The sequence below is a fragment of the Theobroma umbraticum genome, unplaced genomic scaffold (assembly GCF_002168275.2).
Source record: "Theobroma umbraticum cultivar Fairchild unplaced genomic scaffold, ASM216827v3 scaffold_86.0, whole genome shotgun sequence".
NCBI classification, from domain to species: Eukaryota; Viridiplantae; Streptophyta; class Magnoliopsida; order Malvales; family Malvaceae; genus Theobroma; species Theobroma umbraticum.
The window spans coordinates 3,979,600-4,051,688 of record NW_018397263.1 but is presented as its reverse complement, the minus strand read 5'-3'; the positions used below and the strand labels follow the sequence as shown (position 1 = coordinate 4,051,688).

General features: G+C 31.3%; 5 protein-coding genes across 5 annotated transcripts; all 5 read left to right on the top strand.

The window, feature by feature from the left end:
- The first annotated feature begins 283 nt into the window (after positions 1 to 283).
- Positions 284 to 4,843, top strand: LOC110420468 (uncharacterized). The gene is made up of 11 exons (XM_089784262.1): positions 284 to 607; positions 757 to 851; positions 1,231 to 1,288; positions 1,905 to 2,096; positions 2,316 to 2,392; positions 2,607 to 2,689; positions 2,833 to 2,884; positions 3,486 to 3,554; positions 3,872 to 3,958; positions 4,104 to 4,168; positions 4,245 to 4,843. Exons 1-11 carry the CDS (start codon positions 472 to 474, stop codon positions 4,345 to 4,347), a joined length of 1,017 nt encoding a protein of 338 aa, XP_089640388.1. The 5' UTR covers positions 284 to 471; the 3' UTR covers positions 4,348 to 4,843.
- A 5,932-nt stretch (positions 4,844 to 10,775) lies between these two features.
- TAF12 (TBP-associated factor 12) lies at positions 10,776 to 15,773 on the top strand. The gene is given in 14 exon segments (XM_089784334.1): positions 10,776 to 11,099; positions 11,132 to 11,286; positions 11,289 to 11,375; positions 11,378 to 11,399; positions 11,402 to 11,497; positions 11,500 to 11,618; positions 11,715 to 11,873; positions 12,304 to 12,819; positions 13,428 to 13,502; positions 14,102 to 14,180; positions 14,273 to 14,337; positions 14,466 to 14,501; positions 14,729 to 14,920; positions 15,422 to 15,773. Coding segments are annotated over 13 exon segments (1,611 nt in total). The 5' UTR covers positions 10,776 to 11,041; the 3' UTR covers positions 14,873 to 14,920; positions 15,422 to 15,773.
- Positions 15,774 to 33,611: 17,838 nt separating this feature from the next.
- On the top strand, positions 33,612 to 37,298 carry URH1 (uridine-ribohydrolase 1). The gene is made up of 9 exons (XM_021433657.2): positions 33,612 to 34,123; positions 34,874 to 34,989; positions 35,108 to 35,167; positions 35,422 to 35,604; positions 35,699 to 35,803; positions 36,281 to 36,377; positions 36,475 to 36,582; positions 36,698 to 36,833; positions 36,919 to 37,298. Exons 1-9 carry the CDS (start codon positions 34,003 to 34,005, stop codon positions 37,025 to 37,027), a joined length of 1,035 nt encoding a protein of 344 aa, XP_021289332.1. The 5' UTR covers positions 33,612 to 34,002; the 3' UTR covers positions 37,028 to 37,298.
- Positions 37,299 to 38,470: 1,172 nt separating this feature from the next.
- On the top strand, positions 38,471 to 39,166 carry LOC110420373 (peptidoglycan-binding LysM domain-containing protein). The gene has a single exon (XM_021433658.2). It carries the CDS (start codon positions 38,665 to 38,667, stop codon positions 38,986 to 38,988), a length of 324 nt encoding a protein of 107 aa, XP_021289333.1. The 5' UTR covers positions 38,471 to 38,664; the 3' UTR covers positions 38,989 to 39,166.
- A 7,210-nt stretch (positions 39,167 to 46,376) lies between these two features.
- On the top strand, positions 46,377 to 49,848 carry LOC110420830 (GDSL-like Lipase/Acylhydrolase superfamily protein). Its single transcript, XM_021434209.2, has 5 exons — positions 46,377 to 46,611; positions 46,698 to 46,901; positions 47,746 to 48,017; positions 49,029 to 49,335; positions 49,439 to 49,848. The coding sequence occupies exons 1-5, from the start codon at positions 46,551 to 46,553 to the stop codon at positions 49,651 to 49,653; spliced, it is 1,059 nt and encodes a 352-aa protein (XP_021289884.1). The 5' UTR covers positions 46,377 to 46,550; the 3' UTR covers positions 49,654 to 49,848.
- The last annotated feature ends 22,241 nt before the right edge of the window (positions 49,849 to 72,089 follow it).

Sequence of the window (72,089 nt, the reverse complement as noted above, 5' to 3'; positions counted from 1 at the left end):
ATGGTATGTATGACAACAATCTTTTATTTTTGTGAAAATATTACTCTTATGTTATCATTTAATATACATCACTATCGATAACTTCGTATCAATTGAACATGCAAATATAATCTGAAAAGATCTTGTTTCCCGCTCAGAAATCCAAGTTCTTGTCAGTGACAGTGTCACGTGGTGCAAACACGGTGACTTTCAACTACCAACGGTAACAGTTGGGTGAGGCAGTTCTCTCTCGAACCTATTAGGAACGTGCTCTCAGGCTCCCAAACTCCAAGGAACCCAAGAACGGTAGTTAAGATGCAGATCTCTGCATGCGGAACTGAAAAAAAATCAGCTTTTAAATCCGTTGATGTAACATCATTTTTCTTATGCTTTCACGGCCAGGACAGTAACCCAACTGACCTACTTTGACTATTTATTTCTTTTTCAGCTTCAAGCATTTTTGAGAACTTGGTTCAAACAAATTTTGAGAAAATGAGCTGGAGTGCTGCAGGCAGCTGGTTCAAAAGCCATGTAACATTGAACAATTTGTACAGACTTTTTCTGGGTCAAGTTGTTTCCTTTGTTCTTGCACTTATGAGCTTTACTTCTTCCTTAATAGCCAGTCTTGGTAAAGTCAACTAAACCCCAGTACTTTAGATTCCATGGTCTTTGTTCTGCTTTTGTTTACTTTTAGGTTCCCATTTTGGTTTTGGGAGGTTCACATAAATTTGGTATTTACATTCTTGTATGCTTATGTTTATGGTGGTATTTGTTTAGGTGTTGATGCGCCTATCACTCAGTCTTCCTTCACTTACCTCACTTTGGCTGTGGTTTATGGTGGCATCTTGCTGTACAGGGGTCAAAAGCTGAGGGTAATCATCTATTAATCACTTATCAACTCCACTAATCAAATGGATGCTATTACATTTTCATTTTTCTGGTAACTGAATATTGTCATTGTATGACAAAATAGACTAAAGTAATTTTATTTGTTTATTTGTTTATTTATTTATTTGGGGAAGAAAGAAACAGAAAACCATCCCAACTGATTTGTCTTTCCTTTTTTTTTTTTTGGCTTGTTTGACATTTCATTGTGCAAAAGATAAAGGTAGTGGTAATATGCATTAATATATTACATAGAGCAACCAGTTTTTTTTTTTTTTTTAAAAAAAATTCTGTTGTTCTTTGCTTAAACCTTTAAATAGTAATCAAGCTTAGAATTGGTGAAGAAACTTGAATCTCTGTTTGCAGATTCCTTGGTATTGGTATCTGGCCCTCGGTTTTGTTGATGTTCAAGGAAATTACCTCGGTGAGCACTAGACTACTAGTTGTTCACATCTCATATTCTCTCAAAACACATACATGCCATGGCCTATGGCCTTAGTCGTGCATGAAGGATTAATTTAAGAGGTGAAAAACATAAAGTAAATATGTGTCTGCAGTCTGCATATAGAATCTGTAAGCTGGGAATTGTAAACCATATGAAGGTTGAGGTCATTGGGATAGATAGCTTATAACTGGTTACAAATTAGAAATTAATGTGGTATATAATACTATTCGAATTATAAGTACTGATTTGAGTCATGCCATGGAGAGGAAGCTGCATATAAGGAATGGCATGTTAAGACTCACAGTCTTAGTTGTAAGTGAGATATCTGTAGGATAATTGGATTGGGAAACTTTTGATTCACACATTGCATCTTCCATCACATATATTTATCTGTGTATGAACTTACAAGCAAATTATTTTCCTTAAAGTAATTCACAAAGTTCATCAATAATTAAGAAGTTCAGCTGATTTTGTCATAGCGCATGTTTTGAATAGAAAAATAATGGTAGATTGGTTTGATTTGGATAGATATTACCTGAATTATACTGAATTGTCAATCACCGTAATGAAGAGCCTTCCTTTTGCTTTTATGCAGTTAATAAAGCATTCCAATTCTCCTCAATCACTAGTGTAACACTGTTGGACTGCTGGACCGTAGTATGGGCAATTATTCTTACGTATATCTTCATAGGCACCAGATATTCTCTATGGCAGTTATTTGGAGCAGCTCTCTGTGTGCTTGGTCTTGGTCTAGTGCTCCTCTCTGATGCTGGGGTGGGTGGTGGAGGTAAAATTCTTTCTACTCTCACTCTGGTCTCTGTCCATTTTCTGGATAATGTTCTAAAGTATTAGTTTTGATTGGTGTTTCTTTATGGATGCTTTGATCCGTAATTGTGCCATTAATGGAAGCAGTTCTTTTTTTCTGCACTTAGCTACTTGTTTGTTTGCATCAATAACTTTAGTAATAATATGATATCTCATTCTCAGTCACATTCCCATTTTTCAGGTGGTTCAAAACCTCTTTTGGGAGATGCACTTGTCATTTCTGGCACACTCTTCTTTGCCATGAGCAATGTTGGGGAGGTTGGTTAATCTCTGAACTCTTACTCTATCAGTTATTTCTCCAAGGGGAACTTTTATGTTAGTGGGATAAACCAGGGGAGCTAAGATTTTTAATCTCAGTGATCTGCTTCTATTTTTCTTGTCCAAGATCACCGGTGCCAGATTTGATTTGATCCTTCAAAAGTTACGTTCTTTGATCATTTGACTTCACTTCTTTTTCATTTCTAAATTGCAGGAATTTTGTGTTAAGAAAAAAGACCGTGTTGAGGTGATTTCCATGCTTGGTCTTTTTGGCATGCTAGTGAGTGGTGTTGAGTTGTATCCTTTCTTCTAGGCAGTATATGATACTTATATTAATTTTCAATGCATCTGAAACTCTGTATTCCTCTCAACTATCTTACATGCTATCGTTCTATAGACATTAAATATAATATTTGTTTAATTCCATAATCTTCTCTTAGATCCATATTTGAGCTAAAGAGCCTGGAATCAGTAACGTGGTCTACAGACATTGTAAGTAATCTATTCTTGTAGGGTAATCCATTTTCTTGTTTTCTTTCACAAAACCATGTCTTTAGCCATAGCTTTTTCCGCTTATCAGAAGTGCCAGTTCCTTCTGTTAGGACAAATTTAAGAATTTAGCACACAAACAATTTATTCTTTCTTTTCTTGATGAGTGCTGGTGGAGATTCCTGAAAATGAAGGATATAAAAGTTAAATGTATAAAGAAGCACCTGATTTACAAGTTAAATCCAATCATGCAGACACTTGAAAGAGCAATCAGTTTGCTTCATAATGTTTGATGTTATGATATTACCCTCTATGCTTTCTAAAAGACTTAAGCCAGCAACAATTACTTGGAGTAGTGAAGTACGTTGACTTTAGGGGATGACAAATATTAATGAGGAAAAAAGAAAAACGCTTGATCCAGTGCAATAATTTAACTGTAGATAATGTTGCATTTTGCACTCAAGCTTCAAATGGGATTGAAAAGGAAAGGCATTGTGATTTAGCCATTGCATTGTAGGAGTTCCAGATGATTGTTCCCATTATTTCGTTTCCATTGCATTGTGATTCTGCCTAAATGTCCTTTTATGTTATTTTTTATTTGCAGATGCTTGCCGCAATCGGATACACCTTGTCAGGCTTCATGTTCTACTCAATCACGCCCTTCGTTCTAAAGGTGAATTTCTTTGTTATTTGGACTGATTTGCTTTGCAGCCATGTCCTTTCTAATGAATTCTAAACAACGTGAATGTAATGGTTCAGTGGATAATACTCAACATCATGTGAAGTTTATTTAGGAATGTGTATTTCTTTCCACTGTAATCATCATTTTTTTCATCATCCCATTCTCATGGCTATATGAAGGGAAAAGAGGACAGCTGATCTAATAATGCAACTACAAATAAATAATGAAGCTGCCTCTACTTGTAGAGATGACCTTCTATAAGAAACATCCATGGTTTCAGTCACTAATGGGAGGTATTTTACTCGCAGTTGAGTGGGGCCACAATGTTTAATCTCTCTCTGCTCACGTCTGATATGTGGGCAGTTGTCGTTCGCATCCTTTTCTATCACCAGCAGGTACTGTTTTCAAATTGATTCCCCACTGATTCTGGATGATCAATTATGGGAATTAATGCACTTCTATAACTATAGTGTGAGCATAATGCCTTTGGTTTCTTTGAAAGTACTGTCACCTGAAGAAATTTCATTATTCACGTTGCAGGTTAATTGGCTATATTTTCTTGCTTTTGCAGTTGTAGTCATTGGACTCGTCATCTATTCAACGACGTAAGTTTAATCCTTGTAAATCATTAACTTGTTTCATCATATGCAAAATAACCCTAGTCACTGTTTTTTCTGATAGTGAGAAGGATCCTGTCCCTGCACCACTTCTTGAGGATGCGAACCACAGTGTACAATACCAAGTGCTTAACGATGAAAATATGGCATCTAGGGATGAGTCTTAGCCTCATCAGGGATCGAGGAAGAGGAGCTGCTTATGGCAGTGTTGGGAGCTTTATGTCCCAAGACTGCCATGGTAAACTTTGAACCTTGGAAAGTCAAAACCAATCAAAATCTTATTGCCCCATAGTTATGCCTCATGCAACTCCCATGCCTCCCTTCTTTTTGCTTTTTCGCCAGCGGTCTACTTTTGTGGCTGTTTGAAGTTTGATTTTCCATCTTTTATTCTTCCTACCGTTTTTTTTCCCTTAGAATCTCTCTATCAACAGCAAGAGGAGCTTCACTTTGGAAAGATAAAGAGAAGTATCTATAATCCTGGTCCGCAAGGCTCGCGGTGGCGGACGATTTCCTTCAGTGACAAGACCAAACTTCCTTTCTAGTTACCTGCAAAATATGTTGTCCCTTGATGTAATGAAGTTGGTAAATCAAACCCATATATACAATTTCACATATTCACTGTATTTCCTTGAATAAAGGTTTAATTTAATTATTTTATTTTCAGTCAATCTCCTTTGTTCATATTTTTCCTTCAATTGATTGCAGATTTTTTAATAGGTTCCCTCATTTTCTATTGGTGACAAACAAAAATATGTAATCTCCTTTGTAAATGCCATTGAACCATGATGGATGGTTTAAAGCTAACTAGTGTTAGTGCAAATGGAGTTTAGATGAAATTTAAGGAACTAGTAAAATTGATTTCAAAGTGAGCCTTTCAATATATGTTATTTTTAAGACTTATTGAGCCCCAACCACTCAGTATGCAAAGAGAAATAATACGAATAGCTTTATAGATACATTGAAGCCAATGTCTAACTTTATCTTACACTTTTACAAGAGTAGATCGCTAGATACACTTGAGGGTTTTCAAAGTTGTTCGACCTTAGAGCCTACTTTCTACAGTAAGTAAATTATAAGGAATTTAGATGTTTTTATAGTTGAAGGGAACTTAAGTATTTGTGTTAATAGAACACAACACTTTTCTTGCTCTTGATTTTTCTGCTTTTATTCTGCTTTTGTTTTCTTTTTGATTTGATATCTCAAAAATGATTGGCAACAAGCCCTTTATATAAGCTTGCAAGTGTTTTTTCTTCAAGGACATAACTCTTTCATTAAGGTACCATTTTGTCTAAAAGACATCTTTACATTTTGTAAGACACAAGGATAATTTAATAATCATCTTATGAAAGGACAACTATTCATTTCATAAAATATAATCTTTGAGTTATAATTTGAGATAATAACTTTTTATATTTAAACTTTTGAGCTATGGTGTTTTTTTAATTTGTCTCATAACCTTTGGATGTCATTTTACCAAGAGACATAGCTATTTACATAAAACTTACTTACAATCCAATAGTCATACTGTGTCATTTTATGTGACATAACCTTTGAGTTAAGATAACTTTTCATTATGTAACATAATATTTGATTTTGAAAATACACCAGCAAACCCTCACCATTTTCAAAATTTTCAAATACCAGCAACTTTGGAAACCTTGTGCATTAATGAAGGCATCCTCATAAATTTGAACATTTATTTAGTGAGTGTGGTTGGTTCTAGTCTGAATTAAGTGGTTGACTAAGTATTGAACCATCGATTTTTCATTTGACTGGTCAGGGCCACTAAACACACACAAACTTCCTTGCTCACTTCGTATCATGTTTTGCCAACATGTTTTATGGCCTTGTGTTTTGCATCCATTAATGAGTACTACTAGAGTCAAGCCTTTAGCTCCTAGAAGTGACCACAATTCCACTCACATAGATAGCTCCTATCGGTAGTACTCCATAATTATAGTATTTTAACCTATACATGTTATGGATCTCTTAAGAACTTTTGTTCAACTTTACCTTACACATTATGGGAACTAAGCACTATACACCTTGGGATGAAAAATATAAATTAGTGCTTGCAATCATCCAAGTGGTAGAATGATCAATACCCAAGACTTGCAGGTCGACCACAAGCGTTAAGGTGAGCTCCCACAGTTAGATATTTAGTTGAAACCCATTCCTTTTAAGGTTTTTATTACCAAGTGTTTTTAAGACCTTTAGTAAGCGAATTCGTTGAATTTTCACTAGACCTCACATAACTTATAGTGACTATACCATCATTAATTCTTTATCTTACAATGCTATGTTGAAGTCCAATATATCGACTCTTTCCATTGTATGCTTGATTACATGCCTTTGATACAATTGCTTCATTGTTATAATGTATCAAGATTGGTGCCATTGGTTTAGGCCACAATGAAATTTCATAGAGTAAATCTCTCAACCATTCCACTTCTTGGGTGGCAGATGCTAAAGCTATAAATTCAGTTGCCATAATGGAGTCTGTTTGATAAGATTGTTTCTTAGAACCCCAAGAAATAGTACCCTTATAATTATAAAAATCTAACCAATAGTAGAAGTATGATCTGTTCTATTTGAGTTCTAACTAGCATCTGTATACTTTTCTAAAACTGAAGGAAAACTTGACTAACAAATACCATAATTCTTTGTACTCTTTAAGTCTCTTAGAACTCTATGAACAACATACCAATGTTCTTTACTTGAATTATTTGTAAACTGACTTAGCATGCCAACAGCAAAAGCAATATCTGACCTTGTACAAACCAAGGCATACATTAGGCATCCAATTATTTTCATATTCATTTTGTGCTATTGGCTTGTCTTTGTTAGATATTTGCTTTAAATTAGAATCATAAGGCGCAATCATTGGCATACAATCTAACTTACCATACTTCATTACAATCTTTTCAATGTAATGATATTAAGACAATGTTAGGCTATTATTGTCTCTCATTATTCTTATACTAAGAATAACATCCGCTATACCTATATCTTTCATGTCAAAATTCTTTGACAAGAACCTTTTCGTATCTTTCACTTGTTCTAAATCAGTACCAAATATTAACATATCATCTACATATAAACAAATAATGGCACTTGGAACTTATAATAGACATATTTATCAGATTGATTGATCTTGTAGCCATTAGCTAGGACAATCTTATCAAACTTTACTGCCATTGTTTAAGCATTTTTTTTAATCCATACGAGGACTTTGCAAATTTACACACATTCCCTTTTGCTTTAATTAACCTCATTGTACCATTATATACAATCGAAATGTCAAATTAACATATCAAGGTATATGTTCACACAAGCATCATTGTACTTTTGTTGCATAATAGGAATGCCATACCAATGATATTGAATATTTATATTATGCTATTATGCCTTTGATGATAAAACTGAGAATGCACCATATATCAAGATGTTAAATTTATATATTGGTACCATTATACTTTCATGTATAATAAGAATGCCACATGCCCACTTATCACATGGACCTTGATGTTATTTACACATTGGCATCATTATACCTTAATGTATAATATGAATGCCACATGTCCACTTATCACATAGACTTTGATGGTATTTACATATTGGCATCATTATACCTTAATGTATAATAAGAATGCTACATGTGCACTTATCACATTGACCTTGATGATATTTACATATTAGCATCATTATACCTTAATGTATAATAGGAATGCCACATGCCCATGCCTTGTGTCTTCCATCACATGGACCTTCATCAACTCACGATGGTTTACTTTAAGATATTTATCTTTCTCATTTGGTTTATAACTACTTCTTGGTTGCAACTTTCTTCTTTTATTTGAATATGATTATCAAGGTCCTCGAGAGACATATTTTCTTTCTTATACTTTAGAGTTTTCTAAGTGTCTTTCCATAATATGAGAAGTATGTTAATTATAAAAGACACAATAATAACCTTATTCATTTTAAGATCAGATATGAATATAACAAAATCCTTCTTTCTAACCAATATACGTTTTCCATGCATGTCAAATTCAATATCATGCATATTAAGTACGGAAAAAAACTTATCTTGTAATCCTATAAGGAACCATTTTGTCACATTCTTTGTCACCATCAAATCAGTCCAACTTTTGCCAATGAATAAAGTTTCCTCCTTCAAAGCGATCTAGCTTGATGATGTTGGTGCATCACTTTTAAGAAAGCCATTGAATTCCAACACCACAAAAAATAAGTTTTAAAATTATTGGTGCAAATGGGGTTTATATAGAATTTAAGAAACCGGTAAAATTGACTTCAACGTGAACCTTTTAATAGACATTATTTTTAAAACTTATTTCACCTCCACCACTCAGTATGCAAAGGAAAATAATGGTAATAGTCTTAGGGATACAATGAAATCGATGTCTAACTTCGGCTTGCATTTTATGAGTGTAGACCACTAAATACACTTGAGGGTTTGCAAAGTTGTTCAACCTTAAAACCTACTTTCTGCAGCAAGTAAATTATAAAGAATTTGGATGCCTTTGTAGTTGATGGGAACTTAAGTGTTTGTGTTAATAGAACATAACACTTTTCTTGCTCTTGATTTTTTTGCTCTTATTTTATTTTTGATTTGATGTTTCAAAATGGTTGGCAACAAGCCCTTTGTATAGGCTTGCAAGTGTTTCTTTTCCAATGACATAACTCTTTAATTAAGACACCATTTTGTTTAAAAGATATCTTTACATTTTGCAAGACACAACCTTTAGATAAAAGTATTGTTTCAATAATCATCTTATGAAAAGATAACTATTCATTCCATAAAACATAATCTTTGAGTTATAATTTGAAACAATAACTTTTTATATTTAAACTTTTGAGCTATGATGTTTTTTCAATTTGTTTGATAACTTTTAGATATTATTTTATCAAGAGACATAACCATTCATTTGCAAACCTATCTACAATCCAATAGTCACACTATGTCACTTTATGTGACATAACCTTTGAACTAAGATAACTTTTTATTATGTAACATAGTCTTTGATTTTGAAAATACACCAACAACTAGCATATTTCCTACCTACAATTTGGCTACCAGGGTTAGACTGACGGGGATAAGGATGTCATATGATAAGTTTTTGAAGCAAAATTACCTTTTGTTTCTCAAGACACAAAGTTTATTATCATTACAAATGGTTGACAATAAACAATCTGTAAATTACATTGGTTTACTTGGTTAAACTTTTAATATCTTTGTTGGCTTATACTTGGTTTCATTTGATATATGAAAATTGTAAGATCTATTGGATAGGTTTTTATTTCTTACAAAATATATAAGGTTGTGCAATAGGTATTAAAAATCTCAAAATTGAACAAACCAAATTCATGTTACGAAAAAATTGAAACTGAACCGAAGTACCTTTAGTAAATGAAAAACCAAACATCGAACTACCTCGGTTAATTCGATTCGGTCATCAAAAATCGAACTTGAACACTTTAAGGTCATTTTCTCAAAATTTAATGAACACATTTAAATATGAATTTTAACATACTCAAACAAATTTAACAGCATTCCACAACATTTAACAACATTTTATACAACAACCAACAATAATAGTCTTAAAATTTCAACATTTCAAGAAGTTTAAAGTATCTTTTAGTATATAAGTTATATGAGTTTTAGTTAGTTCGATTACTTTGGTTGGAAAAATTTCAAACAGAAAACCAAACTAATAATACCATTTTAACTAACTTAACTAACTGATATAATTGAATATCGATCTAATAGAACCGAAAAAAAATGAACTCACTTTGATTCGATTTGAATTGATTTTACGTAACCCTACAAACAATAATGGCTTAATGTCTTCAAAGGCCAAAACTAAATATTCAAATGAGGCATTTTTTTATTAAAATTAAGAAAATGAGACTTTTTTTGGTTGAAGTTAAGGAAGAAAGAAGTTTTCATTAAATATATATTATTTTTAGTTGATTGAGAATAGGAAAAATAGTTCAGAATTAATAGTATTATGAGAATTGAAAAGTGATAAAAAATTGAGATTTATTAGAAACATAATTATGGGATTGAGAGAATATGCCATTTTATTGATTATTTTAACTTTTAGATATTTTTAATGAAAAATGAGATAAATAGTTGAAAATTACTAGAGATGTGGAAATGAGAGAAAATAGATTCTTATTAAGAATAGATAGATATCTTATCAATTATCTTATTTTTACATATTTGTAATATAATTAATTATATTATTATTATTATAAAATTGTGAGATTTATGAAAATTTGAGTTCTAAAGTCCTTGCTTTAATTGTTTTAAGCTAAAGTGGCGGGTGCCTACAAATATATAATCAAAGATGAGAATAAAAAGAAATATGATAAAAGCTAAAAGTATAGTTATTTGAAACACATCATATACCATTACATCATACTTTGACAAAATTTATGAAACCTTAATTAAGAACTTTGGAGGCAAGCTTCTTTAGACCCAACTCCAAAGCTTATGCTTTGATTAGTTAAACAAATTCTCATTGAGGTTATGCAAGCTTAAAACTCTTTTTCAACCAAATCTAAAGGGTAAGAGGATTTTTTTGCCTATATATTTTTATAACTTTTTTGGCCAGAACACTTGAAAATGAGCTAGGAAGAAGTAGGGATAGTTGTGGGAATTTGAATATCAGCCCCTGCCTTGAAGAATCGAGATTGTTCTTCTCGTCAGCTGAGGGGAGAAGAAACAAAGAGGAGCTAAGCCCATAACGAGTCCATAAAAATGTCAGAGATAAATACACCTCCACTCCACCACCAACATTAACTTTCTCAATCTTCAGTTCCCTCCACTTCCCCATGGACCAACAACCGCCTCTGCCAACCCCTAACGCTCCTCCTTCCGCCACCCCGACCCCGACCCCAACTCCCATTCCCACGAGTTCCGCACCGAGCCACCCCAACAACCTCCCCCGTCACTACCACAACCACCGCGACCGCCTCAAATTCAACCACCAATCCCAACCCCAACCTCCGCAACACCCTCAAAATCCTCCTCCCCAAGCCCAAACCCTAACCCTAACCCAATCCCAAAACCCTTATCTTCCCGTCACCACCACCCCAACAGCCACCGCAACCGAAACCAACTCTCCCCGCTCCTCAGCTCGACCCACCACCGCTACCTCAACCACCATCACCACCACCGCATTCTCGAGGCCCGGCAACAGCACTCTTCCCATTTTACCCATTTCTCTTCCTCTTCTCCCTCCGTCTCGTCGTCCCCTTCGCCAACTCTTTCATCTCAGCCGAGAGGCAGCATGCCATCGGTGTACCCTCGTCGCATTCTAGCCCTTCTCCCCCAACTCCTTTGCCCTCGCAGCCCACTTCCTTTTCGGGTTCCTTTGGCCATTCTTTCGGTGGAGGCTCTAGTTCCAATGTTCCCAGGTAGAGTTTTAAGCCTTTTGGTCCTTTTTATTTACAAGTGTAAGTTTCGATGCTAAAATTCAGTTTTTTTTTTAATCTCTTTTAATAGGCAAGGCAGCCAATGCAAGGAATGGGGATGGTGGGATCATCAATTGGTTCGAGTTCGCAGATGAGGCCAGGTGGAATTTCTGCACACCATCAACAAAGGCCTGTGCAATCATCTCTTAGACCACCTTCTGCACCAAATAGCCAGTCCCCTGCCACCCAAGTTAGTATCGTGTTAAAGGATTAATTTATTTTGTTAAGTGGTTAGCTTTGGAAATTTGTCTACTTTTACATGTGAAATGACATTGATTTATGTGTTCCCTCTATTCGCTGCTATGGTTTTAGTAGATGAGCGGTTCAACATATTGCAATAGAAGTCTCATGTAATACTTTAGAATTTTAAGAAATGATGAAGAAATATTAGCTGAATTTGGAAAATTGTGTCTTTGCTTTCTCTCTTGTTTTCATCATTATTTGAGTATCATATTGGTAGGTTGAAATGAGCTTTTTTCAGGAATTTGTGAAGCTAAGTTGTTACCGTGTACCATATAACTTATTATTGTCATCTTGATAAGATTTACTGGGTAAATTTGGGTTTCATGCCTGTTTTATATGTAGTTTTTGACCTATTTTTTCCTTTTTCTGTTTTGTAGAATTTCCAAGGGCATGGCCTTATGAGAGTGTCAGCGGTTGGTACTTCGGGTTCTTCAACGCCAAGTACACCACAAACTACACAATCCCTTAATCAGCCATGGCTATCCTCTGGGGCACAAGGGAAGCCTCCTCTGCCACCCCCTTCATATAGACCACCGATTAACTCGCCATCCTTGCAGCAAAGGTCACATATTTCCCAACAACATCATTCCTTGCCAACAGTTTCTCAACAACAGCATGTATCATCTCCACAGGTGCCACAACCTCTACCATCACATCAGCAGCAGGAGCATTTCGGACAACAATTTTCGCAATCAAGGGTCCCACAATCTTTACCTCATCAACAGCAAGTTTCAAGGGCCCAGGGATCTGCAAATCAAAAGCCTTCTTCTCTTGCAATGGTACAACCAAGCACAGTCCAGCCACTAAACCAAAATAAAGCAGCTATCACAGAAAGTGATGAGTCTGGTGGTCGTATTCTTAGCAAAAGGAGCATACATGATCTAGTCAGCCAGGTGAATAATACTGGGCCTAGCTTTGCATTTTGGGTCCTTAGGATTATTTTACAGGATCATAAGATCTTACCAACTTATTATATATTAACTAAAGATTAAAAACTCTCTGAGTCTATTCCTTGTATAAAAAGGTATCCAGCATCTTATGTTATATAAGGAAATTATTAAATTTCACTAGACGTTGTATTGTATGTAAAAAGGTTAATGGCATTGAACAATGTTTCTCTTCTTGTCCCCAAATATGTTGTGTTATACCCAATATTCTCTCTAAATGCCCTTCATCTACTTGGTTTATATGCAGAGGATGCTGTGTTGTTCCTTTTCTACATTTATGTTAGTAATTTGTCTCTGTTGATGAGCAATATAAAATTCATGATTACCATCGAGGATTCTAGTGACACTGGATGTTCGGCATTCATGTTTGGTGGATTTTATTTAGGGAATTTCAATTTTCTCTAGGCATTTATTGAGTGATAGTTGGAGGCAAGGTATTTAGCAACAGGAATTTCCTTACAGATTACAATGTATTTGTCTTTTTTGGTGCTTGTAAAATTCTTATGGAGTTTCATACTTCTTTATCTTTGAATATGACTTTTCTTTTTGAACAGATTGATCCATCTGAGAAGTTGGATCCTGAAGTTGAAGATATTCTTGTAGACATTGCTGAAGACTTTGTGGATTCTGTGAGTGTTCTTGAACCTATATTCTGAGAATTTACCATACATACACTTGGGCAGATACCAAAATGCATAAGGACTTTGCAACTATGATTTTCTAATGAATACATTTCTTAAAACTTATTTTACTTGGATTTAGCCTATTTTGCTTTAGGTGAAAACATTTTAAGAATGACTTATGGATTTTACTTTTTTTTTTCTTGAAAAAAAAAAAAGGAAAAAGTGAACTGAACCTAAATATTTCCTTTTTGTCTTTTCTGATATATTGTGCTGAATAGGTTGATCAGCTAACTGAAGTTATACATGGACTTTGATGAATATTGAAAAATGTTTTCAAAATTTTTAATGATAATGAATATCATTCCACATCTTGAATAGTAAAGAAGGACCTTAAATTCCTGGTTTTCTCTGTCTGATATTTGCCTTGTTTAACTAGGATGTTTTGTTTTTTTCTCTGCTGTCGACTTGGTTTCTTCTACTGCATTGTAGGGTTGCACTATGGCATTGAATACAGTTCTTTCTACTTCATTCTCTAAACTGTCAATAGCTAATGTGACCATTGTCCAATCCTTTTTTTTTTTTTTGTTAAATTTTCTCTTCAACAGATCACTACGTTTGGATGCTCACTGGCCAAGCATAGAAAATCGGAGACATTGGAAGCAAAAGACATTCTTCTACATCTTGGTTAGATATTCTGTAAATTTATCTTCTTTGGTCTTTCATTCATCCTTTAATGTCTAATACTTGAACTTTTATTATTTTATGGCTTGATACAGAAAGAAACTGGCATATGACTCTTCCTGGATTTTGTGGTGATGAGATTAAGACTTACAGAAAGCCGGTAAAACATTCTCTTTTATCCATTGTCCGTACAGGGGATGTTGGATGTGCAGTTGTTGCAAAAGGAATCTAATCGTAGTCGATTTAGATTTACAACTTTTCTTGATTGTGGTTTTGTTGGTTTTGCAGCTTACAAATGAGATTCACAAAGAGCGGCTTGCAGCTGTAAGTTTTGGCTTCAGTATTCTTCCCATTTCATAGTGTATGCATAAAGATGTATTTATGTTTCGTATTTTTATGTGTATGACTGTGTGAGCAGACAGATGGCATGCCCTTGACATTGTCTAAGCTATATATGGGCTTGTTATTTGAGCCAATAGGAAATAGTTGCTTTCCGGTGAACTTTCTTTTTGTTGTTAATTTACATATCTGGTGTCTGTTCTCTTTGGCAGATAAAGAAATCAATCTTAGTGACCGAGGCAACCAATACTAAGCACTTCAGTGGACAAGCTGCTGTAAATGCAAAGGGTAACCTTGGAAAAGCAGCTGCTAATATCTTGGGCTCCCCAAATGTTAAAATACGAGAAGTAACATGAGGCTCCTTTTTTGACAATATTGAATGTTGGAAACTATTTGCATTGAAGGTATGCCAATTATCATGTAAGTCTATGTAATATGCAAATACTCAGCAATTAATTGAACATAGGAGTGGTGCTTGACTTAGACCTCTAATTATTCTTAGCTATGGTAAAACCATGGATGACAAACTGTTAAAATATTGAGAACTGTTGCAGCGATTCAAAAAGAAAAAAGGTCTTTTGTGTGTTCCTGTTTATTAGATAGCTTGTAGTTTGTTGTATTATATGTAGTTTTAGCCATCACATATGTTTTGTAACAGGAGGTGCTCCTGCACATCCTGCAATTTCCTGTGTGAGTAATGTAATGAGCCTGTCTAATCTTGCTCATGAAGAAAGGCTGGATTTCAAATCAGTCATGTTTTGGGAATATATTCAAAGAGAGATGAACCTGGCATGCAGTGTCATGAGCATGGATGGAGTGCTTGCCGTGGTGTGCATTTTTCACAACATTTTGTAAAGGTTTTCCTTTGATCTTGATGTCCATGTTCTCTCATTCTTTGTTTGCAGGATCAATTTGCTGAGAAGAATTATCAGTGATTGGACGGGCAGACCAAACTTTTATAGTCTACCTAGGATACGATGTGCATAAAATTCATTTGAAGGTTCTATTTGCACATCTCTAATGCCACCTTGGAGCAAGGTTGAGAATTTTGCAAGTTGGTGCCCTTTCTTTTTATTGGTCACCAGCTTCCATCGACGCAGCTCGGTGTCAAGTCTAATTGCACAGGAAAAATTCCTTCTCCTTTTCGAATTGTCATATATGTACTTATTATCCAGGGGCATAAGCTTGCCAGCAAACTAAATACGTGATATTTGTGTCTCCACTGTTTTGCAAATGAAAGAATCATTTTAAAAGCAAGATTCTTTAAAATAGCCGGAAAATTAAAATCAAGGGTTAAGATAAGATGAATTCCAATCTTCTGCACCAATTCTCCCACCCAAATCCAAAGCCAGATTCCATTAAAAACCATAACAAATAGAGTACAAAACGTTTTCTGCTCATTGTGACTGTATTGTGGTTTCTGCTCATTGTGAAAGGTGGCTTGTATAATGCAAAAGTTATTGTGGTTTTCCAACTGAGTTTTAATATTTTTATTGTACTTAATTGAGCTTTCTGTTTTTCATTGGAGTTTTCAACTATTTTTATTTTATTTTACTCAATTGAGGGTTAAATCTCCTAACAAAATTATAGGGAATGTTTCTGGGACTGTTTTCGTTTGATGCATGTGTACGTAGGAAAGTAATTAATGAGGTGGCCGGCTTTTGATGAGGCCTAGCATTAGGCTGATGTGGGCTTTTTTAGTTTCTTGTGATGTTTTTTCCCTCTTTGAGTTTGGAAGTAGACCTAAAATTGGTGAAATCGAACAACTTTAAATCCAGAAAACCCGAAGCATATCTTCGATTATAAATCTGAAAATTGGATTTTGAAAAGAGAAGTAGAAATCAATTTTGAAAAGATGAATGCTGATGAACGCGAGGTGATATATTCAATAAGAATTTTTTATGGTGAGCAATTTGTATATTCTCTGGTAACAGAATACTTATATGAGATGCCAAATAGTTTTCAAGTTGATCAAAATATCTAATCTTTTTTTCGATATAAAAAAGTTGGTCAGAGACCTACAGTATATGAATGTGCTATCTATTTACCTTTAGATCTTTCAGATGGAGGTTTTTTTTATAAGTTTAATGTTGGTACACGAGGACAAGGGTGGTCGAGATTTAATTAACATATTGACAAAAGTGGGGTTCTGTAAATTTATATTGTGACCATGCAATTAGTATGCATAATCTGGTAGATGAAACTCGTTTACTCCTTGAATATGGAACTGTAAAGTGTGGGAAGTTTGTGGTAGGTGAGGACAATATTGACCAAGGTGTCCACAATAAGGACAACAAGAAAGATATGGAAGGTGAGGACAATGATGAGATAGTGAGCAATCTTTATGATGGCATTGGTGAGACAGTGACTAATCTCGATTATGACACGATAATTGGGTGATGGCAAATGACTTGAATCAATAGATGCTTTATTAGTTGAAGCTGAATATTTGAGTGAAAATGAGGATAAGGAAATCTAGGAAATTAGACAAAAGTTAAAAGAGTTCAAACAAAAAAAAAAGTAAACAAAATGATGACTAAGAAGACATAGTTATTCTAATTCATGAAGTTATGGGAGGATGAATGAAAGTGAATATGGATACTCAAAGATGATGATTGTGATGAGGTGAGCATTCAAGGATACAGCAAGCTAAATGAGAGTAATATCATGGACTTTGATGATCCTGGATATTATTCCAGTGATGTCCAATTTGATGATGACCTTCTTGCAAGGATGAAATGTATGGGATATAAGTATGATCCTAATTTTGTCATTCTAATATGCAATTTAGGTATGAGATTTGAGAACAATAAGCAATTTAGAAAAGAAGTTAAGGATTATGTTTCTACAAAGGATGTGCAACTAAGGTTCATGAAAAATGAGCCACAAGTTGTAAGGAGAGTTTTTTGTGGAGGTTGTTTGCAAACTATGACTCTAGATACCATTACTTTTGTATTAAGACATATCACCATGAGCACAAGTGTGCAAGAAGCGACAAGAATAAGTTATCTGCAGAATTCATCTCTAAACATTTTAAGGCTAGAATATTATCTCATCCAAGTTTGAATATTAGAGATTGAAAAGGTTATGAGAAAAAGGGTTCAGAATATATGCCACAATGAGCATGTGTTAAAGGGTTAGAAGGATTGTCACGCATAAAATGGGGGGGTCACATAAATTAGTATGCTGAGTTATGGGGTTGTGATATAAAGTTGGTGCATACTAATCCAAGGACCATAATACAATTTTAAGTGGACAAAGAGAATGTAGAAAGGAAGACAGTTCTCGTGAGATTTCATTTATGTTTTAAAGCTTGTGAGGAATGGTGGATTCAAGGGTGCAGGTTTATTATAGGAGTGGATGGTTGCTCTCTTAAAGGTGTTTGCAAAAGAGAGTTGTTGGTGGCTGTAGGGAGGGGTGAAAATTAAGATGGAGTTAACCGACTTTTGTTGGGTGGGTCAAAGACGAAGAGGAATAAAAGTTAAAATTTTTTGAAACTAATAAGTTGAATTGAACTAATAATCAAAAGATTCATAATAGATAAAATTTTATATAAAATGTAAATCAAAAGGAATAAGAAATAAAAACTTAAAATAGTCTTTTAGAAAAGTTATGCTCGATGATGTTTATTGGATTCAAATTCATCAATTATTGACTTTGTATTGAAAAAGCTAACAAAGTTTTTCTTAATATATACAATTAAATTATATGTAAGAAACTCATTATTTACTTTGTTCCGGAGTTTTGTTTTCACAATTTTTATGGCTGAAAGGGCTCTTTTTATAGTTATTGTAGAAACAAGAAGAGTCAAAACAAAACAAATTAATCTATCAATCAAGTAGTAATTTCTTGACTTTCATGCTTTTGCAAATTTTTGATACAATTTAGAAATTGTCTTAAAATCTTGAAAACCTTGATGATGAGGTATATCAAGCTCGTAATACCTCAATCGTAACCTCAAAAGAAGTTTTTTTAGCACCATGAAATCCTGAGAATAAAAACTCTCTGCTGACTTGCAGATATCATCAATGTTGAATGATTTGTAATTGTTATTAACATTTAAAACAATGCTTAAAGTTAAAAGTTTCACAGTTTGCTCATTGAGTCTCAAATTTAATTCTTGTATCTCGGAATCTATTGCCACTAAGAATACATCAATTAGATAATGATGCACCACAGTTACATCTGGTTGACGAGATTGACCTTTGCTCAAGATATATCGTGGAAACTTAAGAATTAAGATAAAGTTGAGTAAAGTTTGTAGTCATTTTATTATTTTTTATTAGTATTAATTATTAAATAAAAAATTATTTTGAGTGGGCTATTAAAAATATATATAATATATAAAAAATTTCATAAATTTTGGACTAGCCATAGTCCCCATAATGTACTACTCTCGGGGCCATTAAAAAAGCATATATAATAAATAAATAAGTGTTAAAATTTTTGAGGAGCCATACCTTCCGCCCTTAGTGAAAACAAACGAATGTTTTTACTTGCATGGGCAATAGTGGAGGTGGAATGCAAGACCACATGGAAGTGGTTCTTGGAGAATTTGATGGAAGATGTTGGGTTTACATACGGAGAGCATTAATTGTGGTCTTAGACATGCAAATGTATGTAAGTTTACCATATGTTTAGAGTTTTATTTATTATATCTATACTTTTTTTTTTCTAAATATAAGGTCTAAATTATAAATCCGATATAGTTAAGGGGTTTCTATTATTATGATAAAAATATAAGAACTCAATTATAAAAATTGATATAGTTTAGAGATTTTTTGGGTAAGATAATATATATATAAGGGCTCAATTTAAAAAATAAAATATATAGGGGTTTAATTTACCTTCAATCCAACCCTAATATATGTTATGACATGTTTGTTTATTGTATGCATACTTCACCTTAAATTTAATATTTTTAATTTGATTGAATTTATTGGTGTTGGATGTTTGACAAGGTTTACTACCAATTATCAAGCAAATTATGCCACTGTGAAGTATAGGATGTGTGCCAAGCAAATTTATGCCAAATGGTAGAAAAATAAAAGGGAGATGAATTGAATTATCAGCTTTGGAATTGTGTGAGAGTAACATGTCTTGAAGAATTTAATGATCAACTATATAAATTGAAAGTTATGACACCTAGATCAAAGAATGGTACTTTAGAGATACCACCATAATGTTGGTGCAAGGCTTACATGGATCCAGGATTAATGTGTGATATGGAGGACAACAATTCTTAGATCCTAAAGCCTAAAATTAAATCAATCATTAGTATGTCTAATGGAATAAGGGTGAAGGTGATGATGAAGATGCATGAAAAAAGGGAAGATGTAAAGAAATAAAAAACTGACATAGCACAAAATGCATTGATTAAGCTAGTGAAGCATATGGGAACGTCACTCAGCTGTTGTATGATTCGAAATGGAAATGGTGGCTTTGAGATAGTTCATGGAGATGATCAACACATCATAAGTTTGATAGATATGCAATGCACATGTCGGGCTTGGGAATTAAATGGTATTCCATGACCTCAAGTAATTTATGCACTTTACCATGACGATAAAAGACTTGACAATTATGTGTTTGATTGGAACAAGAAAGACAAAATACATTGAGGCTTACAAGCATTCATTGCAATCAATTCAGTGAAAATTTTTTTGAACAACTTATAATGACCCAATAATGCATTCTACTATTAGGAAGCTACTTGGTAAGCTAGAAGAATGAAGGATAAAAATGAAGCCAAAAAGAAGAAAAGGAATGGAAAATTAAGAAGAAAAAAGAGTGAAAATAGCTTGTAAACTTAGTCATTTATATAGATACAACAAGCAAGGATGTCGACAAAGAACAAAGATAAGCAACCTAAACTTTAAGGTATTAGTGAAATTTTTTATTTTCTTTAACTTTTATATAATACTAACTAATAAAAGAGTAAACTATTGGTTGTTTTGAGATGAATACAATGAATAAGAGAACAAATTCTAGGTTGTGATGTTGGAAGCTTCTACTATCCTAGGACATTGATCTTTTCTACCATTGTTACCACACAAGACAATGGCTAAAATGCACCATAATCAACTAACCAATAGCTGAAGTATATGATTCTTTAAGTATTTCTTTAAATAATTATGCTCATTAATTGTACTAATTTTTAATTTTCTCCATATTTTTGGACACTGAATATTGCAAAAAACAACCAATGTGTTTTCCACAAATGACAGTCAGAAGATTCCAAACGGAAAGGGAAGGAAAAGATGGCCATTGAGAACGCCCTAAATCATAACAAAACCCAGACTAGAGAAAAAGGAAAAAGATTTGAAGAGATTTGTATTTATACCAAATCACATGCTCTTGAACAAGTCAGGAATGTAAGTAGTTGGTAAACTTGTTACTTTTTTAAAAAGTGGTGTGTTTTTAATTTTAAAAAGTGGTGTGTTATTAATTTTCATAACCTAGAAGAGCAAGTTGAAAGACTTTTTTTACAAAGAGAAAAATTGGAGTAACTGATCCTACCTAATATGACCATCTTCATAAAGATCACACAAATAGGAGAAAGGGCAATTTAACTTCAAGTTGGAACTCAAGGTAATCAAAATCTTAAAAGTACTTTAAGTTGGAACTTAAGGCAGTGAAAATCAATCCTCAAATGTAGACCAATAATTGCAGCACAATGATGATGTTCCTTTTCTTTTTATCTGTCCATCCTCATTTGGTGATTGTAGAACAATGATTTTGCATTGTTAAATCCACCTTTATGTGTTGATTGATGAATATTTTTATGTGAAGAAATAGTTCAATTTGTATAGCTAAAGACTTTGTGCAGCATAGTATGTTGCAAACTTTTGATGCATCTTATTTTTTGTTAATGAAAACTTACACAAGAATTTTTTTTAAAAGGGAGAACATTCTATATTCTAATCATTTGAGGAAATAAAGTCCCATTACATCATACATCAATAAATTTTTAGTGTCCATTAACGGACTAGTAAACACTAAATCTCTCTTTTCTATAGTAAAACCCTTGTTAGCCATGAAATCAGTTAATCTGTTACCTTCTTTAAATACATGACGTGGAATCACTTCCCATTGGTGTTGAAGCAAGCTCTGGATTGCTTGAATCAAATCTGAATTGGAGTAAGGATGAGACAACAAAACAGTAATTGCCTGTACTACCGTCTTGTTATCAATTTGAAGATCAATCCTTCTGTAGCCCAAATCCAATCCTAAATTTAAGCCCCTATAAACTAGGCAAAGCTCAATCCTATAAGTAGTGCATCTCCCAAGTTGAAGCATGTATCCACCTTTTTTATTCTCCATGAGCATGTTGTAACGCACCACCTGCAGTTGCCATATCTATGGAACGCCGAAAAGCACCATCAGAATTCAGTGCAATCCATCCCAAAAGGGGTGTTGCCCATCCAATCAGCTATTCCTCATGGCTAAGTTAAGTAGAATTCCCATCCACCAGATTGAGAGAACAAGTTGAATGGACTATCGTAAACCAGCTATGAATTAAATTCAATTGTCCCTACATGGAAACTACCTTCTTTTCAAAAATAAAAGAGTTCCTCCATTTACAAAAAAAAAAAAAAAAACCAACATGTAATTCCAAACAGCTTACCCCGTGGAATACTGTTCACCTCCACTCTACTTCTACTCAAATTAAAAGACAACTAATCTAGTAAGAAATTTAACGCTACATTTTTGGTTCTTTTTGTATAGCTAAATACTATGTTGTAAACTTCTTATTGATGCAGTAACATGTTTGGTTATTTTTGTTAATGCAAACTTCTACAACAATTTTATATTGTTTGTAGATCACTTGCATAACACAACTACCTATAGTTAATACAAAGTTTTGCAACTAGTTTGCATTAATTTTCATATAACAACAACAATACAATTCAAGAATAATATAATATAATTTCAACATCCAATATACATTAAGCATTTTATATTCATTTTGATAAAACAAATTTGTACATTTACGTCAATCCACTTCATATAACATAGAAAAATAAGAAACATTGCAAAAAAAAAAAAAAACTAGATATGTACATCCCAATAGCATTAAATGTCTTCTCTTTTTCAGCTAGTTTGCATCCTTATGTGACAAAATCAATGTTTTCCCTCATTAATGACATCAGACATGAAAGCTTCATGAGTATTCATCATCCTAAATACCTCATTCCCTTATCAATTCTCCATTCTCTATTTTTAGCTCATATATTAGAAACTTAAACCTTTTTTGTTATTTTCTCATCAAGTCATAAAAAAAAAACCATAATCTATGGCTTAGAATCAAAATATCATTGTGCATCCCTAAATACCCAAATGCATCAAATACTCAAAGATATCATAAACAACAAAAGAATTATACCTTGTACTTGGGCCAACTGTAAAACCTATGTCTTGGATTCCATTCCTTCTAGGATTTCAATCTAAGAGATTTCGTTTTGCAAAAACATTAAACTGATTCCCCATCATAATTCCGTTCAACCTTGGTTTACAATATATTTCTTACACTTGGATTTGATTTCTTTCTACTTGAAACAGATGAATTGGAGTTTGAAGAAATCTCTTTAATTTCATAATAAAATTGATAATAAAAGAAGAAAATTGTTGTAAGGTTTCTTGATTTTGGGAAAAGTTCATAATCATAAGAGATAACAAATGAAGAATGAGCAAATCAAGGTTCTAGATTTGGAGGCTTCAAATTTGTTATTGATTTTGAGTCTAAAAAATCACAAGCTTTTTAGGTTTAAGGTTCTTTAATTTCACCAATTTTGAGTTTGGGTTTAGGGTTTTTTGAAAATCAAAAGTTTTGTTCTTCCACAAAATCTTCCTCCATTTGTTCAACCCTGATTTCCTTTTTATCATCCAATGATATTTTGACAAGTGGTGGGTGAAAGGGAAAAAAAAAGGAAAAGTAACCATGTAATTAGTTGGAAAATCCATACTAGCAAAAAGAGCTAAATTAGGTGTAATAAAAATATGGGAGCTCAACGCATGTAGTTCAAAGTTTTTTTTTTTTTGGTTATTTAAACCTAAGAGATATAAGAGAAAGAAACTTGAACAATAATAGTTATAAAGGAAAGGAATCTTAAGTAAATGATATCATCACTTCGTTATAAGGGTGAGTAAAAAAGACCCAAACCGAATTAACTGATTGACGTGAATTCAATCTGAGTTGAACCAGTCAGTTTGATCGAGGCAAATGGTTATTCGAGTAAGATGCTTTGGTTCTAGCAATTTAATCGATTGATTGTCGGTAGGAAAATTTTTCCACTAAACTGATTGAAAAACCAAAGTTAATAAATATTAATTAATAATTATTTTATTTATACATATATATTAAATATTTATATAAATTTTTTTTAATATTTACCCATTATCCACCTCAACCAACATGGCCCCCTTTGAGTCTTCGACCTTTTATTCTTTCTTTATATAAAAAAATTATAATAATTAAAAAAAAAGAATAAAATTTTCACTCTTTTCTTTGATGATCTCAACTTTTGCAAGAGGAATAATTCTATATTATCTTTTTTATATTATCTATTTTATTAAAACAGGTGCGGGCTTTATAGTCAGAGAGGAGAATGGAAAACTGATTCTTGCTGGTGCGGGTAAATTGAAATTTGGAACCGATGTTGCAGAAGCTAAATTAGTAGCTGCTGTGTGGTCTCTACAGTTTTGTGAAAGGGAAAGATTAACAATACCTGTACTGGAATTGGACAGCATGATGGTAGTTAATTGGATTAAAGAGAAGAAAGTTAATGGAATGTTGGGTAATGTAGTGGGAGATTGTATAGATCTAATGCAAGAGATTGGATGTGACTTTGTTCTATATTGTCCTAAAGTGTGTAACAATATAACTCATTTGATTGCAAAACGAGTGAAGGAGATGGTTGAAGAAGCTGTGGTGTGGAGGAAAATAAAGGATACGTCCAGCAATATTCAACATGCTATGGTTCGAGATATTAGGAGCTCAAATTGAAAGCATTAATATGTGGAAGGGTTTATGTATTTTCCAAATGATTATATGACTATAAGGTATGCTTTTTCCTTTTCCATGGTTTTATCCTATTGGGTTTTTCATATGAAGGTTTTTAAGGAGGCTCTTAGTTATGTATAAGGAAGGGGTTTCAAATAAACTGAGATGTTTTATTAGAAGTTCTTGTTATACTTTGATGTTTTGATGAATCAATGGTTCACATTATTCTTCCAAAAAAAATATTAAAAGATAAAGGTACAAAATCTTTTTTATTTCTAAAGATTCAAATTCCTTCACTTCAACATAACATCCATAACTAGGGGCTAAGGGTAAGCCTTCCAAAATTTTTAAATTTATTTATTTATTATATATATTTTAATCAAGAGCGAAGGGTAGCAAATTTATGGTGGTCATGGTTCCCAAAATTTTTAAAATTTTTATTTATATTATATATTTTTAATAGCCTTCTAAAAATAATTTTTTATTTAATAATTATTGTAAATAAAAAATAATAAAATAACTCCACAAGTTTTACTCAACTTTACTTTAATTCTTAAGTTTCTCCGCACCTCTTTCTCCATTTTTTTTCTTTTCTCTTATCTTTTGTCTTTTTATTTTTATTTTACTTTTTTTTCTATAACTCACTAGTGAAACATACTTTATTCTTTAAAAAAGATTTATTAGCTTGTGAGTTTGGACAAGGAAAGATAGGAATCACTCACAAGGAAAGTTTTCTTTTATCTTTTTCATTCTATTCATATTATTTAACTATTTATGTATATCTATTTAATCATTATGTGAAATTCTATATATCGTATTTAACTATTTATATTTTATGCATTATATTTAGTTTTATATTTAGTAATTTAAGATTAAATAGAAATAAAATAAGAATATTAGATGTTGACGGCATTAATTTTTTTTTTTTGAGTTTAATTAAAGTATGAGTAAGTTGAAAACAATTAACAAATTCTTTAAAAGAAAATATGCAAATCATCCAAATGCTTCTCCTACACTTAAGCCACTATGCCTCAATGCTTCAACTTATGAATATGAGCAATGTGAATCAAAACGTCTAAGGATCAATCTTAAAGAAATAAATGTTTTTCATGTAGAACCTGATTCTTGATTAGGAATTTCCTATCAATTAAAGGGATAAAATTTGTTGTACTTATCTCAAACGTGGGTCATATTAACCCATTCTTAAAAAGTATCATTTATCAAATGATGATCATTCTTGTCATTTTCAAGCTTCTTGGTGTGAATTATATCTTTCTTGGTTGGAGTATTCTTGTGACAAAGATGTTATATTTTGTTTGCCATGCTACCTTTTTGGTAAGAAGGCCTCAAATCGTCCAAGTTCAAATGTATTTATTGAAAAGAGTTTTAAAAGTTGAAAGAAAGTTAATAGTGGAGAAAATTGTCCACTTTTGAATCATGTTGGGAAAAATTCAAATTCCCAACATAATGTTGTTGTAAAAATCTTGTGAGAATTTATTGAAAAAGTCTCAACATATTGATAGGATTATTAAAAGACAAACAGAGGAAGAGATCTTGAATAATCGACTTAGGCTCAAAACTTCTATAGATTGTGTTAGATGGTTAACTTTTTGAGTTTGTGCACTCAGAGGTCATGATAAAAGTTCATTATAAAAAAATAGAGGGAATTTCATTGAAATGTTGAAATTGTTAAGACCTTACAATGATAAAGTTCATAAGCTTATCTTGGAAAATGCTCCATGGGTATACATCTAATGATGTTCAAAAGGAAATTTTGATTATTTTGGCTAATATGGTGAGAAATTCAATTAAAGGGGAGGTGGGAAATGCTAAATTTTGTATCATTATTGATGAAGCTTGAGATGAGTCTAAAAAAAGCAAATGGATATTATTTTGAGATTTGTTGATGGTGATGGTTTTGTTTAATAACATTTCTTTGATCTTGTCCATGTTAGTGACACTAGTGCAATGAGCTTGAAGCAAGAGTCAGTGCTTGTTCTTCCTCGTTATAACCTTCAAGTTGAAAGTGTTAGTAATATAAACTCAAAGTAATATATACCAAGAAGGGGGATGAAATGGTATTTAAGAAAATCCTTTAAAACAAATGTAAAAATTGAATCTTTTGGCAATCAAAAATTCTTTTTATGTCAAAGCAAAATAAAGATTTTTTCTATGGCAAATGTAAGCAATAAATCACAATGGAGAAATTAAAATCAAGACATAAAGATTTTATAGTGATTCGACTTTCTTTACTACCTACATCCACTCCCTTGGGAACCAAGGAATTTTATATCCACTTAGGGAAGTGTGCTTTTTACAGGATCTAGTATTAAACCCTTACAACGTTTTTTCATTGGAGAAAATAGAACCATTAACAAAGTTTTTTAATGAGAGCAACCTCAACAACGCTTTTTCATGGGAAAAAGCAGAACCCTTACAATGCTTTTCCACAGAAGCAAGTAGAACTCTTCAATAATGGTTTTTAATAAGCACAACCATAAAACCATATATAGCTTTTCATGGTTAAGTTAGAACTTTTACAAGAAGAGTACAAAGTATAGCAAGAATGCTTCTACAAAGGCTGGGTGCTAAAGGTTTAAGCTTTGTGTATAAATAGAAGAAATAATCTCACAAATTTCAACTTAAGGACTTTCAAATGAGTGAGTGAGCTTATATGGCTTTTGAATGTTTGATGGAAGACTAAGATGAAAGCTAGGGAGAAAAGATAAGCTTGAGAGTTTCTTTAGGGTTTTCAAATGAGGTGTTAGGTTTCCCTTACTTCAAAATGACTCAAAAGCCATTTTTTGTAGTTGCAATGAGATTTGGAGCCCTTAGACACAAGTTTGAATTAAAATTAACCATTGTTGAAGCTTGAGGGTCAACTACAATGCTCTTAAGGTGAACTATATTCTTCAAAATTCTCAAATTTGGATTCCATAGTCAAGTACAACCTTCCTCTACTTGATCAAATTCCTGAAAGTGTGTGTTTTTTAAATTTGGGCTGATATAGCCAATTATAGAAAAGACAGGGTCGACTATGTATTTGAAATGTCCCATTTTTGACACATCAAGCTTATCAAGGTCGACTACATTTGAACCAGATTCGACTATGGCTATCTAAAAGTTGAATTGTGATTTGCAATTTACCTCAAGGTCGACTTTGTCTCTTATAGGGTCGACTATGTCTTCCCTATTTCACAATTCTTCATTCATTCTTCAACCATTCTACCATTGGATCGACTTAAACTTCTTTAGGTTCGACTCTTGACTTGTATCTTCAAGATTCCTTATCTTTTGGGCACTTTTCTTTGACTTTTTCTTTCTTGCCTTGTTCTTATAATCAAATATGAATTCAAGACATGTTTACTCTACATTTTCTTAACTGAAGATTCATTTTTTGAAAGCTTTTATGATGTTTTCTAATCATTCATGGCTTTTTAAATAAATGTGTGACTTTAGGGGACGAAAAACATGATTGAGACAATTTTAAATGCTTGACATTTAAACCAAGATATCATGTAACTTTTATCAAATCAAAATATAATATAACTCAAGGCTAACAGAAAGTATTCAAGGTAAAGAATATGGCAGGCTAGTAACAAGCACGGTGAATGGAATGGTTTACAAGCTTTGATACTTACTGATTGTCAATACTCATATTATGTGCATTGTTATGTTCACATATTACAATTAGCATTAGTTGCAGCATCTAGAGAAATAGTTCATATTCATGAATTTTTTACGTAGTTGACTTTATTGTAAATATTGTTAATGTTTCTTCCAAAAGGCATGACCAATTACAAGCTGGTTAAGCATTTGATATTGCAAACATAATTGCTAGTGATGAACTTGAAATAGGTAAAGGATCAAATCAAGTAAGAACTTTACAAAAAGTTGGAGATACTTGATAAAGCTCACACTTTCATTTTATTTGTAGCTCAATGAGAATGTTTGATGCAAGTTACACTATTATTTAAAATATTATTGATACAAGGGCCACTTATTCACAAAAAACTAATGCTTCTACTGCTAGCAAAATATTTACATCATTTAAATTTATTTTCATATCACACTTGATGTTTGAAATCATGAGAATCACTAATGTTCTTTGTCAAGCATTACAATTACATTCTCAACATATTTTAAATGCGGTTCTTCTTGCTTTTTCTACAATATCACTTTTTCAACGATTGAAAGATGATGGGTGGTTTAATTTGCTTAAGAATGTGAAAAATTTTTATCAAAACATATGATAGAAATTCCTAACATGCGTGCACTATATATCTTAGGTAGAGGTCATTCTCGTCAACTAGATGTAATTGTGGAACATCATTATCGAGTTGATATATTCTTAGTAACAATAGATTCTCAGTTACAAGAATTAAATTTGAGATTTAATGAGTAAACTATAAAACTTTTAACTTTAAGCACTATTTTGGGTCTTAATAACAATTACAAATCATCAACATTGATGATATCTACATGTTATTAGAGAGCTTTTATTCTCAGGATTTCACAAAGTAAGAAAGACTTTTTTTGAAGTTACAATTGATGCATTACGAGCTTGATATACTTTATCACCAAGGTTTTGAAGATATTAAGACACTTTTTGAATTGTGCTAGAGATTAGCAGAAATAGAAAAATTAAGCAATTATTACAACTAAAGAAAAAGTCTTTTCAGCAATAAAAATTACGAAAATAAAGCTCTGAAACAAAATAGATGATGAGTTTTTTCAGATAATTTAATTATTTACATTGAGAAATTTTGATTTGCCTTGTTTATATTAAGAAAGACATTACTAGTCTTTTTAATATAGGGTCATCATTGATGAATTTGAATTTAAGAAAAATGGTCGAGTACACCTTTCTTACAAGGCTATTATAAATTATTTTTTTCTTATTCCTTTTGATTTATATGTTAAATAAAATTATTGTTTATTATGAATATTTTGATTGTTGGTTAAATTCAATGTATTAGTTTTAAAACTTTTTAGCTTTTATTCCTTTTCATCTTTGGCCCCCAACAAAAGTTGACTAGCTCTTCCCTTGTCCACGACCACTTTTCATTTTTTATTACTTTTTTATAATATTATTATTTAAATTTAAATTAATTATGAAAAAGAAATAATAATAAAAATTTATAACCAAGTTTCTTTTTTTATTCTTTTCTTATTCTTTTATCCCTTGTATTGTGTAAGAATGTGGAAACGTAAACTTATTAAACTTGAAGAAAAGATTTTGAGGAAGAATAACTATATTATTCTCAAAAGAAAAACAAATACCTAAGATTTTAATCAAATAATCTAAATTACTAGAATTGCTTGAATGCTAGACTATTGGGCAAATTGAGTCTATGCCTTACAACTAATGCCTAAGGGTCATAATTATAATAGAGTTTTCCTAATCTCAAAACAAATCTACTTCTAGTGGTCTAGTACAACTAGAGTTGATGACAAGAGATTGAAGAATATAAATATTCTATGACTAATCTAAATTTCTAGTGCAAAAAAAATAATTAATCACACAAGAAATTCTAACCCTATATGAATTCCCTCATATGGTACTCTATTCAACTTCGGGCTCTTCATGAGAACTTCTTGTATCGTTGGGCCTATAGTCCTACGAGATTGGGTGGCGTGGCATGCCTGCGACTCAATGATTGTCAATGGCCCCAATCAATATTGGCTCAGGGTAGATTTTTGGCCCTGAAAGGTATGTGGCACTTGTTTGCACTCTATCCTGACTAGTCTTGTGGACTATGCATAGACCTGTCAAAATGGGGTCGGTTCATTTTTTATTAAATATGGGATGGGTTGGGTTGAAAATTTTTGGTCCATATATGAACCAGGCCTAAATAGGCCAACCCACCAAATCAGTGGGCTGATGTGGGCTGAGGCAGGGCCAGCCCCATGGGCTAAAAAAATAATTTTAATTAATTTAATAATTTTATATATTTAATTATGAAAAATCAATAATTTAGTTACCAATAGTATTGTTTATTTTATATATTTCAATGTCTTTAATCTTTGCTTGTCAAATTAAAAATTTTAATTTAAATTAAAACTTATTATCTCTTTTTCTTTTATGGTAATGAATATTAGATGATAAATTGATAATAATTCAGATCTTGAGACATCATTGCTGCCTAAACAAGATTTAAATATTTTACTTGAGAATGAAGATTGAGGAGGATATAAATGAGTCTTGAAATTTTTATTATTTGGTTATATACTTATGTTTATGAGATAGTAGTTTGTGTTAAAGATTTAAACTTTATTATGTAATTTATTTATTTTTTTACATTTGGTGTAATTTATTTATTTGTAACATGTTTTTATTATTCAATTTATGAATTAAATCATAGAACAATTTTATTAATAAAAAATTTATCAAATAAAATTATAAAAATTAATTTTTTTAAAAAAAAATAAAAATGGGTTGACCCAACCCAACCCATGGGCTAACAAGGGGTGGGCTGGATTGAAGTTTTAATGGTTCATATAAAAAATGAGTTGGCCCGACTCAACTCATATTTTTTTAACCCACCAGAGCTGAGGCCGGGCTAAGCCGAGCCAACCCATATTGACAGCTCTAACTATGCATGTCATGGTTCTACGGACCGTGACACTACAACAACTGGAGGAGAGTCAAATACGATTGTCGACAACTCCAAGGTGGTGATTTGAGTTAGGTTGGCTATTGTTGCTAACGAGTTTCACAAGTTGGTCGAGAAAGAGCTCCCCTCTTTCTTTAGAATGGATCAGATTTGGCTTTTCTCAACGCTGATCCGATGCTAAAAAGTTCTTCCTACCTTTCATCGACCGGATCTACAATAGGGGACTTGATATATAAATTCTATTCTCCTGCCAATGAGATAACTCTTCACTACAAACTATGAAGAATTTTAAAAAATCCTAAATATTCAGTTTAAATTTATGGAAAGTGAATCAAATGAGTTGCCTAATGAAAGCTTAAGTGGCTTAATTGGCAATAGTCCAGGGCAAACCGAATAACAGGGAGAAGGGTTATGTTGTTATGCCTCTTCCAAAATTTTAAAATATTTTACATATTATATATTTAAAATATTAATTCATATCAAATTGTTTTGAAAGATAACATTAATTCATATCATAATAAATAAGGAAAATATTTAGCCTCAAAAATTTTTAAAATATTTTATGTATTATATATTTAAAACATTAATTGATACCATCATTATAAGAATAGATAAAGAAAATATTTAATTTTAAAAATTTTAAAATATTTTATATATTATATATTTAAAACATTAATTTATATCATTATTATGAGAATACAAATTGTATAAGAGATTAGAAAAAATAAAAAAATCAATAAATTATTATTAATTGATAGATTAATTTATCGTGTTTTGACTTTTCTGATTTTCACAACAACTATAAAGTTAGTTATTTTAACAATAAATACTGTGAAAATAAAATTTCAATATAAACTAGATGATGAATTTCTTACAAATAATTTAATTATTTATATTGAGAAAGACGTTGTTAATTTTTTTAGTATAAAATTAATAATTGATAAATTTAAATCTTAAAAATATTATCAAGCATAAATTTATTAAAAAATTATTATAAGTATTTCTTTTTCTATTCTTTTTTATTTAAATATTATATAAAATTAATTTTTATTATAAATATTTTAATTATTATTTCAGTTTAAAATGTTGATTTTTAAAATTTTTAATTTTAAATTTTTTTTATTTTTACCCCTCATTAAAAATTAACTAACTTCGTCCTCACCCAAGAATCAAATTATCGAGCTTGCTCAAAATCCCACGATATAACAAAATAAGCCGAGCCCTGGTCTTGCTCATATCATAACACTAACACCCAAGTCAGAGATTGCAATTATTAGGAACAAAATTTTATGAAAAGATTGAGAATAGGTTGTCGGACTGGGTGGGAAAAAATTGCTGTAAGATGAAGCCAAGTTCACCTGTCGGCTCAAGCATGTGGTGAGTGTATGTAGCATGTGGCCTATACCATTTCCTCTCTACACTTATCTGTTCTGAATCTCCATTGCCATGTGCTTCAACGTGTGGGCTCAAATATTTGGAGGCAAACCATGTTTTCCTTTTTCAGTAACTAGGACATTAAATCTTGTTAACGGAACAAAAATTCAAAATCCCTTCCAGATCCTTCAACATTGGTTTCATATATAATTTGATTAGATGAGATAATACAGCTGGCTGTTAATAATTTATTTTGAAAACCACATGTTGGATTGAATGTCCAAAATGTAAGGTATGTATGAAATTCTTTATACGCATTCTGATTGGTTATGGACAGTTTTTTACTTTATTTCTGTAAATTCGTAATTTTATAAAGTAGAAAGATGTTTCGCACGCATGTGAATGCCATAATCCACTCCAATACACTATGATCAAATGCCCAATAAATAATGCCAGGACAATATATTTTATTGTGAACCTAAATTTTGGTGACTGATGAGGATTATCCAATAATCAATCTTACACGTTTTTTAAACATGTGTAATTATCTAATTATCTATCATCATTCTTTATTAAAATCATTTCATCGTCACTCGTACTCTAAAATTTTTATTACAAAATATATTAATAAAAAAAAAGAAAACATCTTTTTAATTTTTATTAAAAAAAAATTAAATCATCTTTGATCATTTTTATGTTCACGTACTTTTCATCCGACTATTGTTTTGGTGTGCTTGACCAAATGATTAGAAACCTTAAAAATGCATATGTTGGTATTGACGGAATGGGTAGAAGATTAAGATTTAGACTATGAATTGATTAATTTTTTTTCTGATAAAAGATAATTTCTTCTTGTTATCAATTGTAAAATGCTTGATCGTATAAAATTGGAGTTCTTTCTCGTCTAAGAAACTATTTATTTAGCATTATCTTGTTGCATTTCACTTTTAGTTTGGTGTGCCCAAAGTCAATACCTAACTCTTTGCATTGGCTGTACACGTTTGAATTGAATTATCTTGGTCGTTAGGCGGCCAATGTTGTGGAATTTCAAACCTTGCTTCTATAATTTATATTTGGAAGTAAAGTAAATACAGGCTTTAATATTCAGAAAGAAGATCATAAAGGATCTTTGTGCTGCTTAAAATCCACAAAGTACGATATAAGATTTGGAACCACTCACGTTTGTCCACCTGTCAATCACCATTCGATTTCTCCAACAAGGACGCTGACGTCATTATTCACCACTTAACTTCAAAAGGCTTTCGGGAGCGGTCTTAGAATAAGGTTTCTTCTTCGCGGACTCTCTCTCTGGCAGCGGCCCCTTCATCGGCTCGCCCCTTTCGCTTCACGACAATTCCCAATTTATTTTAATTTCTTTTTCACATCCATATTCATTAGATTAATTACTAATAAATAAATTATTCGATATAATTTCTTCTATATATAAATATTAGTAGTTTTCTGGAGATTGATCTCTTGATTTTGCGTGAATATGGATTGTGAAATGAAGAAAATTTCTTACGATGGGATTGTCGTTAATGGCAAAAACGAGGGCGTTTTCGGCTCACCTGCCAGGAGGATGAAGCTCATTATCGATACTGACCCCGGAATCGGTCAGTTTCTTTCCTTTTTATAATGTGTTTTTTTTAATTGCTGGTTGGAAATGAATTTAGCATGTTAAGTTCTATAAAGAAGAATTATGGAATTGGAATTTCTTGTGTTCGTTTTCTCGTTTTAGAGTTGCGCTTGTATTTTAGAAAAGCTCTAAAAATTGATGAAAAAAGTTTTATTTATTTTTATTTTTTTGATAAGCAAAATTTCCAATATCCAAAGGAGGAGAATGACCTGCAACCAAGAGAAGATGAAAGAAAAAGTTTAAATTTTAGTTAATAATTTTATTTGTTCCTTTGTTTGACTTGTTATAAAAGAGACTATAGTTGTTTGCTTGTGTAGGAGCATAAATTTTTGAGCTAAGTGGTGAAAAAGAAAAAAAATGAAAACGTTAAAGCCGTTTTCAGGTTGAAACTCTAGCCTTTAGGTTCTAGTAGTGAATGAATACTGATTCCATTTAGAGGGGAGTTGGAGATCTGTATAGGGAGCTCTGTTTTCGCTAGATTGGTATGGAGAATCCTCTCGTGAAGCTATATAAAGAAGTGAAAAGAACACTTGGAAAAGAATGTGAAGGGCTGTTGGGGACAGAACGTGAGGTTGATTGGTTGGCATGTTTAGTTATGATGGCGTGGTTGAGTTTAGAAGATTGTTTTTGTAATGAATAGACTGAGGTTTCTATTCCCTATGTTAGATTGAAATGAATCGTGAAGATCCTCTGTAAGATATGAATGTGTTCTCTATTTGATTAATAGATGATAGTATGGCAATCTTAATGGCATTCCAAAGTCCGGAGTTGGAGATCTTAGGTTTGACGACAGTATTTGGTAATGTTGCTACAGAAGATGCCACCCGTAATGCCTTACTTCTGGTACGTGCTTGTTTGTTGATTTGAAATTTTTATATTTTCTAGGCTATATCTTTTAGGTTTTGATATGTTTATGGAATATGTTCATGATCATTTCCTCTTTTTGAGGTGCAAAGGATAGTGTGAGATCGCAGGGTGTCCAGATGTTCCTGTAGCAGAAGGCAGTCCCGAACCTCTTAAGGTAAATGTTTAGGTATTCTCTAGCATATTCTGCATCCATTTCCCAAATTAGATTGTAATTGCACTGAAAATGATTCATTTTTCCCTCTTTTTTTTTTTTTTTTTTTTGTGTTTGTAGCATGGGGCAATCACCTTGCTCTTGCTAGTTGAATTACCTTTGTATATCACTCTTATTTATTTTGCTTTCTTATTCTTTTTCTGGGCATTGTGATATCCTTTATTTAATTTAGCCTAACCATGGTCTCTTTGGAAAAGGGTGGGAGGCCACGTGTCGCTGACTTTGTTCATGGTTCTGATGGACTGGGGAACATATTTCTACCTCCTCCAAAAACAAAGAAATCTGAGAAGAGTGCCTCTGAATTTTTAGTTGAAAAGGTCTCTAAATATCCTGGGGAAGTATCCATACTTGCACTTGGACCGCTGACAAACTTGGCTTTGGTAAGTCTCTGCATTGTTTCTTATCGATTTCCTCTTTTGTTGTTATTGATTCCAGGCCTAAGAACTATGTGCCTAAACATGGTTATATACCCAGGCAATCAAAAGGGACTCAACCTTTGCTAGCAAGGTGAAAAATATAATTGTACTTGGTGGTGCATTCTTTGCATTAGGAAATGTGAATCCTGCTGCTGAGGCAAATGTAAGTACAGACACTCCTAGTTTTATGTTTTTATGATGAGGAACGGAATGTCATTCTTCTTTTTGAAAAGTTCCTTCTTTATGGTAACTTCTTAGTTTGCAGGGAGAAACTACAAGTTTTTAAAGTTGAGGCCCTGTAGGTGAAGGTTTCTTGATTGAATCTCCATCTTGATTTGTTACCTCTTTGATGTTATTTACTTTTTAGTTCTAGCAATGTGCCTTTACACATAGTTTTATTACATTTTGGGGTGAACTTCCTTTCAGTTGAAAAACTCATCTAATTTCTTTTGCTTGCTTAAAATCATTATTATACCGTCTTCTCTTTTTCTTGGCAACCACGTTATCTCATTGTTCATTCCAAGAGTGAACTGTGGTTGCAGCTGGCTGGTCAGTGAAGAAAATTAGTTTTATCTTGAACAAAGTTTAGTTGTTGACTATCCATTAAGAAGTCATTCACAATTTGTTTGTCTGACTACAGATTTATGGGGACCCTGAAGCAGCTGATGTTGTGTTTACTTCGGGGGCAAATATTGTTGTTGTTGGGATTAACATTACTACCCAAGTCAAAATGACAGGTAGGAACTTAATTGTCATTTCTCTTTGCAAACAAGCTTCTTTTGCATGTTTATTTGAGCTAGTCTTCTTGACAAAGATAATTGTCTTGTCTGTTAGATGATGACCTCCTCGAGCTGAAACAATCAAAGGGAAAGCATGCTCAGCTGCTGAGTAACATGTGCAAATTCTACAGAGATTGGCATGTGAAGTCTGACGGTGTATATGGTAATCTTTTGCAATTTTAAATTAGTATAAACTAAATTTCATCTTTTCTTTTCACCTCCAGAATCTTGCTCTGAGTCTTATCATAAGGGAATAACTCTGAAAATTTTGGTTCCAGGGATATTTCTTCATGACCCTGTCAGTTTTGTGGCTCTAGTTCGGCCAGATCTCTTCACATACAAGAAGGGGGTTGTGAGGGTTGAGACGCAGGGCATATGTGTGGGGCATACATTGTTGGATCAAGGATTAAAAAGGTATTCCAAAACAAGCATGCTGATTATCGAATTTAAATAGATTTGCAGTTATTGTTGCTAACATTTATGCCATATTTTGGTGCAGATGGAATGGAAGCAACCCATGGACAGGCTATTCCCCAGTTTCTGTCGCTTGGACAGTCAATGTGGATGAAGTCCTTAAGTATATTAAGAAACTGTTGATGAAACCATAAAAGCTGAAAATAGGACTTGATATTATGAAAGATGTCAAGAACCCAAACTTGGGATTGGATTGCCTTTGGTTTCCGCTAAAAGGCCCATTGTAATGTATACTCTTCATTCTACCCAAATTTGGGTTTAAAGAGCTCATAATTGTTTCCATATTGATGGATCTCTTATTTATTGAAAAAAACAATCACTATGATGATCCTCAACTAATAAGAAATATTGTAAATGATGCTTTATCTTAAACATGTAATGTTAATGTGGGGGTCTTTCTACTAACCCTTAAGTGCGTTGCAGCAACACAATAGCTTAACTTAAAAATATAGGAATTGTCATCACCAGAATGTTAAGGTTGTTTGATCGTCTATCTGTCCATGTTAGAGTGGTTAGACATGACATCATACTGATCTTCATCTCGTTTAATTCTGAAACTCAGCCCATTTTGTTTTCCTGAGAGGTTAAATGGGTTTCTATTGTCTCTCTAAAAATACGAAAGCTCTCTTCCAGGTAAATTCAGACTTGGAGCCCATGCCCACGAACTTTAGTTCCAAATTTTGACAGGACCCAAAATAAATGATTAAAGGAAGAAGAAGAAGAAGTGCATGGGCTTTATTCAGCAGAGAAAGCAATTGATCTGAGTGATGACTAACAAGAAGGATGATTTGCATCTTGTGAAAAAGGTTAGATGGGTAGTTTATGCAGTTACAATTGCCAACGAGTCTACCGCTGATTCTTTCTACAAATGTACGTGGACTATCGGGCTCTTGGCAGCTGCAAGCTTTCCCTAACTGCGGAGTGGAATCCACAGTAAAATTTAGGCGGCCATGCCTGTGAATGCATGTGATCTCACATGTTTTCTCTCTGATATCACCTTTTTATTTTTCTTGCCAGTTACCAAGTTCGTTGAAAACAATATTGTGATAGCCAAACAAAGATAACTTTTTAGAAAAAGAGAATGCGGATGGTGGGTTGATTATCCATAGTTTGGCGGGGGAAGGTTTTGAGTTTTGAGTCTTGAATTCATGTTCAAATATTTTCTTCCTCTACTTAATGCATTCCTCAGAACTGTTTCTAGCCACTTCTAATTTGAAGGCTAAACAGTCAGCAATTGATTTCAGTCCATCTCTTTGCGAATGCAAACGCGTCAATCTTTGAAGTTCACCTGGGATTTCAACATCACGAAACCGACCTCCTCATCTATTTGATGCAACTGCTAGGCCCTAGCTTTGCCAAGGTCAACCTTAGCATTCATGATTCATGAATCAAGTTAGGGACTCATGCTTAAAGTCAACTTTATTTTCTATCCATAAGCTAAGCTCTATATTTATCCCAAACGAACCCAAAGCAACTAAAGAAGCAAGGTCAAAACCAGTGACGAAAGCACTTTTAATAAAAGCAGTTAAACTAACTCTTTTTCTGCGCAAACTTCTTTATATTTCTTTCCCTTAAGGCAGTCAACTACCACAATGAGAGAACCGTCTCAACTCCCGCCAGACACTGCACCCACTCCAACCACCTATAGAAAACGAACCCATCTTCTCAATCTTATTAAGAACTCCAAAATTCTCTCTAACATATCATTTCAAGAACCCTGGAATAAGTGGAAGCCCTAAACCATTAGACAGAAGCAAAAAGAAAATAGAAAATGATGGGGCGAGTTTCTTCGACAACTGCAATGGCGGAGAAGCTTTCCTGGTACTGTGCTTTGTTCATGGCAGTGATGCTGGTATTGAGCTGCTGTGAATCGAGTGAAAGGGAATTCAGAGGCGAGGTGCTGCGTCAGCAGAAGGATTTGATGATGAACAAGCCATGCGATGAAATTTACGTGGTTCGGGAAGGAGAGACTTTGCAGACTATCAGTGAAAAATGTGGGGATCCTTATATTGTTGAAGAGAATCCTCATATACATGACCCAGATGATGTTTTCCCTGGCCTTGTCATCAAGATTACTCCTTTCAAGAACAGGTAAAAAATTACTAGAATGAATCCTTCATTGCTCAAGATAGATATATATATTTGTATTCTGGCCCACAAAATTAAAAGAAAAAAGAAGTAAAGAAAAAGATTGAGGCGTATATCTAGATTGGCCAGGAAATATTTAATATTGACAGGGCAAGTGATTGTTATAATTTGCAGTTTTTAAGAAATTTCTTTGAGAGACTGCTTAATTAAAAGAAAAGAATCAATTGTACTTTGACACAGAAGAGGTGATAGGATTTGAAGTAGTATTCATTTCAAAGAAACAAGTATTTTGGCATAGTTTAGTGCACTAGTTTTGTAAAATTTCTATCGAAATATTATTGTGTTTAGATGGAGTTTAATTAGGGAAGGTCCTTTTACGATGGAACAACTTGTTTAATTATATGGTTAGAAAGTATTCTCTTCTGAAGGCGGGGATATCCACACATTTGATCCTTAATAATATTCTAGGTGTTTGTCATTAATTGGAAAATTACAGCAACCCATCCCAAGTGCCATTATCAAAATCAATCCACAATAAGAAGCAAGTAAATGTCAGGTTTCGTTTTGGAAATGCATATTGTAAAGATAAAATTCCAATTTTAAAAATGAAATAGTAAAAGAACATTTCAATAACCAATCAAATAACTGACTAAAATGATTATAAATCTAATAAAAAGACGTAACCATCCGTAGAATATGCCACCATAATAACTTTTCCCAAATCCAATGGGAAACTGGTTCCGCAAAGTATTAAGCAATTTCAATCCAAGCTCAAGCAACCAAAAGAATTATTGGGCTTTCCTAACGTTGCAAAAAGTGGTCGCACGTAGGCCATGTTTAACATTTTATAGCCATTCAGATTTTAAGTTCATCTTCCACGAGGTTGGACATGGGCCGGGCTGCCGAGGTGGTTCCCAATAGCGAGCCCAACCAACCCAAGCCTCAGAAGCATCGTACCTTTAAAACAAGTTACTTAATATAAATATACATATAAATGTCCATTATATTACATTTTAAAAGTTTAGATTAAGTCAAACAATTTAACAAATAATAGCCCAAACAGGGCATGCAACCCAAATAGGTCAAATAGTCTAACAAGTAAACACATAAGTGTAATCTGATTTGAACTCTTAAATTTGATTATATATATTTAAATTTAAATGTAAATTAGATTAGACTAAGATTATAATTTATTTTGAACATTATCTATCCAAATTAAATCTTTCATATTATATTTATCTTGTAAATTCTATTTATGTAAAGATTATTAACCTATAAATACACTTTCACTTCGTACTTGTCTTTTACGTTATATTTTACAACACATTATCAGTATGATTCTCTAATCTCTCAAGTTTTGGTATCATTTAGTTTTCATCATCATCTTAGAGCATGTTTGACTTAGTTTTTTCTTAACTTAAAAGCTATTATAAAGCTCTTATGAAAACTAATAGCTTTTAGAATTAAATTAAAGCGGTTTGGCAATTTACTTTTTATAAGTTCTTTTTTATATAAAACAACTTATATAAACTCTAATTTTAATTAAACTTACCATAAAGAGTATTTAATAAATTACTAGAACTCTTAACCCTAACAATGGAGGAGAACCCAGAAAAGAAGAAGAGAAGTCTAAGGTGGTAGTAATAATTCAGGAAAATCACGTTTCTATGAACAATATTATCTCAACAACTTTAATCAACAAGTATTATCTTAATTTTCATCTAATTTATTTTAGCAACCATTTACCTATTTGATTAATTATTTCAATCAAATCATCAAATATTATATACACTATAAAGAATTTAAAAATAAATAAACATCACATAATTGTTATATTAAATAATAAACTGAGAAATGTCAACTAATAAAAAGAGTTTTCAAAGTTAAAAAAAATAATAAAAAATAAAATTAAAAAAAAAACCTGAATGCAGTTTTGAATTTTAGATTTTTTTTTTATTTTTGTAAGAACCAAAAAAACCCTAGAATGATGATTTGCATAAAGGGAGAGAGGAGATGGAGATCGATATAGAGAGAAGGAGAGAGTATTTTTTGAGAGGGGATCTTTTTGGGAAACAATAGCTTTCCTAATAAACTAGTATGTTTTTTGAAAAAAAAAAAAAGAGAGAAGAAAGCTTCTAATTGAAACTTTTTTTTAAGCTTTTTTTTTTAGATTTTATTTTTTAAAAAAAGTTATTTTTTAAAAAAAATTTTTACGAAATCCTATTTGGTCCAACTTCTGCTTTAAGTAGTAAATAATCTAAAAATAAATCAAGCCAAATGAGCACTTAAAGTAGAAGTTCCTTTTAGTTTTCATCATCATCATCATCATTGCTTCAAAAGGATTTCCATGATTAGTTTTTTATTTTTGATTTTAACAAATTAGGTAAGTGATTTAATATCTCTGTGTTGTTTTCAGCACTTGAAAATTAGCCTTAATGACAATTTGCTATTATGCATTATGTATCATATTTTGTCCCTTGATTTATTAAATTAGATTAAGCAAGCAAATATATATAATCATATATGATCTCTTTGTTTTGGTTTTGGAATATGATTTGCTCAAAACTTTATTTCTTTGTTTTGAATTTTGAATATGATTATGCTTAGTTTATGTAAATTTGTTTTTGATACTATGAGATTTTACATAAAACATTTTGAATTGAACATTTGAAATTGACTTTGTTTGATATTTGTTTCGTAATAAGTAGATAAATAATGCATTCTATAATCTATTAAATTTGAAAATACATTTCGACCATCATAAAAGAGTAATTCTTTCAAAAACTCGTTATGATTGGATACATTTATGATTACAAGATTTTAAAACTATAAACGAATATAACTCAATATTATTTAGAATCAATTATTAACTAAATTGTGTGGAGTCGATACTTGTTGTCTAGAATATCTTGAGAAACATTCTTTGTGAAAAGTATCACTATCTAAAAGAAAGGATTAGATACTTGTGGTCTAAAATGTCTTGGGAAGCATTTTGTATGAAAGTATTAGTACATATAAGCAAGGTCGACCTTAGATAAAGCCACCCAAGCAAGGGCTTTAGGCTTCAAATTTGAAGAAGTCTCATAATTTTATAATAATTATAATATAATTAATAATATTAAAAATATATAAAAATTAGGATAATCAATTACCTATTTTCTCATGCTCAATAAATATCTATTTTCTCTCATTTCTATGTCCCTATTAATCCTCAACTACTTATCTTATTTCCCATTAAAAATATTTAAAAGTAAAAAATAATTAATAAAATAACATTATAAAAAAATAAGTTTTTTCTGACAATATTTTTTATTGAAAAAAGTTAAAATTCCATTGAAAATGTTTTTTTTTGACGGATTTCTAATGAAACAATCAGTTGAAAATTTTATCGATAAAAGCATCATCGGAAATACTTTCTGTTGGAAATCCATCGAAAATTTCCAACGAAAAATTTCGTCTAAAAATTCTGTTAGAAAACGTATATAATTTGTCGGCTGTTTCGTATCATTTTTGTTGGAAATGCTTTTCCAATAGAATTTTCCGTTGGATAAGCATTTCCAATAGAATTTCATAAGAATTTTTAACAAAATTTTCATTCGAAATTTTCAATAGAATTTTTTATAAAAAAAAAATTTTTTTTGGATAAAATTTTAATACTTTTTCTTTTTTTTATTTCTTAATAAAATTTTAATATTCCAAAAAATTAGTTATCCTTACTCTTAATTTTTGGAGTTATGGTGGTTATATTTTAGTGGGTAAAAGTATCCATCTATTTTTAGTGATTAAATGCATTCTTAGAAAAATGATTAGAATAACCACCATGATTGCAATTATTATGATGACTTTTTTCACATCTATAACCATAATTCTTAAATTATATCGTATTCACTTCGAAGAATGGGCAAAGTTTATGATTTTCATTAGTAGCTTGTTATTTTATTCAATCACAAAAAAATATGAAATCCAAAACAAAATGCATTTCAAATTACTCAAAGCATAATATTTTTCACTTGTTACAAAATAGATATCATACAAAGTCAATTTCAAATGTCTAATTCAAAATGTCTTATACAAAATTTCATAGTATCAAAGATAGATTTACATATGTTAAGCAAAATTATAATTAGAATTCAACAAAAAAAATCATATATTAAGAAAATCATTTTCCAAAATTAAAACAAAGATATCATGTATAATTTTACATATTTTTATGCTCAATTTGATTTAACAAGACAAAATATGATAAACACTGCATGATAGCAAATTCATGTCAAAATTATTTTCAAGGATGAAAACTTTGAAGAAATATTAAGTCACTTACCTATTTGCTAAAATAAAAAATGACAAAAAAAAAATCAACTATAGAAATCCTTTTGAAGCTTGAAAGAATTGAAACTTTAACTTTGAGATGATGATGAAAACCAAATAACACTAAAACTTGAAAGATTAGAGAATTGTGTTGATAATATATTATGAAATAACCTTAAAAGAAAAGAAAAAAATTAAAAAAGTAAGAAAGATCTTATTCAAGTGTATATTTACAAATAAAGTGAATTACTTATTTATAAGCTAATGACCTTTTTTACAATAAAGTGAAGGATTTATTTATAAGCCAATAACTCTTTAAATCCTAATTTTAATCTAATTTAATTTATATCCAAATCTAGATATATATGTTCAAAATCTAAGAGTTCAAATCATATTATATTTATTGTGTCTAACGGTTACATTGTTTGACTTGATTTGAACTTGTTGGATCATAAAATAATGAACATTTTCACAAATATTCATAACAATTAAAAATTATTTCTAACAAAATATTTCATTAGAAATGTACATCTAAAAAATCTCGCTTGGCGTGAAAATTTCACTTGGTGTCAAAGTTTTCTGGATGAAAAATTTTTCTTAAATGAATGTAAAAAATTTATTGACAATAAATTCAAAATTCATAACATTATTCCATTTGGAATAAGATAGTATTACTCGTGGATATTTTTCAATTAAAAAAGTTCCGTTAAATCATTTGACTTTCGTATAATATTTCTGCCTTAATTGTAACGTTAGCTTGAGCGCTAACTTGAAAAAACTAAATGAAAACTAAGATTTAAAAAAAAAAAAAAACCTTGGGTTATAGAGGACACTCTATCTCATGTAGACCTTGACCAATTCTATATTGCAAGTCAAAATTTAAATTATAGAAAGCGCTGCATCCACACGCATTTCCATTGAATTCATTTATCTTTAAAAAGACCTACACTTTAAAAGGCAAGGGCAATTGAACAAAGTCAAGTTAAATTATTGCATATAATTTTCCTCTCCAATGATAATAGTACAAAGCTCAATTTGCATCCTAAAACGATCATTTTCCTTCATTTTTTTTTCTTAAATTTCAACGAAATTTGCTAGTGACAATTGTTTGCTGCAAATATGGAGCAAGTTGATTTATTTTATTTTATATTTTTGAGTACTTTTAAGGTCAATTTAGAGCAAGTTATTTCATTTTATTTTATTTTTCCGTCTCCAATGAGTGCTTTAAACTATGTTATTGGACACGAACACGTGTTTGCAGTATTGCTATAATGTTCAGCCGCCCTCGTTGAAATCAGTTGTGTTGGTGTATAAATTCTGACCTTTTAAACTCTTCCTGGTAATCATTAAAGTATACCATTTTAATTCTTTTTCTCTGGTTTTAATTGGGTGCTTAGAGAGTTAGAATTCCACATATGAAATAGACAGAGCAGGCATTTCTGATTGATTAAACCTTCATTAATTATATTCAACAAAGAAAATCAAAATAGGGGTTGGGTCAACATAAATTAATTTCTAAACTACAAGGAATGTCGTTCCGTTTGACTGAAGACGAGGAAAAATACATGTGGAAGGCATGCTGTTGATGAACCAGAATGAGTCCTCGAAGGGGAAGAAAGAAAAAGTACAATATAAAGAAGGAAAAACATAACTTCTTACCATGCGAGGCCACATCCCTCTTAACCATGCCATTTTTTAAAGATATACAATACATAAGTCCATAATCAGATTCAAGGACAACTCAATAATCTCAAAGATTTAAAATTAAATATTCAAATAAAATTTTTATTTTAAATTAAGAAAATAAGACTATTTTTTTTATTGAAGTTAAGGAAGAAAGAGAAAATGAGGAAACAAAAATTTATAGGTGAATATTATAAATAGAGAAAAAAATCGTATTATATATAAAAAAATAGTTGTTGTACATAACATTGTAAGAATTAAGAAGCATAGAATTTGAGATTTATTAAGCACATAATTAAAAAAATAAAAAATATATCATTTTATTAATTATCTTAATCTTTACATATTTTTAATGAAAATTGATATAAATAGTTAAAAATTAATAGAGATGTAGGAAGTGAGAGATAATAGATATTTTATTAAGCATGAGAAAATATGTAAATATTTAATTAATTATATTAATTTTTATATATTTTTAATATAATTAATTATATTATTACAAATTATGGGACCTAAAGCAATAATATAATTAATTATATTATTACAAATTATGAGACCTAAAGCAAGGGTTTACTGGCTTTATCCTAAAGCCGGCCTTGATCAGATTGTCACAAACGCAAAAGGCAGTAGTTAAGTAGATTATATGAGTGTGTTTGCCATCCAATTGGTACGGGATTCTAGTTTTTTAACATTAATTTTAGCTTATTTACTGAAATTTATTAATAAAATAACTTTTTTATTTTAAGAAAAAAATATAAAATTAATTTAAAATATTATTTGTTTAGGTTTAGATAATTTCAATTTGAACTGAAATCAAAATATATATATTAAAAATTCAAATTACTCCGAACTTAATATTGCGATTCAAATCAAAGTTTTCTTGATTTTTTTCTTAACCCTATTCACAATACACTGCCATCAATGTAAAGCAAATTAGCAATCATGTTGCATTAATCTAAATTAGGTCTATAACCTCCATATAACTTAATTAGGTAGGTGATTGGGACAATTAGGTGGCACAAATATAGAATGTCCAATTAATTTTCCTAAGATTACCCGGTTTTAGGAGAATTGAATTTAAACTTTAATTATTCATTAAAGCAGAATAAATTACTAAATCAGATCAGGATTATTCCGCTATACTCTGTAAAGGAACCACGTGCGTTATGTTAAAATCAAGACTCATCAAAGCATACTAGAAACTTCATTAATGGAGGCCATACAATCCCACTGGAATTAAACTTTTCAGGGTTGTCTTCATGTTGATTTGGTATACAATAGTGTCTTTAAAAGTTTTCTTCAATAATTTTACTTGGTCCTATAATTAGTAATAAAAAACAGGAGATAAAACTTTCCTTTCCGTGTCTGCCTCTTTCCCTATTTTCAGTCACTCACTTTTTAAAATTTGACCAGCTGGTGGGCTCTCTTCACCGCTTAACTTAACTGGAAGCTTACGTCCACCATATAAATTGTTGAGATTCTTCGTTATCCTCCAAATATCCTTCCAAGCTTAAGCACTTGGCACCCTTCCCTCTCTATTTGCAAAGTTTTCTTTGTCTAGCAGTTCGCTCCTGATTAATGGACACTCAGAACTTACTCTTCTCCTTGTTCTGTTTCTTTCTCCTTTCTCTTTTCTCAGGTAAGAGAAAACGAACTCCATTTCTTTCTGCCCCATGCCTGGCCTTTCACTGCAAGAAATTTGTAATCGTCTTCATATAATTGTAGGTCAACAACAAATTGTTGAGGGTTCAAGGGTGTCTCCGTTCGCTTTCAGACCCCAGAAGCTCTTTGTGTTTGGAGATTCCTATGCTGATACAGGGAATAACAGGAAAGCTTTAGCAAGTTCCTGGAAATTTCCTTATGGAATTACGTTTCCTGGGAAACCAGCTGGCCGTTTCTCTGATGGGCGTGTCTTGACTGATTACGTTGGTACACCTCGCTCTCTCTTTCTAATGAGTAATGATAGCGTTTTTCGTTTTCTGCTTTAGCTTCAGCTCTTTCTTTTCGGTACGAGTAATGGGGTTGCTTGCTTTAGTTCCTGCTCATATTAAATAATATATTAAAATGAGTGGTGGGTTCCTCTTCACTCCAAGCTTGTCACTTTTCCTCTTCGTGATAATTACTACCGAGCTGAGTTGCCGCTCTCCCTTTCGGCACCTGTTCATTTTGCATTGTAGGGGTTCATCTTTCTGTTCTCTTGTCAGACCATCATCTATCTTTTCCTTCTTGTCCGACCATTTTCACGTGATTTGAAGTTTTGTACACTTTTGTTCTTTACCATTATTTAACATTAATCATTCTTTTCAGTGCTTCCATGCTTTATCACGAAATACCCTCTTAAAATGCGTCTACGAATCCTTTTCTTCATTTTCTTATTCCCATTTCGATTAAGTACTTAAGGAAGGAGAGGATAATTGTAATGATTTACACCTTTAACCCTTGTTTCATTTTAGTTTAGGAACCACAGTGTCAAAACCTCAAACGCTATGCAAAGTAACAAACAACTCAAAAAGAAAAAACAAATGATCAGCTGTGGCAGCATTTCTTCTCCATAAAGATCTCAAATATAAAGCTACTTTATCTTTTTCTTTATGTTTAGTTCCTAATCTCCTAAAGTTTACTGTTAGTGCTTTCCAATCAAAGCAGCACTATAGTGACACAACAAGATCAACAACCCCCTTTGGAATTCACTTATTCTAACCACTCAATCATTTAACAAAAACAACATTTTTTTATTACCGAAAAAAGTCATGCCTTGTTTCTTGACAAGCAGCCGGCTATTTGGGAATCAAGACACCCATACCATACAGGTGGAGGAAAGAGCTGGCTGGTCGCCTTAAGTATGGAGTGAACTTTGCTTATGGAGGCACGGGTGTTTTTGACACGTTGGTTCAGGAGCCAAACATGACCACCCAGATCGATTTCTTTCAACAGCTCCTCAATGACTCGGTCTACACCAAGCGGGGCTTGAAAACTTCTGTCGCACTTGTCAGCGTTGCAGGCAATGACTATTCAGCTTACATTGCCAGGAACGGTTCTGCTGCGGTAATAAAAATTATCTGTTTTTCTTGAACACTTTATATATATCCCGTAGTGTTCATTTTGTCAGGCACAAGTCAGTGTTCTATAGATGGTGACAGGCATTGAATATGTTCACTAATTGCAATATGAAATTGTTAATGGTCCCTTTAATTTTATGCCTGGTCCTATAAATCTGGTAATCAATGTTTGTTGAACCCACTTGAAATGACACTTGCTCTACCACATAATGACCCGATTAATAGTTAATTGCCAAAAACAAAACACCTAGTATTTTTTTTTTAAATTGATGAAAGGGACCAATAGTTGTCTGCCATGTAGGTATTTTAGAAAGTAACCTATATAGAAAACTGTTGTCGTACTGTCCAAGTGCAATATCTCGTTCCTACTAGCTTTTATGGGCTGTTTATTTTCTGGCGTGGTCTTAGAGAAAATCTGAGCCGTCCAACTGACACGTCATTTTCTCTTTGGCCAACCCGTGCATCTTGTACCTCTAGTTCAGACTAAATATCTTTGTTACAGTGAACTAGGGTGCCCCTGCCCAATGCTGCTCGATCGGTATATGATTATAAAAGGACAAGAGTTATAAAAGGAGATGTCATGCTCTTTGGTAGTACAAAAATTGGACTCTATATTAGCACTTAGCAAACATTTAAGTCCTGCTTATATTTGTTCTTCGTGGTGTCTCAATATTATGTACGGTCAGGTAGATCTTAAAGATATCAAGGTCTCTTTCTCTTGTTCTTATTATTGTATGTATGCATGCAAAGAAAAGGAAGAAGAGTTACCAAGGATTTTGAGATTCGGTGAATGATGAGTTTATTTGCTCTTATAACGGAGCGCAAGCCGTAATGTCATAAGCTTTAATGAAAATATTGTCCCTATTATTTGTTTATTGCAAGGAAGCTAATACTGGGTCATCAAGATAAGTAATTAAAACCGATCAGAATGTATGAAAATCAACAAAATAGGAGGTACGGAATGAGAAATTGGCTAAAATGTACTGTTTGCTGACAGGGTTTTCCAGCTTTCATCGGAAGCGTTGTGAGTCAACTTACGGTGAACTTGAAACGCATCCATGGCTTGGGAGTGAGGAAAATAGCCGTCAGTGCCCTGCAACCATTGGGATGCCTCCCTCAAAGCACCGCCCAATTCTCCTTTGAACAATGCAATGCAACAGAAAACACCCTTGTTAATCTCCACAACCAGCTGCTGGTTCAAGCTGTGAACAATTTGAACAAACAAACCAACAGCACCTCTTTCATTGTTCTTGATCTTTATGATGCCTTTTGGACCGTTTTCAATCAGAAAGAAGCTCATCAAGGTTATGATATATGCAATCTTCACTTTGATCCATTTTTACTCAAAACTACCAAAATGATCTTTTGCTTTTGCTAACTAATTTCTACATATATTTCTTTTTGCAGTAAGTCCGACATTTGAGAACCCATTTCAACCATGCTGTGTTGGGGTGACTGCTGGATTTTCATGTGGAAGTGTAGACGAACATGGGGTAAAGAAGTACACACTTTGCTCAAATCCTAAATCAACATTCTTTTGGGATACAGTTCACCCTACACAGGAAGGATGGCAGGCTGTATATTCAACTCCAGCTTTTCAAAACAGCCTCAAGCAACTGTGATAGGAATTACCATGGAATGGATTAATAATGTTTGGGAGTTGTAACTTTGTAATGCTTTACATTTTGTTTCAGGTGTATGTGGAATTCCCTGTTATCTCTTTATTCATTTGTTTAGTACTTTTCCTATTGATGTAATCTTGGCTTGAGGTTAGAGTAAAATTGTATGAAAGCAATAACGAAAGTTCTTCCCCAGAACCTCTGGTCGAACAAGAGTCTAGACCCTAATATCCTGGCCCAATCTCCAACTTTTCGAGCTTAAACTATGTTCTCCCATAGTACCTTTGGGTGAAGCACAATATGACAGTCCACAACGAATTAGTGCACGTCTTGATACTAATTGTAATGATTTGAGTCTAAATATCATTAGGTCAATAATTTTTTGAGTTTAATTTATGTGATTTTCAAAAATTTATATTCAAGTTGTTAATATTGATTGACTCTAATTTTTATATAAATTTTATTAATCACATTAATCTTGGATGTGGGAGGGCGTTTAACGCCACACTTGAGTAGATCTCATTGGTAGTAAGTTTCCAAGGTAAAAATTTATTTTAGAGGTGAAAATAAATACTTAAAAATTAGAAAGTAGGTTTTGACGAAAAGAACAATTTCGTGGCTACTTTCTACAATGAGCATATATGGGCCGACCTATTGTTTTCATTTTTCTTTAAGCATTTTTATATGATATTCTTTTAGCTCATGCATTCTATTTTTTAAGGAAGTAATACTCAAATTCAATATAGATTGGGTCCGTTTGGGTTTCACAAAAGTTTCTAAGTCCAAGAACCTTGGCCCATCCCAAAGTCGCAAACCATTTAGAAGTCAACAATTAAAGCATTGGGGTGATGGACATGTAGGCCCAAAGGCCCCTGACAAAAGTGATTTAGACAGAGACCCATGGCCGTCAAATGAATCTTATCCTCTTTCATTTTTCTATTTTCGCTGTTTATTCCTTAATCGAATAATTATTTTCCAACTGATAATCACAGGATGAACTAACATGAATTTTTATAATAAAAAAAGAGAAAAAAAATGAAAAAGAAAAACATTAATTTTACCGCTTAAACTTAACTAAAGTGATAATTAAGGGTATGATAGAATTACCTCTGGTCCCCTTCCCCTTTATTTTGGGAGCCTGTCACATTCGGGACCATTCGATAAAAAAAAAAGAAAAAGGGACAACTGAATTTGCCTACTTAATTGCATTTGCCTACTGGTTGTGTTTTATAACATGACATAAAATAGATTGTTCATCTTAAAGGATATAACCGTTGTTTCTGTGGATTTAGAGTGTTATACTTAAAATTTATCTTTCATTAAACCTAATAAAAATAGTTAAAAAAAATAAAACCATACGTTTAAAATGGTATGATACTAAAGCAACAATGTTGGTTTATATATTTATTTATATATTTATCAATGAATATGTAAAAGTAATTAACTGGTAAAAAAAAAAGTCGTGGCAAATATTACTGTAGCTATCTTGTTAAAGATTTCCTTTTCCCTTAGAAATTAGATATTAGTTTGATCCTTTATATAGAGAAGAGGCAATAATTTATAAAAGGTGAGGGGTCACTTTCTATATGAATAGATGGTTCATGATTTCACCAACCAAATGTAATGGTTAATGGAATGATGATGTCATTTTGATGTACGAGGACATTTAAGCCAAAAAGAAAGAAAGAAAGAAATGAATCACTGGTATTTGCTTCTCCCTCCTGGCACCATGTTGCAAGATCATTCTCTCTTTTCTAGTGTAGGTACATTCTTTAGCTTTATTTTTTTTTAATTTCTACTCAGTTTTATTTTCTTTCAAAGTCATTATAAATTTCTATTTCATATTTACTATTTTTTTTGATGGAATAATTTTAAGTATTCAAGTTGATGTTACCTCGATTGGAAATTAAATTCCACTTAAATAGATAGCAATTGTCGTTGGGTAGGCAAAAGCTTCCAAAAGTAGATATTAGATCATCAATCTATAATTACAACAGGCAACAGAATTCGTCTGCTCAAAAAGAAAAATTATTGTGCTACTGTTTTGGATTTTCAGTTTGGTTGATTAAACTTTTGCATGTTACTTTATTTAGTGTGTGATTGTACTTGTGTTATTGTGATCAGCTAATAGTGCTACCCATAATGCTTTGTTTGCTGACAACAAGCTGTATCAAATGCACACTTGTTCAAGTTTATTGGTTCTCAGTCTAATCCAGGAGAGAATTGAAGGGAAGTTGAAGCCAATTGCTTAGATTTCATTTTTGTTTTATGAAAGCCCGTTGTGTCAAAATGATGTGCTAAACATGCAAGATATAATACTGCCATATATACCTAACAATTTCTACAATGTCCCTTCCTATAGTTATCGCATGGTTGCAGTTCACTGCCACTGCCCCTTTCAGCAAAAAGAAAGATACACGTTTTCTACTCTTTTCTTCTGCAAACTAATTTTAAGGGAACTGAAATTTAGATGTTAAGTCAGCTTGGAGCAAATGATAATCAACTTTATTAAAATGAGCTCGAAGCTAATTATTGAAAGTGATTTCACTCCTTGCATGCATTCATTTCTCCTTTCCAATAATCCTTCATGCCTTGGTCCTAGAATTTTGAACTAATCTTGATCACGTCCTAGTAATCGCATTCTTGTTATCTCAGAATTAATTTACATCTCATGTGTGGTAGCCCAAATTCTTACAAATATAATGTCTCTTTGGAAACTAAAATTCAACCAAATACACGTGTGCAAGAAATTCATGCAGGTTCTGTAACGTTTGTATTGCATGCAAGAGTGCATTTGCAAATAGTAATAGTATTATTGCATAAAATGGTATTCAGTAGTTATTTAATTTTAATTTTGGATTTAATTATTTGTCATCGGAAAAGTTTACAAACTTCACTCAGACAACTGATCTTTCTGTCAAAAACAATGTAAAGCATGTGTTTCTTCCACATAGAGGTAACTCCAGCTAATAAGACACCCGTTTTCTTGATGGGCGAATAGGCACCACAAAAACCCTGTCTGTCAGTGAGACGGGGGCCTCTTCACTAAAAGAGATTACAGGTGGTCCAGATGTCTCTAATCTGCGACTTTCCAGATAAAACCACAAAAGTTGAAAGAAGGATAGTCATCGTGCAGATACGTCTGCATCAACCAATACGTTGCCTTGCCGCCCAGCTGTGGGTTCTTCTGACTATTTCTGCGAAGGACGACACACTGTGCCTAGGCAGGGCTTTTTCAACACCCGAGTTTTTAATGAGCCTGGTCCACGTCAGCCCACAGCTAAAAGTTGACAGGCAGCTCGCGATAGCAAGTTTCTCTTCTCAAAACGTTTTATTATTATTACTCTTCTCAACACTTGATATCACCTGTTTCTCCCAAAACTCTCACTCGCGACCATCAATGTTCACTTTGTTAGCTCTTAGGATGAATGCAAAATTTTAAGTTTTACCAAAATAACAATAGTTATTATTTAATAAAAAATTAAAAATCATATTTTTTATTCATATACATATAATCAAAAGCGATTAAAGTACCTCTAAAGGTATTCTTAATTTTTCTTTTTTGTAAGATTTTTTTTAAAAAAATTATTATTAATAAATTTTGATGACCAATTTAAGTAACTACTCTTGCATGGATATACTAAAGGACTAGGATCTATTAGACTCAATATGTAGTTTAACAAGATTTATATATAAAATCCAAAAGAAGAACATGCATGGGATCTTTGGGATCCCTCTATTGTTATGAGCTCAACTCCATGTCATCATATGACTAATACTTTACCTGAAATTTCATTTAATCTAATTCTATCATTAGTTTCTTAACTTAGTTAATAAACTTTATTTACCCATTAATTGCAATAATGTCCATCAACACAATGAAATTGACCTTTGCATAGAAACAAAAATTATCAATGAGGTCCATTTCATTACAATCTTTATTAATTAATCCTTTCACCTAGAGGTGGAGCCTCCTTATAGCATGGCCCTCTTAAAATTTTAAACTTTTTTTACATATTACATAAAATTTTTTAAATTTTTTATAAATTTTCTTAACGGCCTCGCAAGATAATTTTATTTACTAATTAATACAAATAAAGAATAACAAAATAATTTTATATGCATGACTCAGTTTTGATTTTTAATATTTTGTTTCAATTTATATTATTATTTATATTAATTAATTTATTTTTATTTTATTTACTCATATGTTGTAAATCTTTTTAGATTTTCTTTCACAAATTTCTATGAATCATCAATCATATTCTTTTTTTTTCTTTTTTATTATGTCATATGTAAATTTTATCCTCTACTTGTCATGTTTTTCTTTTTTTTATTATATGAATTTTATTTTCTATGATTTTAATCTTTAAACATAAATAAATCATTATGTAATTTTTAAATATAAATTACACTATTGCACTATTGCACTTTTGCTTAGAATTTCATCAATATGCTAGTTTTTATTTAAAATAACCAATTCATTTTAGTATGTATGTTGCAAACTTTAAGTAACAAGGATATACATATAAATTGATAGAATGAAATAATTGTATTTCTTTCAATACAATTTTATTTATTATAAAAATTTTTATGGCTTTCAAAATATTTTTTGATTTAATAATTAGTTTCAATACAATTTTATTTATTATACTTTTTTTAATGGCTTTCAAAATAATTTTTATTTAATAATTAGTTTTATTTTTCAAACTGTTTGATAAAATTAGAGTCATTATGGTTAGCATATTACTAGTTAAGCCCAACAAATAAATTCTAAATTAATATGTTAAGCCTATCAAATTTTAAAAAAATAAAAGTCAGTATACTAATTTAAACCTATTAAGTTTTAATATAAATCTAACCTATCATAACATATTATATTTTAATGATCCAACCTAATAACCTATCCTAATATATTATATCTCAATATTTCAATCCAATGACTTAATATATTAATTAGCAATTTAACAGGTAAATAGAAAATAAGAGGAGAGCTAAAACATACAAAGTAATGAGACAATTTATTTGAATTTGAAAAATTATGTTTTCTTCCACTCTTGCTCGTAAGAGTGAGAGAGACTCTTTTTATAATTTCACTCGATTATATATATAAATGACACACATCATTACTGTTAATGTGCATTTTTTTTATGTTTAATATCTTTTGATTTTTTTTAATTTTTTAGATGAGTGATAACTGAATTATATATAAATTTCTCTTTAACTATTTAACATTTTTTCCGTTTGGCCCCCCTTTGAAAATGCTCTACCTTCGTCCCTGCTTTCATTGTACCATATTCTTCATGGGTTTTATGGATAAATAATTTTCATTGTCACATCCAACCCACATAATACCAATTCATAATGTTCATTCTTGTTGGACTTTGAAAAAAATATTTTTCACTAAAACACTTATACATAATATTAATATAAATAATATGATTTTTAAACACCATTTAGAAAACACACCAATTAGATTTCTTGAGTCCAATAATTCTATGAAAATCGCTTAAAAATATTTTTCAATAGAGAATAGTGAATCTTTTATTGAGTATTCAATATAATTTATTTTTCATGTATATAACTCAACGTATCAAGGTATAGCAATTAAATTCAGCATTACATGTTGGCAATTTTAAAGTCATATAGATACTAAATTAATTATATTGACCTCTTAAGTCTAAGAACAACTAATAAATTGTAATATAGCTTTCTTCTAATTATTGACAGTGACAAGTTTATATGGTGCTCTTTAATTAGATCATGTTATATATATATATATATATATATATATATATATATATATATCTCATATACTGCACCCATTTGTTTGTTTTAATGTCACTACCCCAATTCTAGAGTTAAAACATTCTATCCTTTTTAATAGAGGTAGAATAAGTGTAGACTTTAAACAATTTGTCGCATTTAGCCTAGAAAATTTTTGACAAATAACGAATTGAAGAACTATAACTCCACACTTAAAGTTCATAAACTATTAGTACTTTTTTTCTACAATGTTACCAAAATAATTTATGATCATATCCTATATGACATAAATAAAACATCCATTAAAATAATATATATATATATATATATATATATATAAAATCAATAATTGACATAATAATTTATTTGTCCAATAAATAAATAATAAAATTGATTTTTAAAGACATATGTCTAAAACACTTGCTAGTTGTAATTACAACTAATCAAGAAAAGTTCAAGCTTTAACTACAAATCGGTCCTCCTTTATCGTAAAAGAAAACCTACAAGTGTAGTCTACTGTCAATCTCTCCCTCAAAAGTTTTATTGCAATGTGAAAAACCCTCAAATTTTAAACCCATCTTCTCTCTCTCTTTTTGTTTTTCTTTCATTTTTCAAAAACTTCATTATTCTTTTTTGCTTGTGTTGGGAATTTTCAAATAGAAACATGTTCAACATCAAAAGCATTACTAAAATAAATTACAAGAGACAATATTTAGTGTGGTTCGACACTCATTGTCTACATTTATAGACTAAGAGAAAAAAAAATCCACTATAAACATTGAAATTACAAAAATGTACAAAATAAGAAAAAAAAATTAAACTTGAGTTCCAAAGCAAATCTAGTTTCCACACATACTACTGTTTAAACTATTGAGAAAAGCCATGCAAACAATTTACAAAAAGCATAATACCTAAAAAAAACCCTTAACTATTCAAAAAAATTTAAATAAATCATTTTATTTTACATTAAGTCAAGCTCTTGTACTTTATTTTGGGTAAAATATGCCCTTTTAACTAACCATTGTTAGTAAAAATGCCATTTATCATTTTATTTCATGTGGTGCTAACATAGTATGCTAATATGTTATAGTGAATGATGACATGGCATATTGACGTGGCATGCTAATAAGGTCATGTGGTATTTTTATCTTTAATGTCAATGCCACATGGCATAAAAATGATAAGTGACATTTTAATTAAGTGATTGTTTGGCTTGACTTTTTTTTAACTTATCTACTTCTTAAAAGTAAAAGTTAGGCCAAATAAATATTTGGAGAAGCTTTTAAAAAAATAAGTAGCTTTTTTTTTTAAAAATAATATTTTGAAAAAGAGAGCTTTTTCTCCTTTTTTTTTTCTAAAATACGCCTCTTTTTAAGGAGAATTTTTCTTTTTGTTTAAAAAATGTCCTAATCTATTAAAAATAATTCCAACACTATCTGTTTTTATTTTTATATGATTTATTATGAATTATAAATTTAATGTTATATAAAAATACTTTTTCATACTTTTTATAAATAAAAAACTAAAATTAATTTTTTTCTATTATGAACAAAAAAATTTGTGATTAATAGAAAATTATTTATTAAATACCCTTTATAGTAATTTTAATAAAAATTAGAACTTATATAAATTATTTTTTCAAACAACTTATTTATAAAAAAGAACTTACAAAAGTAAATTTACTAAATAGATTTAGATTAATTTTAAAAGCTATTATTTTTCAAAAGAGCTTCATAATAGCTTTGAAGTTAAAAAAAGCCAGGCCAAATAGGTACTAAAGACAGTTGATCAATTGTTAGTCATGATAGAGCCTATTTGACTTAAAATAAAAATATAGGGACTTGACTAAACACAATAGAAGAATCAAGATTTATTTGAATTTTCTTAAAATAGTTTATGGACTTTTTAAAACATTATGCCTTTACAAAACACAAGAATTTAAATTTTTTCCTCAAGCAAGATCATATTTGGTTGTTTAATATAAATTTAATTCTAACTATTTGATAGAAGTTTGTTTAATACCATTGTGGCTGTTTAATATAAATAAAAAATCCTATAATAAGTTGTTCTTCTTAAAAACTCATAGTAAACTTGGGTTGTTACAAACCTTAAATTGCCAAAGTGTGAAACCTCCAATAATGATCAACTCTAGAAAAACAACAAAAATGGTTATGGGGTCTACTTCCTATCAAGGCTAGTGCTAGATAGATATAAGAGGTGTTTGTTTCTCATGTTTCATTCAAAGGAAGACGAAAGACAAGGAGAAAGAGGAGGAAAGAAGATTCACGGCAATGTAAAGATGAGGGAGGTGAAATGATTTTTGGGTTTCTTTCTCCTTTTTCTTCCTTCTTAAGTGTGGTCATAGCCATGCACCTTTTTAGAACAACAAGCATAGTTTATATAGAGACAATTATGTTTAATATAACTTTTATATTAATTCCAAAAATTGCCCCAACTTAATTGATCACTTTTAATTAAGTCCTTGAAATTTATAACTTCTTTCAATTAAGTCCAACTTAATTCTCAATTTTTACATTCTTAAGTTGACACCTTTTAAATATGTATGACCCATTAGATTCCTAACATGTTAGCAATAAATAAACAATATAATCTTGAACAAATTTGGATTAGATAAATCAAACATCAGTGTAATTCGATCCTTAATCATCCAATATCCTAATAAGACATAAAGTATGGTTTTGTGTCTACTCCATAATTATTTTTATCATTTTAGCTTTTGAAGTTTGTTCTTAACTTCTTAATGAAATTCAAAAAAACCTTTTTTTTAATATTTTTTCTACCTTGGGTAAGCATTTGCATGAATCAAAACATGCCAAGAAGCAATATGATATCTCATTTAGAATCACTTTAGGTGATGTATCATTTATCTATCGTTTATTTCTTTTCATGTGTTTCATGTTATTACCAATATAGATCCCATTGCACATGTTTGTATAACTAATGAGACCTTGATTCCTTTGTTTTGCGTAATGGCTCCACCGTTGTCAAAATACAAAGGTATTGGTTTAGCAATGCTAGGAACCACACCTAGTTTTGTGATGAACTTCTTAACCCAAGCTATCTCTTTCATCACTTTACACATAAAGATGCATTCAACCTCGGCTGTAGAATTTGTGATTGTTTCTTGCTTGGAAATTTTCCAAGTAACCACACCTCCATTTAGAGTAAACATATGTCCTCCTTGTGATTTCCTATTCTCATTGTTAAACCAAAAGCTAGTACCATTGAACCTCATTACATTGAGTTTAACATCTCTATAAACTAAGAAGATATCTTAGTTCTTCTTAAGTACTTAAGGATATTCTTCACTATGTATTTAGTGATGTTCACTTGGATTAGACTGGCATTTGCTTGTAACACTTAAAGCATATGATACATTTGGTCTAGTGCATAGCATCTGCACAAGGTGGATTAAATTGCAGAGGCCTATGGTATCCTATCCATGTGATTTCTTTCTTCCCGTGTCTGAGGAAAATATCCTTAGAGAGATGTGACATAGGTAAGAAACCTTGTTTATGTATGTGGATTAAGAGAACTCACATAACCTCTATAGTCTATCTATATAGATCTTTATTCCCATTGTGTAGGCTGCTTCTGTTAAGACCTTCATGGAAAGGTTCTTAGACAACCAAATCTTGGTTGAATTGTAGCGTAGCTATGTCATTTCCCATAAGCAACATGTCATCAACATATGGCACTAGGAAAATGATTGCACTTCCATTAGTCTTCTTGTATACATAAGGATCATCTTTGCATTGATGAAATTACATTCCTTAATTTTTTTTTAAAATGAATGTTCCAACTTTAAGATGCCTATTAAATTCATATATGGACTTTTGAAGCTTGCATACCTTATTGGCATTTCCTTGGGATATGAAACCATAAGGTTTTGTTACATACACATTTTCTTGAATATTCTTGTTAAACAACGCAATCTTCACATCCATGTATCAAATCTCATAATTATGGTATGTTACTATAGCAAGCAAGATCCCAGTGGATTTATGCTTGGCTACTAGTGTGAAGGTTACTTCAAAGCCAACACCTTGGCTTTGTTTATAACTTTTGGCCACTAGCCTTACCTTATACATTAGCATATTGTCATCCATGGCAATATTTCTTTTAAAGACCCATTTGCACTTAATGGGTTTTATCTCTTCAAGTAGATTTACCAAAGTCTATACTTAGCTTGCATCCATTTCAAATTTCATGGTCTTTTGCCATTTCTCGAAATCAATGCTACTTGCATCACACATTAGTTCAAAGGGGAGAGTCTAATCGGGACTAATTATAATAGGTGCAAAAATTAATCTTTTCTTCAATTCATCAAAAGTAACAAGACAGTCATTGTTAAATGGCACATCTTTGTTCAATAAATTGCAAAGTGGTTTAGAAATTTTTGACAAGTCTTTGATAAATCTACGATAAAAATTAGTATGACCAAGAAAACTTCTAATACCTTTGACATTTATTGGAGGTGGTAGCTTTTCAATTGTTTCAATCTTTGCTTTATCTGCCTCAATGATGTTACTAGAGATCTTGTGCCCAAGAACAATACTTCTTGCACCATGAAGTGACATTTTTCCTAGTTGAGCACCAAATTTGTTTCTTCACATCTCTTGAGTACCCTAGCAAGATTTAGAAGACAATCATCAAAATTATTTCCAAAGATAGAAAAGTCATCCATAAATACCTCTAAACATTACTCCACCATGTCTGTGAATATGGCCATCATGCATCTTTGAAAGATGTAGGTGCATTACATAATCCAAATGGCATTCTTCTAAAAGAAAAGATGCCATAATGGTACGTAAAGGTTGTCTTTTCTTGATCTTCAAGGGCAATAGCAATTTGGTTTTAACTTGAATAACCACCTAGAAAACAAAAATATTCCTTACAAGCCAATCGATTCAACATTTGATCAATGAATGGGAGAGAGAAATGATATTTCCTTGTAGCTTTGTTGAGCTTGTGGTAGTCCATGAAACCTTCCAATTAGTCATAGTTCTTATTGAAATGAGCTCATTATTATCATTGGCGACAACAGTCATCCCTTCTTTCTTAAGAACACATTGGACTAGACTTACGTATGAGCTAACAAAAATAGGATAAATTATTCTAGCATCCAAACACTTGCTGATTTCTTTCTTGACCACTTCTTTCATGATGGGATTCAATCTTCTTTGCTGTTCAATTGTGGCTTTGTAATTTTCCTCAAGGAGAATTTTGTGCATTCAAAGCGAAGGGTTAATTCCCTTAATATCAGCTATAGTCCACCCTATTGCTTTCTTGAATTCTCTAAGTGTCCTTAATAACTCTTCATTTTGCATGTTAGTAAGAGAACCAAAAATAATAACTAGAAGAGTAGAAGATTTTTCAAGAAAAGCATACCTTAAGTATGCGAGCAAAGGTTTAAGTTCCAAGGTAGGTGGTTCTTTAATAGAAGGTTTTGAAGTATGCATCAAAGGAGCTGAAACATTTAAAGACTTAAATTGATGACTAGTTCTAAGTCTGGAGTGAGCATTTTACAAATTCGAATATTCAATGAATTCATCATCATCCCTATTAGAATTAGCAATTAAACTTGGTTCAATAGGATCATTGGGATGTTCTTCTAAAAAGACATCTTTTGTAAAATCATTTACCACATTCACTAGAAAAGTAGTCTTCAGATGTCACAGGCAATTTTAAGGCTTTGAAAATATTAAATGTTACCTGTTGGTCTTGAACTTGCAAAGTAAGCTCATCTTTTACAACATCAATCAAAACTCTAACAGTTGCCAAGAATGGTCTCCCAAGGATAATTGGAATCTATCTATCTTATTCCATGTCAAGAATTATAAAATTAACTGGAAAAATAAATTTATCTACCTATACAAAAACATCTTCAATAATTCCCAAAGTATTGATCCCATAGAGAATTGATCTAAAATTTTACTAAGTACTAAAATTAGAACAATTTAATCTCATCCAAACAATCAAAATCAATTAAATAAATTAATTAACTAAAACTTATTAACTAAAATTTAAACTAAAGAGAAAAATTAAAGTAATGATAACTTGGGTAAAAATCAAATCAAACAAGCCTAGGATTATAATATCTCTCACACTTCATCTAAATCTTAACTCTCTTCCTTAACTTATTTCAATGAGTTGAATTGCTAATCTAGAGTACTCAGTTATTTATAAAGGTCTCCTCACTCATCTTATGAAAATATCTATTTTAACCAAAACACTATATCCCTATGTGAATTGAAATTAAAATAGATTCATTAAGTTTAGGCTTTAATTCTAGCCACATATGGCATATAGGTATATCCCTATCCTATACGCAAATCAATTAATATGATTATATTCTAACCCCATTTTAGTCTACATTAAACTCCTTTTCCCAGATTTGCTTAAGTTATTAAATTAATTTATTTGTTGATCAGGTAATTAAAAATATTAAGAATAAATTGAAATAAACAATTCAAATCCTATTAAAGAAAAGTAAGAAAGAGATTAAAAATTTAGATTGCATGTAAGTTTAATTGCAATCCTAAAAAAAGAAAACTAGTTATGCATAATTGCAAAGACAAATAATATTATATAAATTTTAACCATTTAGAGTAACAAGAAAAATAAAAGCTAAGGAAGAAAATAAAATGATTAATTGCAGCCTTACTTCCTGAGTTTCCGCCTTAACTTTCAGCATCTTGAATCTCCAAAAGTTGTCTAACTTAATGTCTCATAAAAATATCTTGTTTATACTAACGATCTTAACCTAAAATCCCTTAAGTTAATCTACTAATTCTAACTATTGGGCTTAACAGTGTAATGAGGCCTAAACATCAATTGTCAACCTTCAAATTACCATTTTGACAGTAGTATGCCCAACCATTTTCTAATGCAATTTTCTCTATCTTCAAGGTAGAATTGGGCAAAGTGATCTTATGAAAGTTGTAGTTCTATCTCTTAACTTTTCAATGGTCTAAGAATTATATTATTTGAAGTTCCATAGCTCGAGTTATGATCAAAGCATTGACATATTGGAGGCATACTTCTTGGTCTTTCAACACCTTACTTTCCAAAATTAAGCCCAATTCTCTTAATTCTTACAAAAAATATAAAAGCTAATAAATAATAACCAAATTAAAGGAAATAAACATAAAATTAAAATAACTCACTTAAAAATAAATGAATTATAGAAATAACTAAAAAGAACTAAATTATAATTAAAAACTAAGAACTTAACTAATATTTAATGATAAAATTGGAATAAAATAATTCTACAAAATAGAATTATCACATCCATTTCAAATATCATGGTTTCTTGTCATTTCTCGCAATTAATGCTAAACATTGCTTCCTCATTTGCAGTAGGCTTATCATCAATGGACAATACATACTTATCCATGAGTTCTTATGTATTTCCAACTTTTGGTTGTGCATGTGATATATTAGCTATAGGCTTAAGTTTCAATGGCTTGTCAATTTATGGTTCATGAGTTTCTTTGACAACTATTTTACTTTTAATATCGTTTTCTATCAAGAATTCTTTCTCTAGAAAGCTAGTGTGTTTTAAGACAAACTCCTTTTTGTTTTATCAAGTATGCATAATCATACATTGAATAATCATCTATAATGAAAAAAGAAAATCCAACTCTGGAATTTATTCAATTGGCCATATACATCCGAATGTACCAAGCTCAACAATGCAGTAGCTTTTTCACCATTACCTATAAAAGATGTCTTGCTCATTTTACCAAGTAAGCAAGATTCACAAGTGTCATATGATTCATAATTGAAAGGATGTAAGTAAGTATCTTTCCTTAGGCAACTTTGTGATTCTTTTTTTATTGATATGACCAAGTCTACAATGCTAAATAAAGGATTGTGTTGGAGCATCTAATTTCGCTTTCTTGACAACCATAGTGATCATATGATTTTCAAGCCTTACAACATACAATCCAATTGTAAACATTCCATATATAATAAATATCATTTAGATAAAAGGAACAAGAATTTTTTTTAATTCTAAATTTGAAATTATCTTTTATGGCTAAGTGAGAAGTTGAAATAATGTTTTTTGTTATTAAAGGGACATAGTAACATTCTTTTAGTTCCATCACTAAACTCTAAGGCAAAGATAAATAATAAGTTCCTATGACTAGTGCAACAACCTTTGCCCCATTCCCAACTCGTAAAGAGACTTCACCTTTTGCCAACTTTCCATCATTCTTTAGTTCCTTCATGCTATTACACAAGTGAGAACCACATCCACGTATCCAATACCCAAGATATTGAAGTAACAATAGACATATTATGCTTAATTATCAAAATGCTTGAAGTAAAAACTTCAATAGGTCTCTTTTCTCTCAAGTTTGTCAAGGAAACTTCATTGTTTATCCATGTATGCTATTACAATAGAAAAAAGCTAACGGTTCATTTCCTTGTTACCATTATTGCAGTAAGTCATGGACTTTATAGTCAACCGATGTAAGCACATCTTGGGTGTACTGATACTAGTTGATAGCAAGCATCGGGGTAATTAATTTGCCAAAGTTCCCAAGTTGCATGCTAATATGTTTCTAGAGTGTTTCAAAGAAAAAGAATAAGAAAGAGGGAGGTCAAAAAGTTGTAAAAGACTTAGATCATTAGATTGTTGACAATCTAGGAACTCATCTTAGAATTTCGCCAAGCCAAAATTTGATTCAGACTTCACTAGTAGGTGTATGGTCGAATTCACGATCAATGGATATGTAGAGTACCCATGTTGACATTGATCTAATGCGTAGGTGACTGTTTCCTCCTAATAGTATCATGAGCAATCTAAGGCACTTAATTATAATTTGAAAGCCCTATGGAAAGAATAGAGTCCAATTTATTTTTGGCTTGATGATTCTCACTTCAGTCACCATGACAATGACAAAATATGGGATTTGTTTTGATATTTATAGCTTGATGAGAATTTGTTCAAAATTATGTTATGATATTTGTAGTTGATCAACAAAAGTAAAGAAGTTTGTAGATCTGTCATGTTCTTTCATTAGAGATTTACAATGTGGTTGAATCCTATTTGAGGTCTTCATTAGGGATGAAGCATCTTGGCCCTATTATGATTAGATAACCTTCTAGAGCTATAAACTGTGACTTAGGAACTCCATTACTTGCAGATAAACATGAATTTTTCAAGGATAGGTTTATAGATTTCTACAATATATAAAGGCACTTGTGTGAACGTAAGGAGTCTGAGAAGATACATTCAACTTCGATTCCTTAGTTTCAGAGCTTAAATATTACATCTCAGGCCAGAATTTTACATCTAAACTTTGTGCTTGAAGCTTTATCCCCTAAGTTTAAAATTGTTGATAAAAAGAACCATTAGAAGATTTTGCAACATTCTGTACTGCTTAGAAGAGATTCTAGTATCATATTTCCTAAGATGGTTTTGAGGTCTCATTAGCAAAACAACTTGTGTGCTCAACCTTAGATGAACAAGAAGTTCTTCTATCCAAGTCAAACAAAAAACCAATCTTTATTTTTCTTTCAAAAAAAAAATAGAATTCATGGTTTCCACTACATTTCATTTCAAAATAAATATAAGGGTTTTATTGTCTTTTTAGTGAAAATTATAAGGTTTTTATTGTCTTTTTTGTAAAAATTTAATATCGTTACCCCTTGTAGGAACAATTAAAAAATGCAAGGGTTTATTTGAAAAAAAAAAAACAACCTCAGGGTGTTATGTGAGAAAATATCATATTAGAAGGGGCATATGTGGAGTTTATCTTTTATTAAATTAGGTAGATAACCAAGTTTACCAATTACATCTAGTCTATCTCTTAAATCCATTAGGAGACAATTTTTTCTCTAAACACATCATATATGTTTTGGCTAATGATTGCCTCTAACACTACAGGAACATGAGTTACTCATCCAAATCATAAAGTTAGTCAAATGTGACTAATTTTCATAGTATAAAGATATTCTTGTTAAAGTTGACCTTGAGTGACTCAACAAGTCAACAATGAAAAGAATTTGGCTTTCACTATGAAATGGAAGGCAACTTAATCATGTTGAAAACATATGGCTTAGTATTTAATGAGGTATTTATTAGTTATTGATTTTAAGGTCTCATCATATTGCATGCATAGCATTTATAAATATCGCATAAAAATAAATCTATCACATGCTTATAACTTAAATGATTACGGATTTTTGTCTAGCATAGTCTTCTTAAGCCATCAAAGGAAACTAGTTGGTCTAAATCCTAGGTTATTGCATACATAGTTTTCAAAAGTCTTTGAGTGCAATTTCCTTGTAGTTTTTAATAGTGCATGCCTTGGTCTCCATCTTTGTCAATTTTACATGAATTCTTTAGTAATCGCTATCCTATCAACTATATAACAATTATATACTTTATTAAGAAATCTCAAGAAGTGACTTTACATCAATTTTATTTGAGCTTTTAAACCATAGGATGTTGCCTAACATTAATTTACACCTTCTAGTTTAATCTCATAGTCATTAGAGTTCTTTAACATCTAACAATTACATGAAGAAATTGTCATTTATAATGTTGAAACAAATTTTCTACACTTTTGATATGAATTTTGGACCAACATCAAACAACCAAAACCAACTTCCATTGCTCCCAAATATTTACCATGTCTATCCAACATTGTCATACATCATATGTAAAAAGATGAAAGCAAAAAATAAAAAAGGTCAAACTGAATTAAGATAGAAGTTGTCCAAAATACTGAAGTTGTTTTCTACATTTGACCTCTTCAATTTCGACCTTCTATTAACCCAACCAAAACAAATTGCATTAATCTCAAATATTTACCAAGTATAGTTAACATAGTGATATATCATGCTTAAAAATTTGAGTCTTAAATAAGCAAGTTAGGCCATTGCAAGATCATCTTTGGTTGTTTCATATTGATTTAAGAGTAAAACATAATAACCCTTTGGACTTTTAAGTATAATTACACATGAGTTCATTAGTTTCCAAGATGAACACTTCATCCCAAAAAAATATTTTCACTGGACATATAAATCCTATCATTAGTCACCCTTCAGTATTTCTGTTAGTTTGATAATGTGGCAATTTGTTAAGATGATTTTGCTTTTCATTAATTTTAAAAATTACTACTATATAAATTATAATTTTTCATTTAAATTTTTTCTCTTTTTCAAAAAAAAAAAAATTCCACCGACCACTCTTGGCTGACTACGGTGCTCCCCAATGAAGCCCAAGGAGATTTCAGTGGCCGATTAGTGTAAGGGAGCACCATTGGTCGGCTTGAGAAAAAGGAAAAGAGTGGGAAAAAGAAAAAAAATAGTTTAGACATTTCACATTTAGGCATTAACGCTGTTTACACGTTCAAGATGGGGTATTCATTTTGAAAACTAATGGATCAACATGTAATTAAGGCTAAAAGTTGAGGAGGTTAATGTATTTTACCCTAGATTTAATCTTAGCTATTTGGTAAAGTTTGCTTTACCTTTGTAGCTTTGACTTTAAATAAAGAGCCCCACAAAAATTTGTTCTTCAAAGAACCTCCCATTAAGTTTTGGTTGTTAGAAATCTTAATCTCCCTAAATGTGTAATGTACAATGGTGTCCACACAAGATGCCATCTAGAAAAACATGGAAAGTGGTTATGGGGTTTGCATGCTGCCAATGTTAATCCTAACTAGGTACAAGAGGCGTTGGTTTGTCACTCTTCATTCAAAGGAAGATGAAAAGTCAAGGAGGAGGGAAGATCAAGTGGCAGGACAAGCAAGGGGGAGGTGAAACAATTTTAGGCTGTCTAGCTCTCTTGGCCAAACCTTTCTCTCTCTCTTTTCTTATCTTGTTAACTATTGTCACACCATACACCTTTTTATGGAAACATAACATAGTTTATATAGAAACGATTAGGTTAATATAAATTTTATATTAAATACAAAAATTTCCCCACCTTAATTGAACATATTTAATTAAGTCTGTAGAGTTCACAACTTCTTTTAGTTAGGTCCAACTTAATCCTCGATTTTTACATTATTAAATTGACATCTTTTAAATGAGTGTGACCCATTAGGTTCTTAACATGTTGATTATAAATATGAAGTATAATCTCATACAAATTCAGATTAGATGTATCAAACACATTTGCATCTATCATCAATTTCTAGATTGATTAGTTTATATTTATCAGTCAAGATTGACATCTATTAAAATGTCATGACTACTCAAATGTTAATAAGTGTCAAAGAGGTTTGACTTAACCCTTTAGTGTTAGTTTATCAGTGTAATTTAGTCCTTCATCATCCAATATATCCATCATGCATAGAGCATATTTCAATGTCTACTCTGTAATTGTCATTATCATTTTAGCTCTTGAATTTGTTTTTAACTCCTTAATGAAATTCGAAAAAAGCTCTTTTTCTTAATATTCATACTACCTTGGTCAAGGATTTGCTTGAGTTAAAACATACAAAAAAGCAATGGTATATCTCCCTCAGAATCACTCAAGGTGATATATCCTTTATCTATCATTTATTTATCTTCATGTGTTTCATGCTATACCCAATGTATAGCTCATTGCACATCTTTGGCGAAGACCACTTAAGGTAATATTAAAGTATAACAATCTCCACGTAAGATAACCACTACCAAATTTAATGATTTTATTGATGAAATTTTTTGTCAATAAAGAACAAAATTCCATCAGTAACATAATTAACTGACGAAATATTTTTTGGTATTTAATCGACAATACTGTAATTGGTAAAGCTCATTTCATCGATACCTAAGTATTCCATCAATAAATCGCCGATGAAATATTTTGTCGGACATTCAATTGGCAAAGCATCCAATCTGTTGGTAACATGAATGGTCAGTATTGATACGTCTTTATAATTTCGATTGGCATTTTACCGATTGAATTCACAACCAAGATTTGTCTATGTGTTTCAGCAATAATGGCCTAATTTGTCGATGATAATGCTAATTATGTCGGTAATACTACCCCTAGTTCTATTGCTAAGTGTATAAGTAGTTGAAAGTATTTAAAAATTAAGAAATAAAAATAAAAATTAATTTTAAATATTGCAAAATATGTAAAAATAAATTTTATTAATAAAAACAAAATTACAAATTGTGTTATTTTTATTACAATCTATTAAATGTAAAAATTAAAAAACTTACAACTATATCAAGAGCACAAATGGAAGAAAAATACAAACATATATGCTAGCATCATCCTTTCGTGGTGCACCCTCACTATTAGATGGGCCTGTTAATCGCTTTGATGAAGATTCTACATGGATGACCATATCAAACAATTGATGAGAATAAACTACAAGTTCATTAAATGATTTTCCATGGGGTGTACATTTTCCCTTAGTGCCTGGTCCGCCTTTGGATTGGGTATTTTATTTTTGAATCTCCTTTATCAAATATTTTTATAAAAATATTAAATGATCTTATGAAGGATCAACACCTAATCTAGTGATTGGCATCAACCTTCAACTTTATTGCCTTATGTTTATTGTATTATTTTTATAAGATCACCTCCTTGATCGGTTGAAAATCTTAACTTGATTGGGTATTTTATTTTTGAATCTCCTTTATCAAATATTAAATATGTTAATCAAATATAAACTCTTTTGCATAATACATGAATGTGGCTAGTGGATATAGAATTTACTTTTACTTCTCTTCTTCGGAAAGAAAATATTTGCATAATAGTTGAAACGTTTTTTGTGGGATAGGAAAGCATCTTTTGCTGGGGTGAAAAACCTGCTCAAATCGGTATTCGGTTGAGTGGTTGTAGATATGATTTTGCCTTCGACAAAACAACGTGGAGATAAATTGACAGCCAGCGATTTAGGCCTCGCACCCAATTTCTCTTTTTCTTCTTAACTAGCCTTGGCTAGTACCGCCAGATATAGCCAACTGAATTACAGATAAGAGTGTATCAGGATGCCAATAGATATTGATAAATGCACGATGAAAATGTGTTCCCCTTAGAGACGAGAAGGAAAAATGTATTTTGACATGCACCACGTGAACCGTACTGCAAAACAAAATGTTGATCAGAGATGCCCATCCTTCATCCATGTGATTCTGTTCAGCTCGTACTGGTGCCCACATCTATATATATATATATATATATATATATATATATATATATATATATATATATATATATATATATATATATATATATATGGAATTTGAGAACAAGGACAAAAGCTAAAATGAACTTGGAATGTCACTCTTCTTTTCTAAAGTAGACTGCTTCTTCTAAATTTCTTGGTAAGAACTTGGTTCTTGACTGTAATGCAACCGTCAATATATATAAATATAAAGTATAACTTTCATAAATTTTAATATTTAATATATTAATAATTTCAATTAAATAAAATTTTTGATCGGTCTTAACTTAGAACTTATGTGGTAAATTAATAATTCGTTAAATTTATAAAATAGTACTTTGTAAAAAAAAAACATATGAGTCTCATTTGATATATAAATTAATAATCTCTTAATACATTAAAAAATTATATATATATGTGACTCAATTAGGAAGCGTTTATAAAATATGACTCCAATGTTACTTGTTTTTTCTTGAATTGATGTCTCTTTGGACCTAATATCTAATTTTTCTTAATGTATTAAGAAGTTCTGATATAGTGTTCTCGTATTGTAAGAGAAAATTATGTAATATGATGATTGTTTTGAGTACATCTTTGTGTGAGATAGGCTCTAGTACCAAGAGTGTTGCCAAACGACTAATTTATACAGCAATTAAGTGTAAGCAAAGCTTAATTGATGTATAAATTAATAAATTATTAATTTATTGATTAAATAATATATCGATTAATTAATAAATATTCATGATCTTAAGAGTATTAATTTATAGAGATTTAAGTGCATCTATTTATCAAATATCCATGTTTTCTGTGGGACAAGTTTGGAATAATAATGTATAATTGCAAATGTGTTTTATATGAATTTCATTAATCACATTTGTAAGCAATGTGAGATGAAATAATATAATGAAAGAGATATGATGCAGATTTGATTCGACATTTATTCTAGCTTTTGTTTATATTTTTCATATATATATAAAAAAAAATAGAAGAGAGATAGATGATGAAAATGACTAAAGATTATATATTATAAATATATAGGGGTAGGACTTGATATGGTTTTTATTTGAATATGTTTCTTTTGGTTGATAAAAGGCGACGCGTTTAATATGCATTTACTTTTATTTAAGAGAAAATAGAATTTGAATTCTGTCTTTTGAGTAAGGGATCATACTCAAATTACTGAGTTAAATTTTAAACTTTTTAACTTGCATATACAATTTTACTATAGATAGGGGATATGCATTGAAAGAAAATCAAAATAAAGTGTTATTTGCAGGAAGAGACTGAACTGACTCCTGAGCAATGATCGAGCATGCATCTCATCTAAGTTCAGACTTCGGAGTCCTGGAGTACTTATCCCAGAGTTTAATCTTCCCTATTGTACTTCATTCCCGGCAAGATAGCCTGCACTTACAATTCATCTGTGTTATGATAGAATGTCTTCATCGATGTCTGAATTTATCGTGGTATTGTTGTTGACAGGGATGTTTGATAGAAGCGTTTAAAAGGTTAAAAGGGCTAAGTATAACATTGAGAATGCAAGAAGCAGGTAGACTCATGACTGATCGCCTCATTCTATTGTCATGCTCCCTTGGGCAGCCTCAAAATTGAAAAAAAAAAAAGAAGGGAAGATTGTCTTTATGCTTAATTTTTTTTTTTCATTTATTAGTTGTGTTATGCTTCTTTTATCTCTTGCCTACATCAAAATCATTAGGCTTAAAAATTCCACTTAATTAAATACCTTTGAAAGGTCAAAAGTTATCAAATATATTTATTTTTTGGCAAAACAATCTTTTTAAAGTAATATGGAGATCACTCTCTACTAAACCAATTTTTTAACACTCAACTTAGCTTATCTCATTCATATTTCAGTATTTACGCGATTCATGTTGATCTACATAAAAGAAAAAATTCATAGAAAGAAAATTAAGCAATGTAGCTTCTGTAGTCCAAGAATTAATGTTTTGTACTCTTTATAGGAAGTAACATGAATTTTTACTGAACATTCAAATGTCTCCATATTAACTAAAAGAAATGGAAGTGAAATAATGCAATAACTATAAAAATCATAGTAACATTTTAAGGACTTTTCGGATTCAAAACTTAAAGTTGTTTGTGGCTATATATATATATATATATATATATATGTATAATAGTTATATATAAACGGCATTTCTATCTATAACTCCAAATGAATTGGATAATCAGTAATCTTAAATAGTTGATTTATTTTCATTGATAACTTAAGAAAGGTACATAAGATCCTCCCTAAACACCTGCACGAACTTATGATCTTCAGATCTTTGGATTCTTTCTCTGTTAGGATTGAGAGCATCTTAAAAATACAAGTAGTGCAGACATTTTGAGATTCCATCCCCCCTATGGAGCATTCTTTTTAGTAATATTTTTTTTTAACATCAATCAAGTTTTATTTATTTACTTATTTATTTTGTTTGGTAAAGAGACCAATCAAGTTAACACGTGCATAATTGGTGATATTCACTTTGTGAGTTGTTAATG

Coding starts and splice junctions, on each gene's coding strand:
- URH1 (XM_021433657.2), top strand. CDS start 34,003: ATGGATTGTGAAATGAAGAAAATTTCTTACGATGGGATTGTCGTTAAT. Junction 34,990..35,107: donor CCCGTAATGCCTTACTTCTG/GTACGTGCTTGT, acceptor TGCAAAGGATAG/TGTGAGATCGCAGGGTGTCC. Junction 35,804..36,280: donor ATCCTGCTGCTGAGGCAAAT/GTAAGTACAGAC, acceptor GTCTGACTACAG/ATTTATGGGGACCCTGAAGC.
- LOC110420830 (XM_021434209.2), top strand. CDS start 46,551: ATGGACACTCAGAACTTACTCTTCTCCTTGTTCTGTTTCTTTCTCCTT. Junction 46,612..46,697: donor TCTCCTTTCTCTTTTCTCAG/GTAAGAGAAAAC, acceptor ATATAATTGTAG/GTCAACAACAAATTGTTGAG. Junction 49,336..49,438: donor TCAGAAAGAAGCTCATCAAG/GTTATGATATAT, acceptor TTCTTTTTGCAG/TAAGTCCGACATTTGAGAAC.
- LOC110420468 (XM_089784262.1), top strand. CDS start 472: ATGAGCTGGAGTGCTGCAGGCAGCTGGTTCAAAAGCCATGTAACATTG. Junction 608..756: donor TTCCTTAATAGCCAGTCTTG/GTAAAGTCAACT, acceptor GTATTTGTTTAG/GTGTTGATGCGCCTATCACT. Junction 3,555..3,871: donor TCACGCCCTTCGTTCTAAAG/GTGAATTTCTTT, acceptor TTTTACTCGCAG/TTGAGTGGGGCCACAATGTT.
- LOC110420373 (XM_021433658.2), top strand. CDS start 38,665: ATGATGGGGCGAGTTTCTTCGACAACTGCAATGGCGGAGAAGCTTTCC.